At 39.3% G+C, this 71,258-nt stretch overlaps 6 protein-coding genes and 1 long non-coding RNA gene across 9 annotated transcripts; 4 read left to right on the plus strand and 3 right to left on the minus strand.

The window, feature by feature from the left end:
- The first annotated feature begins 2,692 nt into the window (after positions 1-2,692).
- On the plus strand, positions 2,693-11,397 carry LOC147857557 (uncharacterized). The gene is made up of 13 exons (XM_087327225.1): positions 2,693-3,223; positions 3,713-4,104; positions 4,209-4,508; positions 4,988-5,116; positions 5,989-6,042; positions 6,145-6,234; positions 6,307-6,513; positions 6,615-6,764; positions 7,137-7,344; positions 8,233-8,315; positions 9,834-9,905; positions 9,989-10,051; positions 11,000-11,397. The coding sequence occupies exons 1-13, from the start codon at positions 2,773-2,775 to the stop codon at positions 11,144-11,146; spliced, it is 2,346 nt and encodes a 781-aa protein (XP_087183351.1). The 5' UTR covers positions 2,693-2,772; the 3' UTR covers positions 11,147-11,397.
- A 2,162-nt stretch (positions 11,398-13,559) lies between these two features.
- On the minus strand, positions 13,560-19,945 carry LOC147857558 (maltose excess protein 1-like, chloroplastic). The gene is made up of 9 exons (XM_087327305.1): positions 19,538-19,945; positions 18,209-18,391; positions 17,800-18,090; positions 17,563-17,652; positions 17,056-17,157; positions 16,629-16,747; positions 14,151-14,213; positions 13,915-13,976; positions 13,560-13,824 (listed from the first exon to the last, which is right to left on the minus strand). Exons 1-9 carry the CDS (start codon positions 19,829-19,831, stop codon positions 13,715-13,717), a joined length of 1,314 nt encoding a protein of 437 aa, XP_087183431.1. The 5' UTR covers positions 19,832-19,945; the 3' UTR covers positions 13,560-13,714.
- Positions 19,946-25,042: 5,097 nt separating this feature from the next.
- Positions 25,043-25,993, minus strand: LOC147857559 (uncharacterized). The gene has a single exon (XM_087327855.1). It carries the CDS (start codon positions 25,939-25,941, stop codon positions 25,255-25,257), a length of 687 nt encoding a protein of 228 aa, XP_087183981.1. The 5' UTR covers positions 25,942-25,993; the 3' UTR covers positions 25,043-25,254.
- Positions 25,994-29,277: 3,284 nt separating this feature from the next.
- On the plus strand, positions 29,278-31,151 carry LOC147857560 (RNA polymerase II transcriptional coactivator KIWI-like). 2 transcript variants are annotated; one of them, XM_087326990.1, is made up of 4 exons: positions 29,282-29,537; positions 30,068-30,173; positions 30,285-30,307; positions 30,658-31,151. In XM_087326990.1, exons 1-4 carry the CDS (start codon positions 29,409-29,411, stop codon positions 30,715-30,717), a joined length of 318 nt encoding a protein of 105 aa, XP_087183116.1. In that variant the 5' UTR covers positions 29,282-29,408; the 3' UTR covers positions 30,718-31,151. The 2 variants fall into 2 exon arrangements, with proteins under 2 accessions (XP_087183117.1, XP_087183116.1); XM_087326991.1 differs by lacking the exon at positions 30,285-30,307 and having other exon boundaries at positions 29,278-29,537.
- Positions 31,152-32,270: 1,119 nt separating this feature from the next.
- Positions 32,271-36,011, minus strand: LOC147857561 (pentatricopeptide repeat-containing protein At2g39620-like). The gene has a single exon (XM_087327017.1). It carries the CDS (start codon positions 36,009-36,011, stop codon positions 32,271-32,273), a length of 3,741 nt encoding a protein of 1,246 aa, XP_087183143.1.
- A 9,240-nt stretch (positions 36,012-45,251) lies between these two features.
- LOC147857562 (tubulin beta-1 chain-like) lies at positions 45,252-47,639 on the plus strand. Its single transcript, XM_087327539.1, has 3 exons — positions 45,252-45,688; positions 46,403-46,672; positions 46,786-47,639. Exons 1-3 carry the CDS (start codon positions 45,295-45,297, stop codon positions 47,460-47,462), a joined length of 1,341 nt encoding a protein of 446 aa, XP_087183665.1. The 5' UTR covers positions 45,252-45,294; the 3' UTR covers positions 47,463-47,639.
- Positions 47,640-49,828: 2,189 nt separating this feature from the next.
- LOC147857563 (uncharacterized) lies at positions 49,829-55,561 on the plus strand. Of its 2 annotated transcripts, none has more exons than XR_015530507.1 (3): positions 49,829-50,379; positions 52,370-52,604; positions 54,815-55,561. It is a non-coding gene; the product is annotated as an uncharacterized LOC147857563 (long non-coding RNA). The 2 variants fall into 2 exon arrangements; XR_015530506.1 differs by having other exon boundaries at positions 52,379-52,604.
- The last annotated feature ends 15,697 nt before the right edge of the window (positions 55,562-71,258 follow it).

The raw sequence follows: 71,258 nt of genomic DNA on the forward strand, positions 1-71,258 counted from the left end.
CTAGGCTATTTATAGATTTAGCCCAATCGAATGAGTCCGATTTGGCTACTAGCCAATCAACTGTCATTCGACTTGTTCTTTCCACCGACACTCGGTCGGACGAGCCGGCTATGAGTCGGCTCATGATTCATGGAGTCCAGTTCGGTTGACTCCCTTGCCTTAGGTGTATCCAGCTATCTAGTTGGACAAGTGGGCTATTGGCCGACTCTTAGTCGATCGGCACTTAATGATCCGACTCCACCTATAATATACGAATTCCGATTCGAACAAGCCGGCTACGATTCGACTCTTCAGTTGATCGGCTTCGGCCGATCCGGCTGGTTCTCCATCCCATTCGGAGGGATTGGATTCTCAACAATATGTTGTAAAGTTAAAATGACTTCTTTTGTCGCAATTGACAGTGCTAGAGAAGTCACGAAATCTCAACCATGAAGAGAGAGAACTCTACAAGGTCACATATCATCATATTCGCCATTTGAATTGGTGTGTAGGATGGCATTCGAGTTTGGGGTTGTAACATTATTTAGATCCCTACATAGATGGGTTCTATACTTTGTAGTAAGTTAGTCATGGTGGTGTTTTTTTCTTTTGTAATGAAAGTCAATATTTATGGGGAGAGAGAGAGAGGGAGAGAGAGGGAGAGAGAGAGAGAGAGAGAGATTAGATTATTATAACTCAGTTGGTAACGTTGTTATGTGAATATTAGGAGGTCACACACTCAATGCCTACATTCAAAAGTGGCATCCATTAAAGTGGGATAGCTATCAAATTTGAGCCTCCATGCTATATGGGCTGGTAAAAACATGGCTTACCAATTGGATTAAGCTCTAGAAAGTTCCAGAGAGAGAGAGAGAGAGAGAGAGAGAGAGATTGTATTATTGTCCTCGAGGCCATATATGACATATGGAACTAGAACTCAATCATTTTGAAATAGACAAGGAGGGAGGGAGAGAGATATTCTTGAAGAAATTAATGCATGGGGAGAGTGGTCTTACAAAAACGAAGGAAAGAGACTTGGGTTTGTTTACGTAGGTTAATCATCAAAGAGAAAAAATAGCATGTGTTTGAATTATACATAGCCCAATGATCATATAAGGTTGAACGTAAACTTGAACCAGAGAGAGGGAGAGATGATGCAATAATTGGAGTATGATAAATGGGCTCTTGTCTAACAGTCTAGTGGAGTATTCCGATAGGTAAGTAGAATGAAAAGGAAATTTGATTTGTCAACTTTCACAATTAAGCAATGTAAACACCAATCCTCAATGGGGTTGCCTTTTTATGTCACTTAGTGTTACAACAACAATTTAGAGGGTCCTCTTTGGCATAAGAGATCCTTGTTGTTATAGGTAGGGACAACAAGGTGTTCTTTTTTATGTTGTCACGTTGTTTTGATATACACACTTAAACAAAAGAAGAAAAGAGCATCCATGGGTCCAATATAGAGACAAACATAGAGGGGGCGGAGTATTTCACAACAGGTAAGTAAGCCAAAAGGAAATATGATTTTTGTCAGCCTTCACAATTAAGCAATATAAACACCAATTCTCAGAGGGGTTGCCTCTTCATGCCACTCAGTGGTATAAACATGCTTTAGAGGGGTTAACTTTGGCATAAGAGATCCTTGTTGTTATAGGTAGGAACAACAAGGTGTTCTTTTCTATATTGTCACGTTGTTTTGATATACACACTTGCTTATACACACGTTGTTTTTGAAAAGGACATCCATGGGTTGAGCAAAGAGACAATATAGAGGGGAGAATCACAAAAGGTAAGTAGGCTGAAAGGAAATATGATTTGTCAGTTTTCCCAACTAAGCAATGTAAACACCAATCCTCAAAAAGGGGTGACCTTTCAACGTCACTCAGTGTTATGACAACAATATACAACGCCTACTTTTGTAGGTAGGGACAACCAGGGGGGGGGGGGGGGGGGGGGGGGTGTTCTTTTCTATATTGTCACGTTGTTTTGATATACACACTTACTTATACAAAAAAGGAGAAGGGAGCATCCATGGGGCTGATCACAAGGCTCGACAAAACCATACGGGTGTGTGTAGAATCAAAGAGAACAAGAAGGGTGTGTTGGGGGGGGGGGGGGGGGGGGGGGGGTCGGTGTCGACCATTCAAGGCGTGAGAGGTGTGTGTGATCCGAGACAAGAAGGCGGGCATAGGGGGAAACATGGGGGTGGGTAATGGGCATGCAACTCGTGATTCTGGCCAGAGGACCAGACCAGACCAGACCAAGGCAGGGCAGGGCAGAGGTGGTATTGTCCACCCACAATTCCTATCAATCAATCAATCAATCGAGATAGATAGATAGATATTCGCATGGTGGATCGGAGATAGCATCATTTTGGAGCCCAAGAGAGGTTTGGCTCCATGGATGGTAACAGTTAGCCCATATAGCTAACTAACTATAGCTATAGCCATAGCCATAGGTAGAGGTAGAGGTAGAGCCCCCTTCTTCCTACCCCACACATTTACACCCCTTCCTTCAGAAAAATCAGTTATGGAAATTCAGTCTGATGATGATGATGATGATGGCGATGGCGATGGCGAACTAGCTCTCCATATTAATTTCCATGCATTAACAGAGAATTTCAGTAGCAGCAAGCAAGGCTCCCCTGTTTCTCTTCATTCTCAGCCCCCTTCCCCTTCCCCTGCCCAAGATTCTCCTCAATTTTCTTCTGCCCATCGTCAAGCAATCGCCCCCCGCCTCTCCTCAACACCTGCCCTTGTTTGATCACCGCCAAATCCCTGCGCGGAAGCAATGCTGCGCCTTCTGCAGAGACGCAGCAGCAAATTAGGGCTGGGCCTTCATCCCACCAGGAGAACCTATGGCTGCGTTGATGCATCGCCGGGTCAGATCCCACCATCCCAGCACAACTATCATCAGCTCATGTCATTAAGGTCTGCACATTCGAATGGCCTCTATGTACATCACACCACGGGTCTTTCCGGACAGAACTCCATAGCTGCAACCATAGCTCTGTTCTATTATCTGAAAATCTCTCGTGAGCACTCGGGGAAAAGTATCGGCTTCTTTACGCCCATCAATGTGTGCTCTTCTCCTCTCCATGGACCTAGTAGGTTTCAGATCATCAAAGATGTATTTGCTATCAAAGATCCTGTTGAGTCTATGTGCGGTATCCCTCACGCTCGTGCCCTTGAACTCATCGAATATGATCGGGCTGATGATATCATTGAGGAAGTCTTGAAAGGTAATCCAATATGGCATTTCTTTTATGTATGACTTTTCTTTTCCTTGGATTAATTATATCGGCCATGTTAAGTTTATGATTTGTTTGCCCTATTTGTTTGATTGTTGATGAGGACTTGAAAGGTTTCTCAAGTTTACTTTTGTGATTATTTTGCATTATCTTTGTCTTTGGTTTCTACGTATTATATTTGAGTTTTCTCTGGTTTTACTCTCTTGAACTGGTTATATAGATCATGTTTCAGTTTATTTCTATCTCTGCCATTCTCGGTTTTGGGAAGTTATTTCCTGTACCATTGTTTGATTTATTTCCATATTATCCAATGTTTAGGGGGTTATTTGCACACACTTGGTTTTGCAGTGTTTATGAGGTTATTAGTGTCTTGTCATTTGATATTTCCATGTCTTCAAAATCCGAATGTTTGATGACTTGCTTTCTCCTTCCTACACTGTTAAAATCTTAGCATCTGAGATATTTGCTTTATTGCTGCAGCATACGAAGCGTACAAAGCCAATCATGACTTTGTTGTTGTTGAAGGTATAAGTTTGAAGAGGCCTGGAGATGATACTACACTTTTAAATGCAAAAATTGCATCAACGTTTGGTTTGCCAGTTCTAATGGTGACCAATGCAAGAAAAGCAGCTGGTGTGGGGGATAGGAGAATTGTGAGGTGGGATAAGTTAGAATGGGAAAGAGAGATCGCTTTTAATGTCCAAATAAGTGCTTCTATTATGAAGCGCCAATTTGTCGACATTCTTGGATCTCTTATCTATCGTCTTCCATCAACAAAACGGGGTGATAGACAACTATATAAACATTTCAAAGAGCTTAAAATTCCTCTCCTGGGCGCAGTCCCAGAGCATCCGGTTTTGAAGCGAATCAAGGTAATATTCAAACTCAAAATCTTCATACATGGAGTTGCGATGAGAATTTCAATAAATTTTAACAAAGCGCTCCTATTTTTCTCTTTTTTTTGCTATATTCTCAGGTTGAAGATATTATTTCTGCTCTAGGAGCAGATATCTTATTTGGTACTCATGATGCAATTGCAAATTCAAAGGAATCTAGTCACTTTGTTGCTGCAATGCAGCAATTGTCAGATGCCCTAGCCCACATTAAGACTTTGAAGGAGACTGAAGAGAGCATTGTTGTTGTCACAGATCCTGCACGGCCAGATATTTTACTTGGTCTAATTGATGCCCACCAGTCTAGTTTGTATCCCAATGTATCTGCCATTATTCTTGCTGGTGGTGGTCAAATTCAACCTGACATTGAACTTTTGATCAAGGTAGAGTTTGTGTAAAAGAAAATAAGATGATGCCCTGAGTTTTCTTTATTTCCCTAAATGCCCCTAAAATTTCGTTATTTCGTCAAATGCCCATGTTAATACCAGCAAGAGAGATAAAGGCATGCATTGTCCATATAATTGCTCAAATAATACATATATTGAGAAAAAGTGATCAATTTTAACATATAAATGCTGAAATAGAACATATAATTGCTCGAGATAGGGGTTGTCCAAGGACATTTGGGGAATAATGAAAAACTCAGCAGTATTTCAGAGTTTTCCTCCCTTCGTATATAACTCTTGGAAGTGTATATTAGCTGGAATATTGGGGCAATAAGTAGGTACATGATTACAGTTCTTTATTGTAGTTTTTGTAATTTGAGGTATAATTTCAATAAATTCTACTGTACGGATTTCATTATTTGAATTCTTAGTGAGAACTATGTTTATGAGCTAGGTGATCTCTTGTTTATTCACAGGAACAGCGAACTGAAAATCTGCCCCCAATAATTCGCAGTCCAGATTCTTCCTTTGAGACAGCAGCAACGTTGGCAGATTTGGAAGCAAGGATCCTTCCAGAATCTGTAGAAAAGATTGAATGTGCAAAGGTGATTTTTTCTATCGTTGGTAATTCATAATTTCAGAAAGCCAGAATACATTAATATCATCACGAAAGAATTTAGAGGCGATGGATATTTCGCTGTTTATGGCTTTAATTGCATATTAGTATTCAATGATAGTTAGCATTTCTACATAGAATGTGTTATTGGGCTATTATGCCACAGCAAGATCTAATTAGCACGGATCTGGATGGCTGTCTGATGTCCTGAATGTTGGCATGACTATGGTTTATGGCCTCGTTCAATGTAAAATTTGCATAGAAGTCAGACAAATATGCTTCCCATCATTTTCTTTGTCTATCCTTGGCTTATGTGTGGAAAATCATTTCCTTGGTTCCGAGGTTCATGGCTATGCCTTTCTAAATCCTATATACAAAACTTGAATGATGGTTACTGATTTCTGAGCCATTGACATAAGTTAAATCAGTATCTCAAGAGAGGGGTCATGGGCTTCCTTTTCTATCAATGAAGCCTGATATCTTACGATGGATGAAATGACATTACTGGAGTGTCCTCCCAACTTCATAGTCCAAGTGCACCATTTCGTTGAGTCTTTTGATTCCTGGGACTGTTGGATGATATAAAGAATCCTTACTTCATTTCAGTTCCATATGTTTCATGTCTGACCAATTTACCTTTATGAAGAATTTATTATCTAGAACTTAATTTCAATTTGTTTCTGCCATTGGATCGTTCCAAACACCATAAACTTAGTCTTTTTCCACATAAGGAAGTTCAATTTATACACTACTACCTATCCTAGATGTGATTTTTTTACTGTTATTCCATTTCCATTCCACAGAAACCTTCTTATTAGTTCAATTCAACCGCCTTACTAACTAAATTTTATTCTTTCCAAGGTTTTATTTAATCGGCACGTGGATTTGGGGCATATAAATGAATTATTGGAACAAGTAAGTCTGGATTTACATCTCGCAACAATTGTGCTAAATATATATGTCATGTTTTAGATAGAAAAGAATTCTTTTGAGTTTTAATCTGATTATAGAATCCAGGACCGAGAGAAGCGGATTCATCCAAAAGTCTTCCAGCAACAGATATTCTCTCAGGCCATGAAATACATGCAGAATATAGTTCTTCCAGAGGTATTTTAAAGGTCTTCTATGAGTAATCATCTTCAAGGACAGGCTTTCAATATCTGGGTTTTATTGATCCAGGGAGATGAGCCACGGACTGTACAAGCTGCAGGCATACTTTTAAAGCAGGGTATTTGTAAGTTAACAATGTTAGGTGACTCGAAGAAGATTAAAGAGCTTGCAGAAGAGTTCCATGTAGATCTTAGTCTCGCAACACTGATTGATCCATCAAAATCTGAGAATCTGGAGAAGTATGCTCAACTGCTTTATGAATCACGGAAGCACAAGGTGCATATGCTATCTTTATTTTTTCCTTTGTACCACTCTACACAATATATTCTCCATGATAATAAGATGGGATGATATGAGATTAACATGAACATATGCAGGGAATGACTCATGATGAAGCACTCAAGCTCATACAGGATGTTAACTATTTAGGGACTTGTATGGTGGCTTCTGGGGATGCCGATGGCATGGTCTCAGGTGCAATTCATACTACTGCGGATACTGTCCGTCCTGCTTTACAGATAATAAAGGTAATAATAGAATTAAGGCGGATGTGCAAACCTGTCATTATTAGAGAGAGAACTCTGAAATGCCCTCGCGTTTTTCTTTATTTCTCCCAAGTTCCCTTAGTCACCCCAAAATAGCAATTACTTGGTCAATTCATCTGCATTTGATCTCTTTTGGGGGTTGAGGGAGAGTGTTGGAGAGAATATTCGAAAGTCAAGGTCATTTGAGGAAATATTTCAAATTTCATCTCAGTATTAAATGCAGACAAACAGTTTCTTATATGTGCTATCATGCCTTTTCTTTTACTGAAGCGTACTCTCAAAACTTGTAGCCATATATGTTAATTCAGGCTAACAAATGGACTTTGCTTTCTTATTATCTTCAACAAAAAACAGATAGAGCCAGGTTTGAAGATTGCATCTAGTGTTTTCTTCATGTGCTTCCAAGGAAAAGTATTAGTATTTGGTGACTGTGCAATAAACACAGATCCAACCAGTGAAGAACTGGCCTCAATTGCAATTTCTTCTGCTGATACTGCAGCTGCATTTGGTGTTGAACCAAGAGTAGCGCTCTTGTCATATGCAACTGGAGATTCAAACTCAGGTACTTTTAGTTTGGGATTGCATTTCTACCTATCTGGTTATAAAAATGGAACATTGAACCTGAGCTTTATACTGGCTTTTTCATATGCCTTCTGATTCCCCGGCTATGAATGCCACATCCCAGATAGTAGAGACTATATGTGATGCACACTGGCAAGACAAAAAACCTGTGGCAAAATGGGGCTGTTGTACAAAAAAGCAGGAGCCATTTGAAATGCTGTGACCGGAGAGAGCAACAAATGGGAACCCACTCATGAACATACTCCAAGCAGATGCTTTACATTTGCAGCGTTTTTTTATTAAGCCAGCCCACCATTGTTGTTGATTTCTACCAACCTTCATGCCAATTAATATGATGTGATGGGGTCTGGTGAAACACAGGGAAATGAGAGTGTCCATATCTTGGTAGATTGAACGTAAAACCTTGATAGTCGATGCTATAATGCCTTCAAATAATATCCTAGTAATATTTCTGGACAGAAACCCATAACCTGTGTAAGTTCAACATTTGTTGAAATGTGGTTGCCCCTAGGTTACAAATTAATAAGGTGGCATCTCATTGCAATCTTGTCCTTGGTGGAAGCTAACAAGAAGCAAAGCCAACTGAGGCTTTTGTTTGAGACCAACTAGGGCATGTGGATATAATAGCAGTCAAGTAATGAAAACAAACAATTGCCCTGCCAAATTAAACACATGGACAATTGCAAATATGGTGAAAAAAAGCACTTCATTTCAATCTTTTGATATTACATTACAGATTTCAGAACAATTATGATGGCATCCCTTCAGAGCTATTTTCGTTGAAAAACTTTGGTGCAAAGAACTAGAGTTGAGATTTTTACTGCTTTTATTCTGACCTTATACATCATTGTATTGATTCTTATTGCAGGACCAATAATTCAAAAAGTTGCTGATGCAGTTACAATTGCCAAAAAGGCGAAACCAGACTTACTTATTGATGGGCCACTGCAGGTACTCATTTCTGTAAAGTAGTTTACTAGAAGATTTCTTACGTAAGCATTTGTTATGTCGTACTATTTGTAGATCTCTTTAGCCTCGCGCTCAAACATTTCTCTTTTAGATTCTTAGTACTTTTTTTGTCTTTTATGGTTGATTGGAGTTTTATTAACTTTTGGGTAGATATTTAGAGTATTGCTTTTTATGAGCCTGTACATACTCTTGGTTATCAATGACATAATTAGGGATCACAAACATTTGTGTCTAAAATATGAATGTTAAGGCATATAAGTTATGGGATTTGCGAAAGATCCTGGACACTTCAGAAAATTCCAAAAGCTTTGGAGCAGATTTTTATTTTGGCTGGTCTAGTTATGAGAAGAGCAAAACTCTAATCAATTACATGCTAATAGGTGCTACGCAGGAACACTAATAATTGAATTGGTTGAAAAATCAGCTTCAATTGACAGATTGGAGATATTATCCTAAAGCTGTATTGATTGAAATCTCAACAAAAATGGTTTTCCTTTCTTCATGACCCTAATCAAACAGCAGTTGGAAATATAGTTGGAGACATATTCCTGCAGCATGTGTGCCCATAAATGTGTTCTCATTGGCTAAGATTCTCCAATTCTTTTCTTGCCGCCATTTGTATTTCTTCTTTGGGGTTTTGCTCTATGAAGTTGAATACATCTATAAGAAATAGATGTGCTATGTATATACACACTTACCAAGCTAGAAATTTCATGCAGAATAAGATTGTTGAACACTTAAGATTGCAAGACAGATGGTTTAATAATTTTGTATTAGGTACTTACCATTTTTTTTCTATCATGTGTCTTAAGCATCCCTCTATCATTGGCCAACATTTCCTTGTAGAGTTGTGTTTTTAGATTTCACTTGGATTCAGATACCTGATCTTTGAAAGCTGCCACAGTTCCAGCAGCAACCAATATATTTGCACAGCATGCTCTCTTTGTTGTTCTCTATATATTTGCTGCATACTCATGTATATTTATTGATCAGGCTACTAAGGACATTTCTTATATCAAGGTCAATAAAATTATGATCTATTTAGCATATTTCCCATTTAGGGTATCATGTGATATATCATGTCTGATATTTTGTTTTAGTATATGAACTGTACTTTTCCAGATGTCTATGTCCTTACACATTTCCTGTATGGAACCACGATTTCAAAGCTGTTTGATGTCGCTTTTGACTAGATATGTATTGAGGGACTGAGGGCAAGGATAATATTTCAGGCTATTTTGTAGCCAAGCAGCACTGCAGAACAGCACTTTTGCCGTCATCAGAAGGATGCGTACTTTAAATGATTTATGCTTGATAGACATTGTGGAAGAGTATTTTCTATTTACTGATTTTATTTCTAAAATATGATAGATGGTTATGATTAATGATTTTATTTCTGAAATATGATTGATGGTTTTATTTCTAAAATATGATTATCATCCTTGACTTGTTTCTACACATTAAATGCAATATTGGGTAACCTCCTTTGTTTCTGTTCAGTATGATGCAGCTGTAAACCCAGAGACTGCAAAGATAAAGCTAAAAGGAAAGGCTGGCACAGTGGCTGGAAAGGTTTACGATGGTCCTTTTAGTTGATTGCTCATTTCTTCTTTGTAGATCTTCTACCTAATCATTTTATGCATTTTATTTGGCAGGCAACTGTTCTCATATTTCCAGACCTTAATACTGGAAACACAACTTATAAAGCTGTTCAGCAGGTAAAGGATGAGATTTTTCCTTGGAAAACTGTGCATAAAATTTATGATGCATTAAACAAGATATGAATCCATCCAAACAAGAGCATGTTCTGACAGCATACATGAGGGATAAATCCACATTAACGAACAAATGCATCATATTGTGGACATTCAGAAAGTACACCGGTACGATTATGCTAGCATTGCACAGTAGTTGGGTAACCCACTGTGACATTTAATGACTTGCTTGCATAGTTTGTACCAGTGCTCCTCAAAAATCTCGTTTCTTTTGCACTGCATAGGAAAAACTTTGCCTTCTTCATGATTCAAGGAAACAATGGTTATTTGAAAATTAAAAGTTATTTTAGAAGTGCAAACCAATGAAGTCAATTGGATAAAACTGAAGCAAGTAATTTGCTTTAAGCATTCTGATAGGAATTTGAAGGAAACTCCCTCATGTCTTCTTCAATGCATTTCTGGTCTTGGATGTATGGCACATAGCAAGCATCTCCATGACTTGTGAGAGATCCATTGATTCTTTCATGGTGACTTGCTTCACTTGTCATGTATTGGCAAAGGCTTGTTAAGTGGTAAGTGTCACATTTTGCCATTTTACTTGGTTGTGTGGTGGATGGGAGTTTCACTTGTAAAGCTGCAAAGTGTCACATTTTGCCATTTTATTTGGTTGCGTGAATGGATGGCGTTTCACCAGCTACTGTTTAGTCAAACTGGGGAGCAAGACTTCGATGCAAAGTGAGGAGCAGCTTGAAGAGTGGATTATCTGGTTTTGTTTTTCCTTTCATTCATCGCATAAGTTGTATTGCATGTCGAATTTCTGCCTCCCCCTCTCTGTGATCCGTCCTCTAGTTTTATTCATTGCAATTGAACATTCGACACTTGTTTGTTTCTTGTGTTTATAATTGTTGGTTACATCTCCAATGCGTTTTAAATGTGTTTTTCTTTTTGCAGTCAACTGGGGCCATTGCCATGGGTCCAGTCATTCAGGGTCTTCGGAAGCCTGTGAATGATCTGAGTAGAGGATGTACTGTAGATGATATTGTTTCGACTGTTGCCATCACAGCTGTACAGGCTGGTTCTCGTAAACATAAACAATGAAAATCATTCATGTGATCTGTAGTTTAAAGGGTAAACTGAAATTATTACTAAGGTAGCAGGTTCTCGGCTCAGAAAGGACCCTTTGAATGCAGAGCCAATATTATCATTCTTAGTTGCCTTGTCGTGATAGCCTTTTCAAACTGCGACCGGAGATATCATCTGAAAAGAAAAGGCAACAAATTTTTGAGATTGTATTTTCTTCACATAAAACTGATTGAGAAATAATAATAAGAGATTCTTTCATTGTACTACTTATTGTACATTTTACACATTATTTAGGAAGAATGGCCCACCTCACTGTCAAGCAACTTACAAGATATCATGTGCAGGTAGTCTGGTACCTTGAAGCACACCTTACAAATTTTAGTGATTTAATTAATGTGAAACACAATTTGTGACTTAACAAAAGATGGGGTGAGAGTGAAAAGGGCGCACAATCTTCAATTGCCAAACATCAGAAACTACACTTACGTGAATGCCTTTAGTAGTCTCAAATGAGATGTAATTAGTTTCAAAGAACATTAAGGGTACCAATTAAGTATCAACATTCACAGAAAGTATAATAGTTGCTACTTCGCCAAAATGATGAAAAGTGAGAACAGAGAGAACAGAACACTAAAATTACCAATATGATGAGAATAAAATATTCCTAACATTGTAAACACAAGCAGACACCAAATAGCTAATATCATCCTAATCCATAATACTCACTTTCTTTTCCTTCATCCTCCTAAGCCTCTTCTTAATCTCACTTCTTAATTCAATCCAGCTTCTTCTTTTTTCCCTTCTGTTTTAGAATTCCCTCTTATCTATAGGTCTTTGATTGCACTCTTAATAGACTATTCTTGTTTTTTAATTGATATGCTTCTTAATAGACTATTCTTGTTTTTTAATTGATATGCTTGGGTCAATGTGAGTCGTCCAAGATTTTTATAATATATTCTAAATATAGGCCTAGTTATCCTCTTTTCACATCGACCTACTTTTTCCATCACCATTTCTTCGTTGTAGCTCCCTTTTCAAGATTCAAGATATTGTTAGAAAGCTCTTGTTGTCAGCTTTTTAGTGAATCTTTTCTTTCTAAATTTAGATATTGAATGAAAAAGGTAGAATGTGTTTTTTTCTGTATCTGAATCTCCTTATCCACTACTTGCGTTTTTCCTACTTTTTAACTTTTTTGAAAAAACGCCTTCCTTGATTGTTGTGGTACTTGCATCCTTCATATTGAGCTTTATTCTTAAGTACCTGTGTCCAATGTATTTGTAACAATCTTTTATTTGGAACAAAAAGTGATTTCACATTAACAGTATCATAACATTATTTGGTTCTTAATTTATAATTTAATTAGATAAATGTGGATTTTAAAATTGTGCTATGTAAAAATCCCAATAAGCTAAGTAATAAAATCTGAGTTTCCCATTTGAAAAAAAATATCTGGTCAAAATATTTAGTCATTTAGCTACGTAAATATTTGGCCAAAATATTTCATCATTTAGCTATGTAAATATCTGGTCAAAATATTTCATCAACTAGCTATGTAAATATCTGGTCAATTTTAAACATCTCTAACTGTAGCAAGTTATCAGTATCATAAGTAGGTTTTTTAGTTCTTGATTTATAATTTATTTGATAAATGTGGATTAGAAACATACGGTGTGATATGTAAAAATCACAATGAAGCTAAGTAATAAAACTTGAGTTGTTTACCATTTGACAAAAAATTCTTGTGAATCAGCTACGTAAATATTTAGTCAATTTCAAACATCTCTAACCGTAGCAAGTTATCAGTTCAAGTCCAACCATCTTTGCTATACAAATTGGCACATTAGAAATCGAGTAGTTCCTTTGCCTGGTCCCCTGAGTAACATCCATTGAACAAAGCTGCCTGACCCCTAATCAGTTCATTGAATTTAGTTGAAAACCCATTTCATTAAACTTTTTCATCTGGACATTGCCATGAAATATTGAGACAGACGTAGAAGCATAATAGAATATAAGTACAACTATCTAACGAGCGAATGGATTTTGTTTGCTATTTTAATTTCTAACATAATCTAATTATGATTTTGTTTGCTATTTTAATTTCTAATATAATCTTATTATGAGGAAAAATATTAGTAACTGTTCATCTGGTGGGTTTTGTTTCTCTTCATCAAGACACTCAAAAAGTGACATTTCCAGTGGAACTCCTGGAAATTTCACATATACAAATTTTTCATCGATGCCTTTGTTCCATCCATGGCTTTCTCTTTGATCAAGGGTGGCTGAGCAGTTCAGAGTGTAGCACTGGAATTCTGAGTTATGACCCATTCAAATTAGCATGGCGAATATACCAAAAACATGAATACATGTCATTTCAAAAATATCCTTGCAATACATGTATCATTAACATTTTGATATATATGTGCACATCAAACTGAATAGTATCCATGAATTATTCCAGAAACCAACATCTTAGGTATAGACACGACTGGAGTTTATAGTGACCGGTAACTGTCATCAGTGAATCCCAATATGACAACACAAGGGACTTACATATTCACGATAGAGAAAAGAGAGGAACTCAGGTCATGCTGATTTCTTGGTCACAGCATCACTTCCACCGAAGTAGATCTGAATAAGAGGACTGAAAGGTGAAGATAGTGAATATGCCTTTGAATCCTTAGTTAGTATAGTTCCTGAAGACCAGAATAAAGAACATGTCAGTTTCTGTATCATTACAAAATCAGCAAGCAAATTTTATGGCTGCCTTTTTACTTAAACATTACCTAGCCATAATGCAAGTATTGCACTTGTTCCCCAGAATACAATGTCAGTTATGCATTTGTTCCTGCACCATAATATATATACTTACGTCAGTATACCTATACCTAGGTGTACATGTACATAGTAATTAGAATCCCAATCTTTGAAGAAAGGTTCATGTATATGTACATGTACGTGTATGTGTACATGTGTATGTATACAGTATATGTATGCAAGGAAAGAGAGAGAACATGCTTACATGTACATAGTAATTAGAATTCCCCATCCTTGAAGAATGGTCCCCCACGATGCCCCTGTAAACCTGAAATTTTGAACACAAACACATAAGAAATATGATCAAATTATGATGAAAACCCACATTTCCAAGATAATTCTAATTTGTATACTTGCTATCCTCACAGTCTGTAGCCTTTTCTCATTGTGACCACTGACGCTCATTTTCGATTGCGGAGAAGTAATGGAGACCAAATTTGGGGGATCACAGTCGGTATATTGGCATCTAATACTGAGTTCTAACGCTTTGGTAGATAATATTACAAAACACAAATTAGTGCACTTTTTATAGTCTACACCTTGAAGTATGTTCAGGTCTTCAGAGCAGGCCATGGATCAATAAGCTTTACCGAGAACAGAACTATTTCATTAACTACCAGCACTTACTCATTAAACAAGAGTCTCGGCTCTGTTTTCTGGGTCGTAAATATTAGTTTTCTATGGCATGCAATTGTGAACTTGACCTCAAACTAAGGTTTATGTTAGTCTAAGCAGAAACTAGGGATTTCTGAAAATGCATCAGAAATTTCATCCAACATGTCTGAGTATTTATTTGCAGAGATTAATGCATCTGATATTAGGATTTAAACTGGAAACCGTTACCAAAGATGCTTCAGAGATATTTTTGGGCAATCAAAGACTTCTATTTTCAAATTATGGGCCTCATACTCAATACTAACCTAAAACCCTATCTTTGTTGTTGACAGTTAAAACAGATCAAACATTAAATTTTTAACTTGCAAAATTTTCCAAAGAATGATCTTTCATCAATAACAAGGACAATATGATCCCAACCTTGCTGCAACACAAAAGTCTACTTATTCTTCATCTCTGGAGAAGTTATGTGCATCAACCAAAACTCTGGTCTAGAGAGGTCTCCCAGAAATCACTGCAAGCTCAATTAAATGAAACTAGAAGTGCATGTCTCAAATACCCATTTGCCAAAAATCTCTACATCAACAATGACTCGATCTAGAGAGGTCTCCCAGAAATCACTGCAAGCTCAATTAAATGAAACTAGAGGTGCATGTCTCAAAGACCCATTTGCCAAAATTCTCTACATCAACCATGACTCTGGTCTACAGAGGTCTCCCAGAAATCACTGCAAGCTCAATTAAATGAAACTAGAAGTGCGTGTCTCAAAGACCCATTTGCCAAAATTCTCTACATCAGCCATGACTCTGGTCGAGAGAGGTCTCCCAGAAATCACTGCAAGCTCAATTAAATGAAACTAGATGTGCATGTCATTTGCCAAAATTCTCTACATCAATCATGACTCTGGTCTACAGAGGTCTCCCAGAAATCACTGCAAGCTCAATTAAATGAAACTAGAAGTGCGTGTCTCAAAGACCCATTTGCCAAAATTCTCTACATCAACCATGACTCTGGTCGAGAGAGGTCTCCCAGAAATCACTGCAAGCTCAATTAAATGAAACTAGATGTGCGTGTCTCAAAGACCCATTTGCCAAAATTCTCTACATCAACCATGACTCTGGTCTAGAGAGGTCTCCCAGAAATCACTGCAAGCTCAATTAAATGAAACAAGATGTGCATGTCTCAGAGACCCATTTGCCAAAATTCTCTACATCAACCATGACTCTGGTCTAGAGAGGTCTCCCAGAAATCACTGCAAGCTCAATTAAATGAAACTAGAAGTGCATGTCGCAAAGACCCATTTGACCAAATTCTCTACATCAACCATGACTCTGGTCTAGAGAGGTTTCCCAGAAATCACTGCAAGCTCAATTAAATGAAACTAGAAGTGCATATCTCAAAGACCCATTTCCCAAAATTCTCTACATCAACCATGACTCTGGTCTAGAGAGGTCTCCCAGAAATTACTGCAAGCTCAATTAAATGAAACTAGATGTGTATGCTTCAAAGACCCATAAGCCAAAATTCTCTACATCAACCATGACTCTGGTCTACAGAGGTCTCCCAGAAATCACTGCAAGCTCAATTAAATGAAACTAGAAGTACATGCCTCAAAGACCCATTTACCAAAATTCTCTACATCAACCATGATTCTGGTCTAGAGAGGTCTCCCAGAAATCACAGCAAGCTCAATTAAATGAAACTAGAAGTGCATGTCTCAAAGACCCATTTGCCAAAATTCTCAAAGCTGGGGAGAAAACCATGGAACTCCCAATAACAAAATATGATAAGACTAAAGAGTTTTAAATGGTCCTGAAAGGTATTAAATCGCAGGGATAATGACATAACAGCATGTCAATGCTCAGAATCCAACAACTAGTTCCCTTCAATCCATAATATATTGTATGCTAATCTTACGATATATTTGCATAGTGCTTGAGTAATCGATGCAATGTGATAATCCACAATATGTTGCAATTAACATAAAGGTGGCAGCAGAATATGTTAGCAACCTCACCTTGCTTTAGTAATTAAATCATTTGCCAGAATGTACAAAAGAGATTCTCACCACATGCTGTCCCGTGTGAAAAGTGCGCGAGGAAGTAGAAGACCATTGCCAATCATGGCTAGCAATACTGTGAAGACTGATAGACCTCGGATATTCTCAGGATTTAAATAATTTGTCCACTGTTGATAACATGACTCTATTAGCAAAAATATTAATGAAGGAGAACATATGGCAAAGTATATGCAAACCCTCTATATAAGGTGAGTTCAAGATCTATTAAAGCATCCCCTTTTCATGAAAAAATGCACTGTTCGATGATTCAATCAGTGGTTTCCCTCTTTGAATAGTAACCTTCTATGTGCGCAAATAGTGTGTACAAAAAGCAGCCTAGAAACCCCTTCTATTGAAATTGCTTGCTATGATGACATATTTATGAATGACTCCCTGAGGGTGTATCAAGGTGTTTGAAATACAAGAGTAAATTTACCATTTGTGCTACTGCCCCCCACATGAAAAGAAGTGTCGCTGTCCAAGCTGAAACAGCCTTAAGAAACTCACTAGCACTGGAAGGTAGCTTTCGTAGTCTTTGCTGAGCACACCGAATATAAAAATTCAGAGATGGATTATAATCCTCTGAACCTCCTCGAAGAGGTACTTTGCTGCCCACTTGCAATATATATGGTGAGAAAACACTGATTATTTATGTATCAATTATAAAACACTTAAAACTGCACACCATCATGAAACAATCAAAAACCATGGCATCCATTACTTTCATAAAAAAGGAGACTTGTCTCAGAAAAGTAGGAATTTAAATGATTTAGCACCAATTGGATGAGCCTTGTTTTGACAAACCATATGGAGGCCTAAATGTTGTTCACCCATTTCTTAGATATATGAAGTTTAATTGTTTAATACTTAATAACCATCTCCTTTTATTACCAACAGTAGATATACGACCCAATTGAAAAAGACAAATGAGATGAAATCCCACCAGGACTATCATACTGCTCGAAATAACCAGTGCCATAGTTCCTGGTAATATGCTTGGAGGCAATACTGCACTAAAAGTAGACCACATCACCTGCAAGTAGCGTTTTAAATAAGCTTTAACAAGTCTAGAAACTCCACATTTATCCATTCTTCTTCTTCTTTGTGTCTTTTCTTCACTGAATACATGGTATATTTTACTTAAGGGTTCTTCTGCTGCTGCTTAAAGATGCACACCTACTTGTGGCAATACAGATACGCTGCCAATGGTAATCACGTCTTCCCAAATCCCCCATATTTGGGAGCTTAGAAGGTTCTTGTAATTCAAAAGATTTAGCACAAGTCCAAGCCCGACCACAGTAGTGGTTGCTGTAAAAGACGCAGAAGGCATGGCACCAGCCATAGCTAATTGAAGGAGAACCACCCAAGTTGAAATCACTCCCACAGCTTGCACAACCATGGCTCCGGTTTCTCTTTTTTTGGCAAAATAGGAGAGCAAACAAAGGTTTCCAAGTAGGCTAGTTAATTGACCCTGCAAGATTAACATGTGTTTTTAATTCTGGAAAAGGAAAAAGTAAAAGGAAAGAGAGAAAGAAAAAGTAAATACTATCAATTACATATGAAGCGAGCGATAGAGGAAGAAAATTTACCATCCATTGTACAGCAAAGAGAGCAATCTTGTTTCCATTGATGAGATTCTGTGAATTAAGAATAATTTGCGGTAATTGAAGCATCAAGAAAGCCAAAGTAGCTGATCCAGACAACTGAGAAGTGATAGCATCCCATTGATTGAGATCAATATTGGGGGAAATTCCAACAGTTTCATCTTGCACCTAAAAACTCAAAGAAAAATTTGCAAGTTATAGAAGGTTCCTGAAATCTATGCCTAATTAGGCATGACCACATCCATATCTATATACCACAAAACGGAAAACAAAAACATCTCAAAGGGAATAATATGTATTTTATATGAGGTTTCCTGAACAATGGAATGTAATAATTGAATTCACGTCTACCATAAGCAGAAAGCGATTGAACAAAACTAAAAAGGCAAAAACACATTTTACATCAGGTTTTGTTTTGTCCATCTTAAATCTAATTAAATTCGTCTCTAACATAAGAGAAATGGAAAACAAAGTTCCGAGGAGAAATAACGTTCTGTATGAGGCGTTGTTTAATCTATTCGAAACCTACTTGGATTCAAATTTTAACATATGCAGAAAAAAGACAAACATAGCTCATAGGAAAGAGAGAGAAAAACACTTTACGAAAGGTTACTAAACCCTAAGTGTGGCACCCATCTCTGCCATGAGCAGAAAAGGGATTAAAAATGGATTCGAGGAAAGACTCATTTTAAATGAAGTTCCTACCAACTCTAATTGCATTCATTTTAGTAGAAACAGAAACAAAATTCAAAGGTAGAAACATATTTCACATGAGGTTTTGTTTGATCGATCCATAAAGATTGCATTCATCTCTTACAGAAACTGGAAATGGAGATGTATAGATAACATCATTGTATACATGGTTTTGTTTGATACATCCAAAACTCTGAAAGTTGCATTTATAGCTAACACAAGCAGAATCCGGACCGCCAAAGCTGAAAGAAGAAAGGCCCCCTTATGTAAGGTTTTGTTTGATCCATCCAAAACCCCCAATGTTGCAAAAAAAAGCACTGGAAGGAACCCAATTTAAATAAGGATTTGCTTTATTCTTACAAAACCCCTGATGATTGCACTCATCTCTAACATATCCCCAAAATGCAAAGAAAAATCCCATTATATTGATAACCTTCTTTTGATCCATCCAAACTCTAGCAGCGTAAAAGAAGGTACATATACATCATGGGATGGTTCTGAAACCGTAAACATTTCTGCATTCAAGGCTATCAATAATCATATGCAGGAAATGAACAAAAACAAACCATTTCATATTTCATCAATGCAAACATAAGAAACAGAAAGGAATGAAGCCTATACCTCATGAGATGGATCAGGTTCCGATTGAGAGATTCTGTCTTGAGAGTTTGCATGAGGAGGAGGAAGAAGATGAGGATTGGTCTGAGAGGAAATGAACAATGAAATGGAGATGGGTTTTAGCTGATGAGCCCGGACATGGTTACCCCTGCTACTACCAGCTCTTCTTCTGATCAGAGGATAACAGGGGCGATGAAGAGGCAATGTGGTGAGGAAAGAAGATGGGAGGACAGTCAAGGAAGAGGCCATATGGGCATGAAGCTCAGGGTTAGGGTTAGGGTTAGGGTTAATCTTCATATTGGTAGATTATAACCATGCTTGGCACTCCACCATTGATCTACAAGATGCTTTCCATTCAAGCAAACAAAATTGGATCACATAATATTTGAGTTAATACATACCCCTCTGTTTTTCACATGTTTCCTTTGAGATGTGATTTACTCTCCGCGACTTTTCTCCAGTGAGGAAACACGATCCTTCTCTTCTGCGGTTTAAAACCTGACTTTTTTATTTGCCGGCGTTTTTCCGAGAGGTCCGATTCAGGGGTATTCTGCCGAAATTCAACAAAACCTTTAGGGGCATTTTGGGGAGATGCATTTTCATATCTCGGAAATCGGATGTCAAATAATGACCGATGGATCCAAAACTGGGATGTTTTGACATCAATATATTGCACGAGTGATTGTTTGGGTATGTATGTATATGTCCTTGGATTGTTGTTGCGGGAATGGCACTCCACGTTCGAGACTTTTTACAAACAAATTTTGTGGTCTCAAGAGTACACATTCTTACTTCAAAGAATGTATGTAGGGAGCGTGTGCCGAATTAACACCACACATGGAATGCAAAGTTGAATGATTGAATGCAATGCAAACTCATTATATCAAAGTCTGCTTTTGTGGTCCCCGAAATTGTTCCAATATGAAATGTACATAGTCCATTAGCCTCCTAACTTGTGCTCCAATGCCCAAGTAGAGTCTTTTGGTTGAACATGATTGAATGCAATGCAAGTCATTATATCAAATTCTGTTATTGTGGTTCCTAGATTTATTCCAAGGGGAAATATATGCATAGTCGACGAGCCTCCCAACTGTGCCCCAATGCCCAAGTAGAGTCTTTTGGTTAAACATGATTGAATGCAATGCGACTCATTATATCAAAGTCTGGTATTGTGGTCCCCAAAGTTGTTCCAAGGGGAAATATATGCATAGTCGATGAGCCTCCTAACTTGTGCCCCAATGCCCAAGCAAGAGTCTTTTGGTGTTCTTGCCAAAAACTAATGCTTACTCGAGTCTTCTTCTCAAGAAACACCTCGAGGGGGATGTGCAAGAACTTATCACCATAACCCTTTTCTTGGCACAATGGCCGAGAGTGAGTGTCAATCACTTTCAGGCTACTAATGTATGAACTAACATCTAAGTGATCTTTGATCTTACTCCACAACCTAATCACATTCGCACGATTCACCTACTCACCTATCACTTAACCACCAAATGACTTTACCATGTGTCCATCCATCAATAATAGAAGAGTGAAGAGACAAGGAATCGTCAACACAATCATTAGTCTGCTTAAATAATTATAAGCTTGGGCTAAATGTAATCATTAGGCTTAGAGCTTGAGAGTAAGAAAGTGATCAATGACATAGAAAAAAGTTTAAGATTTAGCACTAGCGGGAATAATAAGGAAGAACCCCTACAAAAGGTTTATAGTTTCATCTTCTTTGTTTTTCTTTATTCGTCATTATTACAATTATGCCCCTTTTGCACCTGGAACTGTAGCACAAGATGTCATTTTCTCAATTGTCCAATTAAAATATTAGGTCATCATCTCAATTGTCCTACGTCTCTTAAGGAGGGGAGATGTCTAACGGATACTTGGCACCCCATCTCACATAATAATCTACAATGGTTTGGTTTGAGCTAAACCATACCATAAAACCCCAACTTAATGGGTTAACAATTTAGACGATTCAATTCAATTCAATCCTAGTTTCAAAATTTGCAAATAGTTCATTTTTGTGTGGGGGTTCAAGGGTTTGGTTTGATCCCTTATTGGCTTAATGGTTTACAATTTAAGTGGCTTCAAATCGCAATCTAATGACTTAACAAATTGTAGTTTAAATGATTTCAAACCATAATGTGACAACTTGCAATTTAAATGGATTCAAACCCCAACTTAAACATCTTAATTGTTTGAAGTTTAAACAACTAACAACTTGTCGTTGATATAGCTTAATAATTAAGTAATAGGGGATTTTTAAAATATTTATTAGATGTGAACTAACTTTATAAAGTTAAGAGCTACACCCTATTAACATAATTAAGTTATAACATTCTAGATCCAATATTTTCTTCTTTTCTTAGTTTATAAGTAGGAGACTTTTAGTCGAAAACCTCATTTTTAACAAATTGTGCAAAAGTTTACACAAAAAATTGGTTTGCACTGAACTGTAAAATTGTGGCTTGATGGTTTGTAAATCTCTTGAATGGTATGATTTGAGCTCAGGAAGCCAATTGTTAAGAGGAAGATCTTGCATAGTTTTAGAAATAAATGATAATACCTATTTTACTTGGAAACTTAGTCCAAATTCATGTGGTCTAATATATTAATTAGAGGAAATTAGTAACAAAAATTGCAATTTACAAACAAGTTTGATTGGGTTAGACCAAATTACAAACATTTTGAGATGAGACAAATTACATGATACCTAACTCATTAACTAAAATGTTGCCCTTACTATTGAACGTATAATCCCGAATTATAGTAGTGTTTATTTGTCATGGAAATAAGATCGTTGTATTGAGCGTTATCACAATAACGCACGTGCGTGTGCTACTCGAGTGGGACCATAGGGGTCTTGGACTAGAGAGGTTCCTCCGACTCGAATGGAGTGCAGAGTTAGAGTCGAAGGGAGTCCACACTCAAAGGGAGCCAAACTTGGAAGGGAGCCCAAAGTTGAGGGGAGGTTAGACTCGAAGAGTCTTTAGACACGAACGGAGCGACGACTCAAATGATGATTAACACGTGATTAAGGGAATGTACACCAGATTAAGACAAAAATGTTGTTGGCAAAATATAAAAGTGATCTCTTTACAAATAAGGGTTTGCAACGATTAAAGATAGGTTACCATGATTTTGGTGGTTTTTACAAAATGATCATACGATTTGAGCATAAAACAAAAACGAAACAAACAGAAGGGAGGCTATTGAGTTTTTAGTGAAGGTGAATCAAGTGAGCCATCGGAACCATGACTATTATCGTTGGCTACAATGCCCGGATGTTGATGAAGTGTTCTCGTGTCACTTCATCCTCCCTTCAACTAACAATTTGCAATGGTTCGGTTCGGTTTGAGAGGGTCCAAACCATTTAAAATTTCTGAAATCTGAACCGAACCACAAAACCGTTAAACCATTAAACGATAAAAACCGCAGTTTTGTGGTTCGGTTTCAATTTTCAAAATCGGTCAAATTTTAAATTTTATAATTTATAAAATTTCATTATTTTTAATTTTTATGATGTTCCTAAAATGTGAGAATAAGGTCTAAAAATGAAAAGATTGTTTAAAAACATTTTTAAATTTTTTTTTTTAGAATTTGAAATAAAATAAAATAACCGTTAAACCATTTAGACCACAGTTTCTGACTGTTGAAACCGAACCAAACCATTTTTTTAAACCTAAACCTAAACCGAACCGTTGAAACCGTTAAGCCGCGGTTCGGTTCGGTTCAAACCGAACCATTACCAATTGTTACCTTCAACGATCAGAGTGCGAGGTAGCCTAACCCTCCCTAGTAGGGTTCTCCGTTGCGGAGAAGAAGATTGAACCTCCAAAATAGACGTAAATAGGTAAATAGTTCAAAAGTCAAAGAAACCAGCGAAAAAGAATACCAACAAGAAACCCCAACTGGGGGAAGAACTCATAACACTACTCGTGAAGAAGATGGAAAATAAAACCCTAAGACCTCAAGTACGTTGAGGAGCAGAAGAAGAAGAAGAAGAAACCTCACAAAACCTAAAGTTCAAAAGAGAAGAAGATTAAAACCTTAATGGTACACTGTGAGATACAAAATGGGCGACCCGAACTAAGCCCTCTTCTCCTCTTTTTACCGAGAAAAACATGCGCCTAATTTCAACATTGAATGCGCTTGTTCCCTTTCTTCCTTCAAAAAATATAAGGGAATAATTAGCCCTTTAGGGAATCAAACTCTGCACCCTTTTCAGCCTAGCGAATAGCTCTAACCACCTATATATTTTTATATATATAAGTATTTATGTGATGTGAGTGGACCTTCCCTTTTTCTACCTTTGGCCATGCCACATCATGACATTGCTCACTTGATTTGAGTAAATGCAGTTTTATACCATGTCATGGTCTTCAACACAATAAAGTATAGAGAGAAACAATAAAGAGTGGCACCAACAAACTCTCTTGGATTTTCATCTCCATATAGATAATTGATTCTCAATATGTACATCAATGACAAGGATCGATCCCATGTTTTTATATGTCATTGAATTGTTCATTAACCACATAAAAGATAAACGAAGGTCATAAGCATACAAACCACCTTACGTGCCTTGTCTCCCATACCATCAAAGATGCCCATTTATTTGTCAATACAACTTGCCTTGGTAGGTTCATATATCGAAAGAATCGGTTACCTTGCATTCATTTGGGCTCAATAATCCCTTTAAGCATCATATTGAATGCAAATATATTAATCAAACCTAGTTTTCAATAGAAATCGGGCCTTCAAAAATCAGCCTTACAAAGCGTTTAATAAGACTGCAATGTGGGTTTCACTACAAGAGGTTTGAGCGGCCTCTCCCAACTCCATAGTAGTCTTTAAGGAGGACATCAAAAGGACCCACATGAAGCAAAGATTCCATATCACTTGACACCTTTGACCAAATTTAGGGTTTTTCATCTAGCAACACTTGAAAAAACACACCACAACAAATAAGCCAAGTAAGGCTTAATTATGTATCTGGCAATATATTAGACCAAGGAGAACATCTAATCGATATAAGGACGAGATCAAGGGTATATAAATATATATCCAATACCACAAGGGTATACCGAGGAGGCTGAGGGCCATTTAGCCCTCTTATCCAAATAAATTCAACAACATCAGCTTGGCCACAACCATATCATGTGTTAATAATTACATGGTTAATCTGCGCAAGTTCGTTAACGAATGCATGAATGCATTAGGTCACGTCGCCAACATAGGTATGCACCATGAGATCCAGCTTGAAATGTGGGGGGGGGGTCATATAGGCATCAACACAAGCTAGCTAGATATGGTGCAATGCGGTTTCTTGTGCATATACATGCCAGCTACATATGGCAAGACATGAGGATTCTAAAATCTCATTATCGTGAATTGATGGGAAACACTAGCTAAATGTGGGGATTCATATTGATACTAGTCCCAGTTAATATATGTACAAACTCTATCTTATCACTTGCCTACACATGGTGTCAAGACAAATAAGCTACATGAGGATCAAGCATGGTTCATATACATATATCCCATACAAAAAAACATGAGGTATGGCAGAATAATACATGGTATCAGTCGATGAAGTTGCATAACAATCAAGCCTTCAACATATTGCTATACAGTTATAATCTATCATATACATACAAACACCCATATCAATACAATTTGTGGTGGTTTGATTCATACACACCAATGCCCCACAAATGTCTCTATAAGCCATGATAACACAATACCCTAGAGCAAGAAACCAAGATGACGGTCGTAAAAGCCACAAAGACAACAAGAATCGAACCCGATAGACCTACCACCACACCGAGATTATTGATCCGGAAAAGAATCCTCTTCTGGACGAGACGATTATGGTACGGGCTGCCATCGGACCTAAGCTTGAATTTCTTTCCACTAACCCTCAATTTCTGTATACTACCATGTAGATCTCTCAGAATCGATCTTTCTTCTTGAAGTTGGATCTCGAGATTCTCGGAATCGATGAGTTTTACCAATATGATAATGGCGAGAGGAAAGGCGGATAGCAGCGAGATCGAGATGGGCGCCCAGAGGCTCCGGCACGAGAGACTGTCGGGATGGAGCGAGACGACTGCGGCCAACAGGAATCCTTGGAAGAGGATATGGAGGATGAAGAAGAGGAAAGCCTCTGTCTGGTTTCTGCTGAATTGGGACTCCTTGTGCTGGACTTGCTCGCGCAATCCTTCGGACTGCCTCTGCCAGTCTTTCATGAGAAGCTTGAGATGCCTCCTGCTGTCGATCTCTTCTAATGGTGTCTCTTCCATGGATGCAAATCTGTGGTGATCTTCTTCTTCATCTTCTTCTTCTTCTTCTTCTTCTTCTTCTTCTTCTCCTCCTCCTCCTCCTCCTTCTTCTTCTTCCTTTGCCATAGAAAGAATCTCTCTGTTCCTGCTTGTGTGTGTGTGTGCTCTGTTTCCCCTGTTTCCTCTGTTTCCTCTGTTTCTCTTATCTATTTCAATGATAGAAGAAAAGCAAAAAAAAAGGAGAAGAAGAGAGAATATATATGTACATATTTTTAGAGAAGCAAAGTAATTCAAAGGGCAAATGGAGGCTCTTTCACACTCTTGACTTGGCTTACCTGTCTCTAGAAGAAACACATCTTCTCTTTTTTGTCTCTTGTTGTTGTTGTTGTTGTTGTTTGTTTACTTGGTAACAAGGATATAGACTTGGATTGCGCATTCCCAACTTACGTCTCTGGGTGCTTTTGTTTCCTGTATTATTCTTCTTCGGTAAGCATGTGCCTTGTCTGGAGGGGCTTGAATTTGCACATGCATGAGGCATAGCTGACATGGCATGCCTATGGATGGTCTGTTCGTGGATTAGGATCTAGGTCTTTATGACCTTCTTTTTGCGGTGTGTGCACCCACATGCGTTGTGTTTTTTTGTCCGCGTGCGCGCACCCGTAAGGCCTATCGGGCTGACATGAGTTGGGATGAACCATTTTTGAAGACTTGTGGATTAGGATCTGTTGTTCTTGGCTTCCATAGCTTTTGAATCAAAGCATATTGGTTGGGACTTTCCCATTATTGTGTTTGTGCACCCACATATGCGCGTGTTTGTTTGTCTACGTGCGCACACTCGTAAGGCCTATCAGGCCAACATGAGTTGGGATGAACCGTTTTTGAATACTTGTGGATTAGGATCTAATGTTCTTGACTTGCATAGCTTTTGAATCAAAGCATATTTGCTAGGACTTTCCCATTATTGTGTTTGTTTGTGTGTATGGGTGCATGCGCAAGCAAGCACGAGCGATTACAATTATTATTATTTTTTACATTCACAAATTGTGATATATTGTTTTTGACTTGTGGAGATTATAGGGTTGACAGGTTTTTCGTGTGATTATGTGTGAACAAGTCCAAGTTTGTGCACGAGTGAGATTGAGTTGAGTTTTCGCGGAATGGAATCTATATCTACCCTCTCGTTGGTTAGGATGTAATGTTCTTCACTTCCATAGTGCGTGAAACAAAACATTGTGGTTAGGACTTTTCACACACTAGTAGATTACATTATAAGTGTGTCTTGTGGAGTTAAAGTGGGGATCTTCACATTATCGTGGATGAGGACCGAATTTCTTAGGTCTATCTTGTAACATGGGGAACAATGGCAACATATGAATGTTATTGTGTTTAGGACCTAATTGTGAGCTATTGAGTTCGCATCCCCTCCCAAACTTATCTTTGTGTGAAAATCCTTGATGTAGAAACTCATAATGTTGAATGGGCTATGGAAGGAAACTCGATGAAAAACACTAATCAAACTCCTTTGGTTCGTGTCACAACCTCTAGTTAGGTCAATTAGAGCTTGTTCTATAAATGGGGCCAATATCCCCCTCCATTCAAAAACCCCGATGTATATATGTTGAGCCTCACACGTAATAAACATTACAATTCCAAACGTTGTTTTTTCAATATGTCATTGATAGTTTGACGTAAAACTCCATCCCAATGTCACGACTTTATAGATATGACCATCTCAAGAAAATATAATGGCCATTAACATATGAATGTGTGATTAACCAACTGATAATTGAAAAGTAATGGAGATATCTCACTTATCTACAAAAATGGTGTCACTTTATTTGAAGGTTGGCAATGATATACATTAATTACTAATAGACCAAATGATTAGACATAGTTTCATGTCTTCTAGATTTTCTGCTACCATTTGCTATAGCCAAACACTCCTTGAAAAGCAAAAGGTATTTGCCAAAACAAATAACAATGAGCAATTGCGATTAATTGGTGGCGAGAATAAATAGCAAAAAGGCATCCATAGATCAAAGTAATACATGCACAAGTATATACCTTAACTTTTTCATAGATGTTGGTTCACCCTTCTTAACACGACAAACACTTTACATTTTCTTTTTAGAATTTTCCATGAATTTTCATCAATATTTGAACTTTGATACTTCAAGGAAAAGTGTAAAGAAAAGATGCATATTAATTGATGACTTGCCATGAGAATCTCTAGGTAAAGTTGAGTGTGAAAGAATTGGCTTGACATTAGATGTCTATACAAGCTCCTATAACAAGAATCTAGCACCCAAATCATGGTATGGAAGCATTGACCAGCTTTTGGATGTCTTGCATGTTTTGAGCTGACATATTATTGCTTCCAACTTCATTCAAGACATTGCTTTGTAAACTTGTTGTTGGAATACACTAAATGCACACTAAACCATACACAATACAAATCATCCATGGGCTTCCATTTGGAGCATCTTTTGGTTAATATCCTACACTTACGAAAATGTATTCAAGCTTTAAAAAAAACCACGCTTACGCAAGTAGATGTATAAATATAACATAAGGTCATTTACACATATTCGTGAGCTTTATGTCGCCCACGAAAAGTTTGTGAGGACAATGTTGAGGGTAACATACAATTAGATGAGCATTCCTCTTTCAAGGTATTTTCATCACATGAGATACTAAGACACAACTATTCGGCATTTTTTAACACAATGATGAGCATCCATGCATCAACAATATTCAATGTTGATTTTAATTTAACAATGTTTATTGCCTATGTACAGACTATGACACAAGATTCTCTTATTGGAAACTACTTAAGCAATGACCAAATGCAAGGTTACATTGAAGTGACCTTATTTTCACATAATACATTGAAATTCTTATTGGTATTTATGGTGATGGTGTGTATTGTTGCATACTAAGTGTACTAACAAGTAATCAAGTTTCTAAGGATAACACTCGTGGCCCATATATATTGTGTTGCGTCAACACAAGTTCACTCACGCTCGTTCGTTAAGTAGCGTGAGTTTCATGTGTGTGGCAAAGTCTATTGATGTATGCACAAATTGAGGCTTATAGAAAAGGCACGTCACGAAATCACATGATCACCGAGACTATGGAATGCCTAACCAAATTCGAAGCCGACAATAAGTTAGTGTTAGGAGTTGGCAACATCTCGGTTCAAGCCTACATCGAACCGTTCAACCGTTTTTAAACAGTTTGGAGATTTGGTGGTTCGGTTCTGTTCGGCTTGGTTCAAGCTTGAACTTCGTTAACCGGTTTGAGCTCGGTTTGGCAAGGCTCAAGCCAAACCGTACCGGTTAAGGCTGAAGCTTGAACTTTGCCGACACAAAGTAGCGCCACGTGGTTACGTGCCTACTTAAGTAAAAGCAAAAAGCAAAAGCAAAAGCAAAAGCAAAAGGCAATAAACTCCCGCCCAAAATTTCGGATTTTCCCGCCCAAAATTTCTCACATGCAGTTTCTTTGTTCGCCATCGCTATCGCCATCTCCATCTCCATCTCATCCTTCTCTGTAGACCTTGCTCGTTTCTGTGAGCAGGACGTGCTCTCAGAGACATGTCTGCGTGGGGGAAGAAGCATCGCTCTAACGAAGGAGCCGCCGATGATGGACTTGATGATGAGAAACCTGCCAAGAAAGTGGCGCGAACGGAGAGCGACGATTCTGGTGGCATCACTGTTTGTCAGGTATGCGTTTGATTTCTTCAGAGCAAATGAATTAGACATCCTATTGTTGTAGTTTCTCTCTGCGTACATGGTTTTCTTTTTGTGGTTAGCTTGTTGAAGGTTTTGTGCTTGAAAGGGCTACGGATTTCCATTTTCTCTGTATGTAGATCATTACCGTTTCCATAAGATACGGATATTTTTAATTGCTATGTTTTGTCCACCTGCTTCGTTTATATGGTATTGTCACAAGCAATTTGCAGTCTGGAATATTAGCATAATGCCGACACAAACTGAGGACATAGTAATGCATACTGGAATTCTACTATTATAACGAATGGATGTTTGCGATTCTCAGTGTCATGCATGTTGGTATATATATATTACAATGATGTAAATACAGGAGCAATTGTTTGTATCTACGACTAAATTATATGTGTATAGGACCAAATGATGTTTTCATCATCAAAGCAGCTATTGGGACATTGTAAGGTTAGGAGTTGTATATTTATGACTAATGAAGAATATATACATTTAAATGATGTATTCATCAGCTCTCTGGGCTTCGCAAAGTTTCAGTCAGATCCTTTAAGGGAAAGGTTTATGTGGACATAAGAGAATTCTACACAAAAGATGGAAAGGAAATGCCCGGGAAGAAAGGTTTGTCTTTAATAACCTTTTATTCTTTACGATGATATTGCTATGCGCATCAGTTATTATTACTAACACTAACTTTGGTGTTTGATATATATGTACTCTTCTCACATTAAGGAATTTCCCTCTCAATGGATCAGGTACGTATTAACGACGACGTCTCTTGTTTTGTTTGTGCCCACATAACAACTTCAATTATAGCAATGATTGAATGCTAGAGATAGGATTGTTAAGCATATATCATGGATATGGTCCTAGGAGTCCATGAATGCTCAATAGGAGATTATTGGGCATATAGTGTTCAATGGAATCGGCCAAGTGTTGAGACAGTCATCGGACACTAAAGTCTAGTTTGAGCGGATGTAGTTCTTGTCAACTTCTGTTATAAACATACTTTTGTGTACACAGATCAATCAAGTTTGATCTAGTCATTTAGCATATGTGAAAGTTTTGTGACAAAACAAAATTGTGTATTGAACAATGTATACAGTGGGAGGTTCTACGGGACAATATCGAGGTAATCGATAAAGCCATACAAGAAAGTGGATGAATCGATTCAGTCTGATACTTGTGTAAAGCTTACTGTCTCAAAGGTTCTGTCCGGATAGATACTAAGATTTATTGACATTATGTAATCTGGCTAATTTTGATATTTCTCGAAAGCATATTATCTCAGAAGGATTTTGTGGTTCTTATGAAGCTTTCATGAGATTCAACTCCTGAATTTCTAGGATTGCCTCATGTTGTAATTTGAAACTCAAAATGCATACAAGCATGCTTGTTTTTGGAGAGGCCACAAAATTTGTATGCACTTAAAGCTGGCTTCGTATGGGAGAAGATAAGATCGAGTACTATATACATGCCAGATTGTTTCATGTTGTAATTTGAAGCCCAAAATATATACATGCACACTTGTTTTTGGAGAGCATATGAAAGTGTGCTTCATGATATTGAATATACATTTTTAAACTGTTTATGTTCGTACATTAAATTTAGTCTTTCATAATAGAGCATTTGTTACAGGAGTTGCAGGTGATGTGGTCTTACCCTTCTAGATGAGATTCATTGAACTGAATTTAATAATGTACTATACAGACGCTGCAACTAGAATTAACTTGATAATGTCTCATTATGGAGAAAAAACCTAAAAATGTTTAGGGTTTAGGTCAATAGATGTTAATGTTTCTCCCTCACTGGAAAAAGGAACGCCTCGAAATAGCAGGCCAAGGACTTGTCTCAAGCGCACTAGGTTCTGAAAATAGTCATTAGTCTGCAGTCAGACTCTGGATAGAAGGGTCAGTGTTTGGGCATATTCATAAAATATTTAAGAAGCGCTTCATTGCTATGATGGTAAGGGAACTTCATAAGACTACATCTTGAACTATAACTGAACGTGAGTGTGATGCAAACTAAAAGACAGTTTTCAAATTTTGTATATCTACCAGCATCTCTAGACCATTGTCTGCATCACAGCATTTGGACATATGCCCAGGAATGTATGCAATAAATTTTCATAAACTGTGATAATGGTTGAGGCATATGCCATGTTCAAGCTTGCTTTCGTTGCTACTCCACATGCAAGACAGCATTTTGTGCTGAGGTTGTGACGAACCTTTGCTTACTCATCATTGAACGTTTTGTGCTGAGGTTATGTGGATAAGTTGCCTGAATGTCAATGGTATATACATTTGGAGGCTGCTCTTTTAGAGCTTGGGTAAAAATGATAGAATCATTCACGTGCCTTCAGATGGATGCTCACGTGGCTAGCTGAAAAGGCCAATTATTGGTTTGCGCAGGGGCCAGCATAATCTTCTTGCATTTCAGATTGTATTAGTCTCCATTTAATCCATTTACACATCATGTCCATGCTTTTACTCAGCCTCATGATAGACTAGCCAAATCTACCATTCTCCCACAGTTCTATGTATAAGGTTCAGCTCATGGCAATTCTCCAGCCGTTCAACATTTCTTTGAAATTGATATCCAATGGCACTACTCCCTTCTCTTATGTTTCCTCTCATATTTACATTTAGATCAGCCTTTAGTTGTTAATATTTAATGCGGCCAAGTATGGTATATTCACGAATTTTAGTATACATTATTCTAACCACACACACATGCTTTCTCAAATACATTCATTTCAAGGCTTAAAGTGCCACCCCTGGTTACAGTAGTTCCACCTATACGAGATCTTAAAACAGAAGCTCTAGCACAGTTTTCATCCACATGCATTGCTTGCTTGAAAGCTAGTTCTCCGTGTTCTAGACTTCCCCATCTTCTACTAGCACTAAGTACAGCATGCCATACCACAAGATGAGGGCCATATGGCATCCTTCTAGCCACTTCCATGACTTTGTCCAATTCACCTAAACATCCAAGAAGATTAATCATCCAAACACAGTGATTAAAGGAAGGCTTAATCCCATACTCTTTGCTCATAGCTTCAAAACATGTTAAGCTCTTGTCCAAATACCCTGTGCGGCTGCAAACACTCAGAATAGCAATGAATGTTACTGAATCCGGCTTTATGTGTCTTTCAAGCATCCTATAAAAAATGGAGAACACATTTTTTGTTTCTCCAAGCTTGGAGTACCCCACAATTAGTGTATTCCATGAGACCAAGTCTTGAACTGGAAGCACGTCAAAGACTGCTTGTGCTTTTGCAAGGAAGCCAAGTTTAGCATACACATTAACTAAGCTGTTTCCAATCACACAATTCCTTTGTAAAAACCCTTGTTTCTCAATCTGGGAATGTATTACATAGAGCTTGTCTATTGCCCCAATGTTACCACATACTTTTAAGCTGCAGATAAATGAAGGAGCATTCAGAGGAAAACCCTCGAGTTGCATTTTCTCTAAGCATTTAAGTGCCACATTATGGTTACCATGTCCCGTATATCCTAAAATCAGGGTTGTCCACGAGACCATGTCTCTTGCTAGGAGCTCGTTAAACACTTGTTCTGCCATTGTAAGACATCCTGATTTCGCATACATACCGATCAAAGTGTTGCCAACGGTAATATTCCTGGTCAGTAAACCCTGCCTCTGAATCTCAAAATGCAGTTCTTGACCCTTGCCCATGGTGTGAATGCTATTACAAGCTTTTAAACAGCAAAGAAATGTCACACTGTTCAGTGAAACACCCTCAAGCTTCATCCTTTCAAAGTACTCAAGAGCCTCTTGGTTATAGCCATATCCAATATAGCCTCCAATGACTGCGGTCCATGAGACTACATCATGCATTGGGAGCTTCTCAAAGATATAAATGGCTTCAAGAAGATAGTCACATTTGATAAACATACTCATCACTGCATTGCCAATGATGAGGTCCACATGCAATAGACCGAGTGTTTCAATCAGAGAATATATTTCTTGGCCCTTTTCCACATTTCCAATGCTACCACAGGCTTCTAAACTAGCAACAAATGTGAGAGTATTTGGGATTATTCCCTGAAGAAGCATTCTCATTAAACATTCCAGTACTTCTTTGCTGTAGCCGTAGCTAGAATATCCTGCAATAAGGGAAGTCCAAACAACTACATCTTTGACTGGAAGCTTGTCAAACATTTTTTGTGCTTCAGCAAGCCAGCCATATTTAGCATACATGTCAATGAGTGAACTACAAAGTTGAAAATCCCTTTCAATGAAGCCTTTCTTTTCTATCTCAATGTGTATCTCTTGTCCCTTATCTGCATTGTAAATACTAATACAAGCTTTCAAACAGTGAATATATGTCACTGCATTTGGATACACGCCCAGGAGATGCATGTCTTCAAAACATTTGATAGCTTGTTCACCATCCTCCTGTTCAACATACCCTGCAATCAATGTGTTCCATGTAACTACATTTCTAATAGGAAGTTTGTTAAAGACTTCACATGCCTCTAGAAGGCAGCCACATTTCGCATATGCATAGACCAAAGTGTTGCCAACATTGATTTCTCTTTCCAACAACCCTTCTCTTTCAATGACAATATACAACTCTTTTATGGTATCTAGAGCTCCAATGAGACCACAGGCTTTCAATCCATAGATAAATGTGACTGCATTTGGAGCAACACCTTCAATTTGCATCTTCTTAAAATAAATGAGACCCATATCAGCATATCCATTTTCAACAAATCCAGAGATTAATGTGGCCCAAGAGACCTCATCTCTGACTTGCAACTTGTCAAATACATGTTGTGCTATATTAAAACAGCCTAAATTTGCATACATGCCCACTAAACTATTCCCAATGGCCATGTCTGTCTCTAACAATCCTCGTATTTCAATGTTTATATGTATTTGTTGACCCTTTTGTACAGCTCCTGTTCTACTACATGCTCTCAGGACAAATATATATGTAACTGTATTCGGGGAGATACGCTCAACTTGCATCTTTTGGTAAAGCTTCAATGCTTCCATATCATACCCATATTTCACATATCCAGATATAATTGCTGTCCAAGGAACAACGCCACAAACTGTGAGTTTGTCAAACACCTTTAGTGCTGTCAGAAGTAAGCCACACTTGACATACATATCAACCAATGTGGTTCCAACATCTTGATTGTCATCCAACAACCCCACTTTCTCAATCTCCATGTGCATTTTTTGACCTTCATGGATGGCTCCTATGCTGCTACAAGCTTTCAATGCACTAACCAAGGTGACTACATTAGGTAAATAACCTTCTTGTTCCATCTGTTTAAAGCATCTTAATGCTTCTTCACCATATCCACCTTCAGCACATCCGTAAATTAACGTATTCCACGAGACCACATTCTGTATAGCAATATTCTTTAATGTCTCTGTTGCTTTTGAAAGGGACCCCACTTTAACATACATACAAATCAATGCATTACCAACATTCTTGCTTTCTAATAACCCTCCTCTTGCAAGCTCTGCATGTATAATCTGCCCCTTCTCTAAATCTCCAATGTTACCACAAGCTTTCAGGCAGCAAACTAGTGTAACTGCATCTGGTGTCAAACCCTCAATTTGCATTTTTTGAAAACAATCTAATGCTTCATCATCATATCCATTTTCAACATATCCTGCAATAAGTGATGTCATCGATACTACATCTTGAATAGAAAGTTGTCCACGCACTTCTTGGGCTAGGTTGAGAGCACCCATTTTTGCATACATATTGACCAAAGCATTCCCTAGCATGAGGTTAGTTTTTAAGAACCCAATTCTTTCAACCTCAGCATGAATAAATTTACCTTTACCTAGTGCTTCCAATCCAATATTGGCACATGCTTTCAATGTGCAACCATATGTGATCACATTGGGGAAGATTCCTTCAATCATCATTTTCTCAAAACATGTGAGAGCTTCCTCATTAGAGTTATTTTCAACGTATCCTTCTATCAATGCAGTCCAAGTGACAACATCATGAAAGGAAATCTTGTTAAACACTTGTTGTGCTTTAGAAAGAGAATAACACTTACCATACATATCAACCAAGCTACTTCCTATAAAAGGGTTAGTTTCAAGAAATCCCATACTTGCAACTCTAATGTGTATAGAAAGTCCTCCCTTGAGATCCTTCATCTTTGCACATGCCCTTAATAGATCCACAAAACTGTGTTCATTTAGAAGATTTAATGACTCATCTCTATACAAATCATGGAAAAGGGTAAGAGCATGGTGAGGCAGGCCACATTTGATATACCCGTGGATGAGTGTGTTCCATGAAAGCTCATTTTGATGAGCTAAGGAATCAAAAACCTTAAGTCCATACTGTATTTTTCCAAGTTCAATTAGCAGAGAGGCAAGGTAGCTTCCCAATGCTATATGAGTCTTTAATCCAGTTCTCTTCATGAGGTTTATGACCTGATTTTGTTCTTTGCACATCGCATGTATGTGCCAGATATGTGGCAAAACATGATGGATTTCAGTCCCAGAAGAACAGCGTGTCTACCAAGCTCAGAAATTGCCATCACCCATTATTGATGTCAATATTCAAAGATCAACTCAATGTTCAAAATGGATCAATTAAACTCGCCTACTCTCTCATAATGGGCTTACCCTAGCAGTCAAATATTAGGCTATCAACGCAAGGTCATGGATTTGAATCCTCACTTCCACACATCTTTTGCTGCTCCAGAAATCACTTTTTTCTGAAATACATTCCACATCGGCGTATGGAACGAGTACCTTTATGTGTAGCCGGAGATAATCGGTTGCCCATACTGGAAAGCTTCTTTCTTTTACAGGTCCTTGTTTCTCTGTGTGTGTGTGTGTGTGTGTGAAGATGGCAGTTTCTTCTTCTGTCTCCAAATCCTTCATCATTATCACCATTACCATCGCCATCGCCATCGCCATCGCCATCATCGATCATCATGATTGGCAGCAGAAGTAGCAGCATTCAGACTAAATCAAGGGAGTAATCATCCCTTTACATACAGTCATCCATTCTTTGGTTTGAGTTTGTCTCTAATGGCTATTCATTTCACACACACACACACACCTACAAAATTGGCGGTTCCTGGTGCCAGAAATAGAGTGAAAATTTTCAAAAACCGATAGGAAGAGAGACCGGGCGTTGATTAGATCAGTGAAGATGATGAAGAAGAAGAGGATTGGATGGCGAGATAAGAAAAGGCAAAGTTTCATTGCACGACACATGTTTTCTGACTATATCGAAGGATTTGCAGCTTTTTTTGGCGAGGGGGGGGACTTGTGATGTGGGCAGGTGCAAAAAAGGAACAACGTTGAGATCAAGACTCGAGATTTGCATTGAAGTGAATAGATAATGACACAATGATCCAAATATAGCTTAAACAAAAAGAGTTGCGCATTAGATCCATTGGGTACATAATTTGATCCCTCCTTAAAGGATCGTAGGAAGGTGGCTTTACAATGTGCCAAAGACAAGAATAAGGCATGCAATCAAAACAAAATTATTCAAAAGTCAGGCATCATCCAAGGACAAGTAAGTGGTGACACATATTAAAAAGGGTTGTTTCTATTTTTATTTTGTAAGAGAGCTTTACTCTAAACTGTCCATTTCACAAATCGTCTTGCTATTACTATTTGGTTGTTGGTAAGCACAATGTTATCATTGGGATGATTGGGTTGGTTTCTTTCGTTTTGCAGAGTTCACATACCTAACTTAGTTCATTCTTCTATGAGATATGCTCCTTTTTTCCCATATATAGGAGATCATCCTCATTGGACAATGCTTGAACATCCCAAAGTCTCCAAGAACCTTAGTATCATGATGTGGTGTTTGCAAAGGGAGAAAAGCATTAAAATGTCAAGCTTTACCATATGTTGAAGTTCAAACAAAGTGACCAAGAGAATAAGATGATAAAGACAATATCAATATCAAAATATAGATCAAATCGTAAGAGGTGAGAATTGGAACAATTGGATCAAGGGCTTAATATCCACTAAAGGCGACAAATGATCTACGATGCATAAGTGAGAACAAAGAAGTGTGAGGTAAATACGAACATGCAAAACATATATTTTGTTTGTCAAAACTATGTGAGGTAAGATCAAGTGCATGTTAAAAGGGAGATTGCCTCTCGATATCTTGTCTCTTGTCTCACATTCCTTGTATACTTTCCGCTTTGCTCTAACTATTTGTGACAGATTGTTCACCTTCCCCTTCCTAAGCCTCATCAAGTTTGGTTCCATCGGTAACTTAAACTAGACGATGGCAACATTACATCAACTATAGATAAAAAAAATGATAGCCTTTGGAGATAATTGCAGAAACTTCAAGAAACTTAATCTATGGTGTTTTCAACAACTAATGTTTTGGAGCCTAAGGTTAGTGTATTGGACAAATTCGATGGCATGAGGACGCGCTATCGAGGGTTTATCAATAAGATCCAACTTATCATCCAATTATAGCCCCAACCCTATTTAGATGATTTTTGCCGAGTTAGTCTCATAGGCACTCTCCTCTCGAGTTCAACACAGGCTTGGTTTGTGCCTTTAGTTGAAACATCACCACCTGTTCTACAAGACTTTGAATCAACATTTAGGGATACAGATTGACATAAAATGGTCCTCACCAAGATCTATTCATTATAATCTTTTGTTAAACTTTCCAGAGCCCAAATCCTTGTCACAAAAAAATTGTTGTGACAATAGACTTTTTGAACTTCCCAAGAAGAGTGCACAATCTCTATCTTTCCCACGATATGCAACACCAATGTCAACCTCACATGCCTCATCGAGTCACTCTCTTCCAAGGTAACCAATATTGTTAAGCATCTGGTATTGGAAACATCGGTTGTGGAGACCAAGGCACTAACAAGGAACACCAAGCTCAACAAGCCATAGGAAAAGGGGGTATAGATAGAACACAATGTAACCAATGGGCAATCTCGTGTGAAAGGAACTCACTAACCTTGTAAACAGCTTTTAAATTCATATTTTGGTGACTTTTGTAGCTCTTCTTCAATCTTGGGTTTTCTCCTTTCACTTAGTGAAGAGGTTTCACACTATCCCCTTAATATTCTACTAGAGCTAAGAATGATTAGAGGGTAGAGCTAGTTATGTGAAATGTACTAATCTCTCTACTCTTGCATGGTGCTAATCTCTTTAATATTAAGGAATGGTGTATTTCTTCCTTGTGTATTCTTTGTCTATACATCTATTTCTCCTTTCACTTAGTGATTTAGAGCTTTCACACTATCCCCTTAATATTCTACTAGAGCTAAGAATGATGAGAGGGTAAAGCTAGTTAAGTGAAACACTAATCTCTCTACTCTTGCATGGTGATAAACCTCTTTAATAATAAGAAATGGTGTATTTCTTCCTTAAATTGTATCCGTTGTTGACAACCACCTTTGCCCGGTTCGCGGTCGATAGGGTATATGCTGGTCTGAATCCTCGGCCTAATGATATTGATGGGAGGCATAACTCCATCGATTTATTCACGTGTTTTAGTGTGGTGCACATGGATCCTACACAAATACCCACATCTCAATGAAGATCAATTGAGCTCGATTCAAGCCTCTTACTAATGCACAACGTCGATATCTGACGAAGAGTGTTAGAGAAAAGAGAATAGAAGAGAAGAAGAGAGAAGCAAACACTAAAATTTACTATTATCATGAGAATACAAACTCCTTACATCGTAAACACAACCACACACCAAATATCTATTATTAACCTAGTCCATAATATTCACTCTTTGTTCTCCTCCTACTAAGACTCTTCTTGTCTCACTTCTTCTAAATTCAATCATTCTTCTTCTTCTTTTCTTTCTATTTATATTTAAGAATGATTTCCTCTTTTTTAAGTTTCTAGTGGCGTTCTCGATAGGCTAGTGTAGTTTTTTAATAGATATACTTTAGTCTATGTGAGGTGTTCAAGATATTATAATATATCTTAAATATAGACCTAGTTATCCTATTTGACATCGACTTATGTTGAGAATCAAGCTCAACTTGGTCTAGTGTGTGAATTCACCTTGAGAGTGAATAGACACTCCAACGGTCAAGAGTCACCATTAAGTCACCTCTTTGTATTCTAGCATTTAGTATGAGTCATAAAATCATATTCTATGACACATAACTTATGAGCTTTCACATTCCCCATGCTCCATGAGCCTTGTAGTTAATGAAGAGAGAGGGTGATTATATAGAGCACCCTCCTCCCACCTTGTATTGTGTTGAGTCCTTCTCATTTGTTAATATACTTTTACCTTGCGTATTCTCTGTGTATTATTCCTTGTCTCTCTCACTCACTCACTCACTCTCTCTCATATACACACACACACAGTTCACACCTATTCCGCTACACAAGAATCATACCCGATTCTTTACAACTTACTTTTTCTATCACCATTTCTTCTCTGCAACTCCAATATTAACATACAAGATATTATATGTGTTGGAAAGGAATCATCAATCCACTAGAAAAGTAATATACTGAAATACACAACTTTGATGCACATAAAAAAACAATGTGCACAAATTTAACATGGAAACCCTAAAGTGGGTAAAAAAATCACGGAGAACGGAGCTTCGTTATATAGTGGATATACAACGATGAAATCAGAGTACAACACTCTCTACACATAGTAAACAACCTCGAAAGATTCTTGGTGTATGTTGTTCTGATCACAACCATGGCACCACTCACTCACGCTCCCTCACCCTCTTCTCTCTTCTCTCTCGCTTTACACAACAGAGGCACCCACACACACATATATAACATGTTCTTTTGCCCTATATGTATTTATACTAATACACAGAATGGGCTATTTACAATCATGGCCATTATTATTATCCAATAATAATAATAATAATAGCCTTAATAATCAACTGACTCATTCGTCGACTGTCGAGTCGGTCCGACTAGTCGGCCTGGTCATCGACCATCCGGTTGGCCCGACTAGCCAACTCTCTCTAAGTCGACTCCTCAATTGTCAGCTCTTATCCAATCAGTTGACTCCTCCCATTAGAGGGACATATTCCTAACAAACTCCCCCTTCACTCCTATGGGGAGGAGTCCGTTATTCCTGTCCTCTGTCGATAGACTCTAAGTCGGTCCATCGGTAGGTTCTTTGTCAGCATGTCAAATCCGTTGTCGTCAAATCTTCACGAGGGTAAACTCTCCTTCTTCAACTTTCTCCCGTAGCCAGTTATACCTTCTCTATATATGCTTGGTCCGGGAGTGGTATGCAACATTCTTGGCTAGATGTATGACACTCTGGCTGTCACAATGAAACAATAAATCCTTTTGCTTCATCCCTAACTCGATGAGAAAGTTTCTCATCCAAATCAACTCCTTCTCGGCCTCTACCGCTACCATGTACTCTGCCTTTGTGGTCGACAAGGCCACAGGCTTCTGCAGTCGTGACTACCACGACATTGCTCCCCTTGCATAGGTCATCACATACCCTGACGTGGATCGGTTGGAGTCTACATCCCCCAACATGTCTGAGTCAGTAAACCCTTCGAACATGGGTTTTCTGACACCATACTTAAGACACACACCCGAGGTGCCTTTTAAATACCTGAGTATCCATTTCATTGCTGCCCAATGTTCTCGTCCTGGATTACTCATGTATCGGCTTATTGTTCCCACAACAAATGCTATGTCTCGTCTCGTATAGATCATAACATACATTAAGCTGCCGATTGCGAAGGCATATGGTATTTTCCTCATCTTAACCTTTTCTTTCTCCCCTCTTGGGCATTGCTTTGCATTTAACTTGCAGTTAGTCGGTAACACATAGCCAACTGGCGTTGCTTCCGACATGTTGAATCTTTCTGGGATCTTAGTCACGTATTTCTCTTGTGACAACCTTAACACTTTCTTAGTTCTATCTCGAACTATGTGCATCCCTAATATCTGTTTAGCCGGTCCAAGATCTTTCATTGCAAACAATTTGCCTAGAGCTTTCTTCAAGCTTTCGATCTTACTTGTATCTTGACCGACTATCAACATGTCATCTACATATAACAAGAGAATCAAGAAGTCACCTTCATCGTACCTTTTGACGAACACACAATGATCAACTTGTGTTTTCTGTCTATTCTATACACCCAACTTGTAAATCGAGTTTTATCAAGTTTCTCATTAGGGAGAGAGCTTCCTATTTGCACATTCATGTTGTTGGTGGTGATCGTTTCTCTTTGTCTCGTTTGGATCTTTGAGATCCACGAAAAGTGGTGGAGCTCTACTATCTATACACAATAGTTATACAATCATAATACAATACCAATGACAGACATGTATGAGTCAATTCTCGTTGAATGATGATGTCAACATGCAACACAACACAATCGTGTAGAGTAACAAATGGATGATTAATTAGGCTTCTTTGATACGATGTAAAGAGCTAGAGATTATATGTCTATGTAGGATAGAGTGTAGATATGCCCAAATAGATCAAGATATAAGAGAGAGAGAGAGAGAGAGAGAGAGAGAGAGAGTTATACACAAAAGATAATAGCTTGTATTGGGCAAAATGCTAGAATGCTATAGTAATAATTTATTATAATTCGCATGTAAATCAATTATGTAACCGACACTTCAGATGCAAGTAACATAGAAGTGATGACCAATCTCGTTATGATGGGAGTGAGTGGGAAATCTAAAGTATCCACTTCACTCGATACAAAGCCATATATGGTTCATAAAGTAGATGGTGGATTTAAAACACACACATGCCCATAGGAGTGTGTGTTTTACACACAAGGTGTATGGTTGGGCTTCTCATCTCAACAAAGAAAACCAATCGGACATAAGTAAGCATCAATTTTTACATATCATGCAATTGTTGCATGTTTGGGACCATAAGAAAGAATGATGAAGACAACAAAGAACATGTTCCTTTCATGGAATAATATATCTTTCAGGATGGTTCATGGGTTTTTTTCCCTCTGAAGATAGACAAATCCATACCTTGTACTTCAAGAGTCAAAAGTAAAGCAAAAGAAAGCTACTAGCACGGAAAAGCTTGCGAGATGAACAACGTGGGAGAATGTTTCATGATAATTGACATCATGAATTTGATTGAGAGTAGAGTTAATGAACAATAGTCCATATTCATTACATTCTTCCATTTAGCATGACTGTATGAAGATATTTGACAAGACATTTTGAAAGTCTTGAAGTTTGAATGCTTTGAATATAACATAGAAACATCTATAATAAGCTGCAATAAGTTATTATGATATATGAAACCCATAGGAACCACAATCATCATCACCCTCAACAATGTTACAAGGAATAGGATGGTGGTGGCCATGTTATTCAACATATATGAACGGGAAAATCATCAAAGGTAAAAGAATTTCTACCAAAGCGAGACCAAAGAGTCTTATTTGTGTGGGTGCATTATGTGAATGGAAGTGCCATACACAAATTAGGATAATCATAAAACTAGAAAAAGGGACGAAACAAGTTTGGGACCCAACAAACTTTCTCGAAATATGGCATCTTGACTTACAATCGAAGCAAATGATTGGGGATCATAAAAAAAGCACAACATATTGAATTGGCAGCTTTTTTGCTACAACTCAAGGGTTCTCTTCAAATTAAGCAAAGGTTCAAATGGAAGCATATAATCCAATGTCTGTAGTTGGAAGGCAAATTTCCACATGCTTGGCATCAACTATGCACACTCCCATTAAGTGACATGTCATTTTATTGCTTCAAATCAACTTCTTGCCTCTAACCTTGATTCAATGATCGAAATGCTATAAAGTTATCATCTTGAAACAAAGAAACTTCTATTCATTGTACCATAGCATTAACACAATGTAAATTAATTAGAGAGGACAATCCAACCCACAATAATGATCTGATCAAAGGTCATGCTTTGATGATATCACAATAACATCATTGTCAAAGCTTACGATTTTCTTGAATTTCATTATAACTCAGCGCATTTAGTACTTGTACTATGCATGCCTTCAAGATCAAGCATGTGACTTAGTATTAGGAATTTGTCAAAAGTTGAAGTGACAAACATTTAATGAAATTCTAAAGACCTCCCTTCCATGAACAAAGACACAAAAAAGAAAGCCCATATGTTCTCGAGTACCTATCAACTATTGGGGGGCATGATATTGTTAGATCGATGTGCTTCATAATATAGTTATTTTAGAGAAAGCAGACTACTTAGCCTTCGTATGCCAGGGGGAGACGTAAATAAATAGATTGGAAAGTGGAGTTTGATATTATTAAAGTTAGAGTATGCATAGATTGTCCTCTTTCCAATATCACTTTTCTTCTAACTTTAGGTTGTTGCACGCCACGAATCCTGCCACTTCAATTGTTGTCAGCATTCATGTCCGTGTTTGTGTGAAAGCAATGAATAACATCCTGATTCTTCAGAGCCACGTTTCTCTTTCTGTAGGCATCGTCCAAAATAACAATAAAAAAGAGACGTCGACGTTATTTGCATAAATGTTCACATTTTTCGTTTGAGCGAAAATAAAGCTAGGCTGAGGTTATGGGAGGGATCATATAACTTTCCCTTCAATATATCTGCATGCAGCTTTCCTCGAGGATGGTGAAAGGAATTTGTCGTATGCCCTTCGTTTTAAAGCAAATGGAAGCACATTTCAAGTTTATAAATGGGATGTGCTTTTTGTAAATAACATTAAGAACGATTATTCCTAACGCACATTAAGCTACAGGGGATGGGGCTATATCTCCATTCCCTTCCCTTTTTGTATAACAAGTGCTCCAAAAGGGTGGCTACACTATCCGAGATGAATACATACAGATACGGGGGGGGGGGGGGGTAGTAGGTATGTATGTGTTATTATTTACAAATAAGTGTACGCATGTGCATGTGCACTCACTCGTGTGTTCTATCTACCTACCCCCATTGAACTTGAATCCACTTTGCATCTGGAAAAGCAACAAAAAAAAAACAAACAAACTCGGTTACCGTGCACATTTACGGAAAATTTCCGGAGACGATTATTCACAGACATACTACGGGGCCGAATACATGAATGTCCGGGCCGAATACATACATACATACATACATACATACAGACATACTACGGGGTCCTTCTAACGAATGTATGTCCGGGCCGAATACATACTACGCGGCCCGGGTGTGTTCCAGATGCTTCTCTCGAATGTCCGGGTCCTATGGCTCAAATGGCCGCTCAATATATTGGCCTCTCTATGGACGCCAAATCTCTCTCTCTCTCTAGAGAGAGAGCGGGAAAATCAGCGCCTATTTCAAAAGCCCGAAGAAAAGGCGGGAAAATGTTGGGTGGCCGTTGCGTCGCTGTGGGCCCCACTCGGCCCCTCCACAGCCGTCCGATTCAGGCGAGCCCCCATGGACGGCCCAGATTATGTCTCTCAGATTGGGAAGCCTGCTACTCCCTTTCTTCTTCTTCTTTCTTTTTTGCCCTAGCCGTTTCTGCATTGATTAAGCCTATAAATCCACTTACACAGCCATTTTTTCTCCCCTTCGAGCTCCGCCATAGCCCCCATTCTCCATCCTCGAAACCCTAATTTCTTCACTCCCCGCCTTCCTCTCTTGTGTTTTATCCCTTCCCAAAGGTAAACACCTAATTTCGCCCTTCAATCCATTGCCTGCTTCTGGCTCCCTCTGCGGTAGCTTGATATCTCCTTCGAAAAACTCGACTCGTGCTTCACTCCTCTCTCTCTCTCTCTCTCTCTCTCTCCCAAAATGCGTGAGATTCTTCATGTCCAGGGTGGCCAATGCGGCAACCAAATCGGCGCCAAGTTCTGGGAGGTGGTCTGCACAGAGCACGGGATTGACCCCACAGGAAGCTACCAGGGAGATGCAGACATTCAGCTGGAGCGAGTGAACGTGTACTACAACGAGGCGAGCTGTGGGAGGTATGTCCCACGAGCGGTGCTCATGGATCTCGAGCCTGGGACTATGGACAGTGTCCGAAGCGGTCCTTACGGACAAATCTTTCGCCCTGATAACTTCGTCTTCGGGCAGTCTGGTGCAGGAAACAACTGGGCCAAAGGCCACTATACAGAAGGTGCTGAGCTCATCGATTCCGTTCTAGATGTCGTTCGTAAGGAGGCCGAGAACTGCGACTGTCTTCAAGGTAATTTTTCTTCACCGTCATTTGTCATCCTTCGACACAGATATTCTCGTCGTTCATATCCTTCCCATACAGATGACTGTACATTTCGATTCATGTTTGTCATATTGCAGCTTCCAGATTACCGAGATATTTTTCTTTTTAGCTCCTATTTTTTGCTAAAACCGTCTTTATGGTCTGATTCAGCTTCAGTTTTCTCATTCCGAGGTTTTTTTAGCTGCATTTAGAGTAGTTATGAGAGTTTTAGTTCAGATTTAAATGCATTTCAGCTATCTGGGAGTTGCAGATTTCTATATCCTAGTGACCTTATATTTGTCCAAATCTATATCTCTAGTGCTTCGGGTTTGTGTCTTATACAGATCTAGGTCGTACGTGTTGACGTACATCTGGCTCGCTTCGAGCTTCTGTTGACGTAGATCTGGTTCTGTTCTTGCTTCTGTTGTTGTACATCTGGCTATCTTGGAGCTTCTGTTGACGTAGATCTGGCTCTCTTCTTGCTTCTACTGTCGTACATCTGGCTCTTCTCGAGCTTCTGTTGACATAGAACTGGCTCTCTTCGAGCTTCTGTTGACGTAGATCTGGCTCTCTTGGAGCTTCTATTGACGTAGATCTGGTTCTCTTCGAGCTTCTGTCGACGTAGATCAGGGTGTGGTCCGGCCTCTGTTGACGTAGATCATGGTGATTGATGGAGGCTTCTCTGATGATGTGTTGACGCAGGCTTTCAAGTCTGCCATTCTCTTGGAGGAGGAACCGGATCTGGGATGGGGACGCTGCTCATCTCTAAAATCAGGGAGGAATATCCCGACAGGATGATGATGACATTCTCTGTGTTCCCGTCCCCTAAGGTTTCGGACACCGTCGTGGAGCCGTACAACGCAACTCTGTCTGTGCATCAGCTTGTCGAGAATGCAGACGAATGCATGGTGTTGGACAATGAAGCTCTCTACGACATTTGCTTCCGAACCCTAAAACTCGTTACACCCACCTGTAAGTCGACAATCTGCCTCTTCCTTCCCTTAAATCGTTACATTACTCTCAATTGCGTTCTGCTTGCGTGTTTCTTTTCATGTTTCTGATGGTGCTTGATCGATTTTCTGCAGTTGGAGACCTGAACCATCTCATCTCTGCGACGATGAGTGGGGTTACCTGCTGCCTGAGGTTTCCTGGCCAGTTGAACTCTGATCTCCGAAAGCTTGCAGTGAATCTCATCCCGTTCCCGCGCCTCCATTTCTTCATGGTTGGATTTGCGCCTCTCACGTCTCGGGGATCTCAGCAGTACAGATCCCTCACAGTACCTGAGCTGACACAGCAGATGTGGGATGCCAAGAACATGATGTGTGCTGCAGATCCTCGCCATGGCCGCTACCTTACTGCATCTGCCATGTTCAGAGGCAAGATGTCCACCAAGGAAGTAGATGAGCAGCTCATCAACGTGCAGAACAAGAACTCCTCCTACTTCGTCGAGTGGATCCCTAATAACGTGAAATCCAGCGTCTGCGACATACCTCCTGTTGGCTTGAAGATGGCCTGCACCTTCATCGGCAACTCCACCTCCATCCAGGAGATGTTCAGGCGTGTCAGTGACCAGTTTACTGCCATGTTCCGCAGGAAGGCTTTCTTGCATTGGTACACAGGTGAGGGCATGGACGAGATGGAGTTCACCGAAGCAGAGAGCAACATGAACGATCTGGTTTCTGAGTACCAGCAATACCAGGATGCTACTGCAGAACCTGAAGGGGAGTATGATGATGAAGAAGGATATGATGAAGCAGCTTAGGGTTTGATAGGCCTGTGTTTTTCTGCTCTAAATCTGTCTCTGTGTGTTTTTCTTATTTAGAACTATGTTGCTTCTGCTTCTTCTTCTACTAAGACTGGCATCTGTGCTACAAACATCTATGATCTTCATCTTCACCACATATTATTAGTATACCTTGCTTTGTATCTTCCCATCTTCTGCTAGATCTAGGTTTCTGTCTGCATCGAATCGGTTTGCTTCCATTTGTGCTGCTCCTTGCAGCCATCAGGTGTTTCAAGTTTGTATGGTTCCTGTTTTACAAGCCACTGATAATTCAGAGAAAGCTCAATCGATTATGATAATGTGTTGTCACCGATTTACCTATTGTGGTGTTATGGATAATCTTGCTTTTTTATCAATTATATGTTTAATCTATCTATGGTAGCCAAATTTATAGGTTATTTGATTTTATCGATAGCTCATTATATCAATTTTTATTATTTGATTTGATGGATTAAATTAATCATGTCATGGAGCTAATTGATGAAAGCAAATTACTGCGAGCTTATAAAAGCAGTTCCAAGTTTAGCAATCTAAATTAATTGCAGTCCCCTAAATTACTCTAATCCTAAATTAATCTAAAAGCAATATTAGAACTAGATTGTTTATCTTGCAATATTAATTGAAGTTCCTAAATTAATCTAAAAGCAGTTCGAAGATTAGCAATCTAACTTACTGAGAACTTGGTTAATATTGTGTTTTAATTGCATGTTGTACTCAAACCATCCATATTCCAAACATTTCTACACACAGAATCAATCAATCAATAATCCAAACATTTTTACACACATAATCTACACACGTGCATAATCAATCAATTTAGATTGCTTATCTTGCAATATTAATTGAAGTTATGCTTGGATTAGCAATATTAATTGAAGTTCCTAAATTAATCTAAAAGCAGTTCGAAGATTAGCAATCTAACTTACCGAGAACTTGGTTAATATTGTGTTTTAATTGCATGTTGTACTCAAACCATCCATATTCCAAACATTTCTACACACACAGAATCAATCAATCAATAATCCAAACATTTTTACACACATAATCTATCAATCAATAATCCAAACATTTCTACACACGCGCGCATAATCAATCAATCAATAATCCAAACATTTCTACACTATCGCTGAATCAAATGACATTGCACATGCATTTTATTCACTACATCACATTACCTTGCATATAGGGTGCATTTTTAAGTGCACTAGGTTAAAAACACCACCATGATGAGCATGGCAAGAGGCCATCTTACATATCAAATCTTGCAAACCTTCATTGACAACGCCATTAAACCCATCTTCCTTAGTTCAAGTCTCGTATGGTCCCCCTCACATCTTTCATATAAAAACAATCTATGCAAAAATAATGCGCACACACATGTGCTTCACCCTTCTTGGTGGACATCTGAGTATGATACGTAAATTATCATTCATGTCTAACAAGTCATCATACTTTTTGCAGGTTACATTGTTGAGTATGGGGTAAGTAAAGTGACATTTCATCCTCCACATTGGTTTTGATTCCATATAACCTCGCATATCTTTAAATTTTGGTGATGACGTCATAATGCAACTTAAGAAATGTGAAGGCCCTTTGAGAGCCAAGGATCATGGGGGTAATGAGATGCTATTGGATTCATTCTGGCATTTGTTTTTTACCTTGCGTTGGGGCCAACTTGAGGAGTTAACATTTGTAGTGTAATATTTGAATTTTGACATTGTCTAACATCTTGCCACTTCATCCTTACTACATCTGGTAATCTATCCTTGGATATCAAATACTTCATAGCATCACTTCTTCCGAGCTCCAACAAATAGGTATTTGAAAAATTCCCTACCTCTTAAACCGGTTCATAATGTCAAGCACACAGGCGAACTAGACGATCTAGCTCTTATTAGTTTTTGTGTACCTTAGGTCTTTTATTCTCCAGCTCTTAAACCAGTTCATAATGTCGAGCACACAGACGAACTAGAAGATCTGGCTCTTATTAGTTGTGTGTACCTTGTGCCCCTATTATGTTCCAAGCTTGTTCTTGCAAACTTTTTGCGGATATGCTTGTTAGGTTCGACGATCCTAAAGGACAAGGAGAAGGGTGTGTTCACACGGATGGGCTTCTCGAGCGAGCCGAGCAAGAAACCGAAGCGGAGCCTCTGGGAGCTCATCAGGTCCCAAGGGAGAAAAAGAGATGGCAAAGGAATGAAAGGAAGAAAAAAGCTTTTGAAGAGCAAAGCTAAATTTAGAGAAGAACTGCTATCTATATGTGGCTATGGGGTTCTCTATCAAGCAATCCAGGTGAGTAAATCCTGAATGAAAGAGAAAAGCAAGAAGAAAAAGAAAGAAAGAAGAAAATAGCAAGAGAAAGCACCCACAAGAAGAAGAAGAAGAAGAAGAAGCAGGAGCAGACTAAAAAAGAAGAAGAAAAAGATCGGAGACGTAACGTTGAGACGAAAGAAGACCCAAGATCTCTGTTTTCCCTGAGGAAAGGCTTGACTTTTTTTAAATCTTTGGGCACATATGTTAAGCATATGCAACAAGAAGCCATGGGCATCACCATTGTTTGTTTTCTCATCATTGCATGTTGTTGTGAAAGGAAACTTGTGTCAAGGTTTATGATGAGGGCGCCGATTATGAGGTATCCCTGCACTCCTCTCAGGCTTAGGATGGCAGTGTTGATGTAAGATACCGATGATTGGATCCTTGTGCTACGACCAAAGAAGCTTGTTTTGGTAGAGCTTCTCCTATGGAACATGCTGGATGTTGTGACCGCATACAACAAGGTGGGACCGTTAACTTATATGAGGGAAGTACGGGCGCTGTGATCCCAATGGTGATTCCTATGGTGGCAATTATGTTCAAAGGCAAATCCTAACGCCAAAAATTGATTAAGAGACATCTGGTAAGACATTTGTTTTCAAGAACTAGACCCATGTGTTGCTTATAATGAATTGTTTCTAGAATTGGCGATTGGCCCATCATTTTCTCAATGAAGGTCTCTTAGAGAGATTGTATTATTCGTGAAGATGCAAATTATCCAAATACGTAGGAGACTCTTGGAAGTGACAAAAATAGCTCGAAAGGAAACCCTATTGGATGAAACTTTCATGTATTAAAAAATTGCTTGGGTGATGGTGGAAATAGCTTGAAAGAAATTTTTAACACATGAAACAATGGGCAAGAAAGCAGTCCTAGAGATGTGGATGGTAGTAAGCTTAATCAGGCATGGCCAATGATGGGGATGCATCATTGTGGATATAGCCAATAAATAAAATCAGTGATAGTGGAGGAGGTCAGAAAAAAATCTCTAGTGGTCATCTAAACATAAACAAAAACAAGTGCTTCACATCAGCCATGGAATGTGGACATAGAAACTAAATTGCATCTACTTAACCCTACAGCTGTCCATACTATTCTGAACGAAGGCTGGTTATTTAGGTATAGTTAATACTCGGCTATGAAAATCATCTTACTTGATACTTTAAAGAGTAAGATTTTTGCAATTTAGAGATATTAAGGTTGATCAGGTAGAGGCAATTTCACAATGGAAGGATAAAGGAAACAAAAGCTATGGATGAATGTCTGGTGAAGATGAGTTTAATGGTAACGATGAAGTCAATGCTTTTCTTTGGATCAAGGGAACGCTGAGATGATTACCAACATGAATGCCAACATGAGATGAGATTAAAGCTCCAAGAGAAGAATCTTAAGCATATGAAATGGAAAGAGAGTTTCTTATCAAATTGAGAATATAAAGTAGTTTGTTGAATCATAATTATTCTCCATACAAGTAAATTTAGACAGAATATGGAATTAATACAAGAAAAGGCAAAGAAGACACGATTGATGTGCATAACACAAAGCATTTGGAAGAGATAAGAAAGGTGTCTAAGTTGCAAAACATGACAAAGATGATTGAAAAGAAGTTTTCAGGATCATCAATAGAAGAAGATTTTTTCTGATGTGATGGAGTTTGTTGATTAATAGATCAGAGAGAACCTTGAGGACATGAATGTGGCCTTCGTATGCAAATAATACATTTTTTGGGTGGGCAATCTAAATGATGTATTTAGTATCCTTAGAATTCTATCAAACGGAAATGATGAATACAATGAAGAAAGATGGCGAAGAAGATGAACACAAGTAATGATAGTGATAATAATAAGGATGGGAAGATGAGAACTCATCTTATAGTTCACTTCTTCGTCGCCACTGGTTCAAATCCACTATGGCATTGCCCTTTCCATCTCATTCTTGTCTCTTGTGTTTGCTTTCTTGCATCCCATCTATCTTTATCTTTATATGATCTGTTCATAGCCTGTTGTGTATTCTTCTTCTCCATCCTCTTGCCCATATTTCACAGGGTACATTGATATTGCTCTCAAGCGCTTTCTCATTTCGGTGATCCAGAGTTGGTACCAGCCCTTTCACATGCTTTGATGCTCCAAACTTGGTTTTGGGTCTTTTCACATGCTATAGTGCTATGTACTTGATCCTTGGCTATTTCACGTCACAAGGTGCTTCAAGATTGTTTCCAAGCCTTTTCTCATTTTTAGGTACCTTTGTTTTGTTCATAGCCTTTTGACATGCTCCAATGTTCTACTCGTAATCGGGGGCCCTCACAATGCTCCTTGAGATTGTACATGAGTTTTTGTTCATTTCCATAGACTAAATCTATTGATAAAGATGATGTTAATATTAATGGTTCTTTGATTCCACCATCATTTTGTACCACTTCTTGCCATCTCTATTTTGAGGTTGATGTCAATATGATGTTTGTCACTACTAGCAGCTAGCATCCATGATCATCTTTGGTCCTTGTTTCCATACACTATCTCTAAGTTTCTATTGCTCTTGTTTTCTTATGCCACTGCTAAGCTGCAGTCCTTCAGGGTTTCCAGGTAAGCTCCCTTGGAAGAATCGTCAATGTGTGTTGGCCCGGTTAGAATTGCCATGAATGGTAGTGACTAGGTAATGCTCAACTTCCGGTGGCAACCAAGGCTTCAAGAGCTATCTGCAAGGTGCTCATTTGAGTCTCTCGCTCTCACCCGCAATGACATGGCACAATGGACCTCCTAGGGTGGGATGCTGCCAAAAACACTCACTCTCACTCTCACATAAGTGAAGGTATAAAAACACTAATAATTGCTTCATTAGAGACTTCTTGGATTATAATTGGTTGCTTGTTCACCAACTGAATGTTACATTCTATCTTTAATCACACATTGATATCCCTCTAAATAGATTACTATAATAGGAACAACTTAGCAACCACCATTGTGGCAACAACCTCTTTATCATACGAGGATGGCATGTAAACATGGCCAGCCCAAGGCTACTGCGTGCCTTATTTCCTAAGCTTAAATGGTGAGTCACCATCAGAATAAGTGAGTGTCTGCATTTTCTCTATACATTTATTGCTAGCTCTGAGTGACTGACATTCTTCGACCTATATTGGGCAGGTCTTCACCCTCCTAATGTTAAGCTGGCATCTTGTGGTTGCATACTTTGTGTTGCCATGGGCTATAGAGCTATCACAGATGAGAAAATACTCGGTGATCCAATTGCGTAATCCGTACTCTCAAAGGATGGAAGAAAATATTGGAAACAGCTATTCCTATAGCCCAAGAAAGAAAGAAAGAAAGAACATATATTAATGCCTTTAAAGAGGCCAAAATGCCTATAAGACCAAACAAGAGATTACATGTTAAAATGTTGTCTTGTCTTTGAGAACAACAAACCAAAATAAATGTAACTAAGTAAAAAAGTAAATAGAAATAGAATCTCGTGATAAATACATGTAAGATTCTTGAGTCAGGTATATTATAATTTTTGTCTTCAAACCATCTCTATCATAGGTCGGTCCAGAATGGAGAGGTCTTTGAAGCAATGGAAGCACGTTGAGGGCGGGAGGCCATTATTTGTCAATGACAAGTGTGGTGAGATCATGGTTTGTGAGGCCGAGGCTGAGGCCTACGTGAACAACAAATTGTTATGCCCGATCTATTGTAACCTCTTTGAAATGTCCTAGTTGGGAACCCATTTGTGTAGCCCTTGATTGACGGGTAGCATGAGTAGGAGTGATGGGGCTAAGGAAAGTTGTGATTGTTCTTTGTTGATGAGCTTGTGTGGCTGTATTGTTGTCCTAACAACTTCTCCCATGTCTCTTGACTTCTAGCAAGAAAAGCCTTGGGCACCATTGATCTTCATATTCCATTAGTTGTTGTATTGGGCCGAAGCATGACTAAAAGAGACAATGGTATCTCCATCTTATTTCATATTATGATGACAAACATAGTGTTGTTCAGATTCCACTCCTTGGATGACACAATTGGCAAGTTCTTTCTTCTAGAGGTATATGTGCATATTTGCCATGACAAAGAAAAGTTATCTAGCTTAGAAATTGTGTTGCAATATCAGAACTGATTATGGCTGACCTAGAACACTTGACTTCTAAAAGGAAGTGAAATTTGGGAGCTATATGAACATGCCTATTATTGGGTGTGTGCTAATGTGGAGTTGGAGGAAGAAACATTATGATGAATGGATAAACCATGAAGTCTCTCTAGCCAACCAACCAAGTGTGAAAGCAATGATAAGGATAATGAAAATCAATGTATGCGTACTAATGGTAAAGGAGGTAGAACTAACATCACTCTACCAAAGTATCACAGGAAGAGGAATGTGTGTGACATGGGGTCTCCTCGCCATCACATCATCACGGGAAGAGAAGTTTGTAGAGACACTAAATAGGGGAGCAAGGAAGAGCAATAAAGAGAGTAAACAAGGAGAGGCTAGAAGGCATTTTAGTTTCCAGAGTAAATTCATAGCTCAAGGAAAATTCAAACACATTTACATCAGAATTGATGCTCCTATTCTGCCATGATGTTTTGCAATTACATGGCCTCCAAGGTGCATTCCATTGTTACACGTAGATCTTCTTTGTGATAATTTTGCTCGATGTATCTCTTGAGATAACCATGTTCCATGCTTCTCTGGAGGTATTTCTCAATAGATACTTCTTTCGAGGCAAAATTGAGTGGATGTGTTTAAAACAAGAAGTGTCTCAAAAGACGCATGCACTTGACGTATCTCGACAGAAGCATCGGCAAATAATTGTCTCAAAAGAAGAGTCTTCTTGGAACAATATAAGGTCTTAACTACAATGGAGAAGTGCGCCTTGGAGGTCAATTTAATTGTTGAAACGTCTTGGTGAAACTGGAACACTTGAGTATTATGTATTCTTCTGAATTTCTGTAAAAACTAAGCTATGAGAGGTACTACTACAAGCTAACATGTCTTCAATGTCTTTCATGTCTCCCTTATCCTCTTTACAGGGTCTATGGATGCTTCTCTTCTCATGATGATTGGATGACGAGGACACCCCCTGCCATGCATACAAGTTTACATGCCCTCTTCCATTGATGTTTAAACCATTTGATAGCACATGGTCATCGTCACTTCTTTACTGCTTCATCTTTAGTATGTATGCACTGATTTTCATGCCATCACTATCCTTTCTTTTCATTGCTTTCAAAGTTGTTTGGTTGAGTAAGAAGACCTTGTATTTGTCCATAGCTTCTGGGGTTTGTTTCTCCATCTCCGTGTTTTCCTATACTCAAGACTTGGCATGTTTGGGTGGTTCCCAACCTCCACTAACCTTGGTTTGGAATTGAGATTTTGGGTCAGCCATGATGGGTTTCAAAATTGCACTGTTTCAAAGTTACTTTTCTGTTGAGGTGGTTGGACTAGTTGTCTCGGTCTTGCTCCATTTCTCAAGAGAAAGGAGTATGCAATTGGGTCACTAAATTGTTTTGTTGTTTGGTCAATTGTGTGTGAGAAAACGTGTGTACGGGCTTGGCAACAAACTAACCTTTAGGAGAATGAAGAGCCACAATAAAGGATTGGGAACATGCATGCTTTTGCTATGCTCTCCCATTTCCATGGCCATTATTGGTTAAGGCTACTCATCTCCCATTACAGATACGAATTGCATAGCTAAGGCGTATCAAAGTAGTAGTGATTGGAATTTATATTGAAGGTTGGTTGGTGAGTGACATGATGTTATGACAACGTTTAACAATTGTATCTGGGTGTCCTCATGAGAATAGAACATGGTGAGCGATGATCTCCATGATATGCTAATGGTATGGCCCACGTGTCTTATATCCTGGTTCTCTCAGACTCTGCAACATGTTGTCAGTGCAGGTAAGGAGCTATAGAAGAAATCAATGATATGCTATTGTCATTGCATCTTGCATGCTAGTATAAGGGTTGATTCTCTATGTTCATGGGTCATTGGCCAAATTGGCCAAATTGTCATGGGTCACTTTTCTTCATCATTTATCAAATGATGGTGGAGTTCACATAAAGGTAATATAATTCTCTCCGGTGTGGTTCAAAGCTGGGACCTACACAAAACGTTCCTTGATTTTGATATCTCCTTCATGTAATTTGCAAAATCATCCAGCTCTAGGTATGCGAAGTGCCCTTCCTGCCTTGATCTCTAGTTGGTGACAAGAAACTCTGAGTTGTCCTATTTCTTTGTGAGCACAATGGGTCATCTAGATATTCATGTACCTTGGTCTCTATATCTATTCTTCCTCTTAAAAAGTTCATGAAGTGAACTCTGTAGTAAGCCATCTTTGTGAGAAATGGATCCTGTGGTGTGAGCCAAAGCTCTTTAGATACAGATCCGCCATAAATCTTGCTGCAGTACTTAGTTCCTTTCATCATTTTGATGTGGTGTACATATCCAAAGGGTGTCAAGTTCTTGAACTTGGGCTCATTGTTGTTGAACCATGTCATTAGTTGTCCTATTTCTTTGTGAGCACAATGGGTCATCTAGATATTCATGTACCTTGGTCTCTATATCTATTCTTCCTCTTAAAAAGTTCATGAAGTGAACTTTGTAGTAAGCCATCTTTGTGAGAAATGGATCCTGTGGTGTGAGCCAAACTCTTTGTGAGTACCATGATCTATCTATGTGTTGTATTATCGCCATTTGCTTTGATGCTTCAAACAGCTTGCTTGTAATTTTTTGAGGAATAGAAAAATGAGAAAGCACATTTGTTCAATAATATACATTAGTATTCACTAAGGAGGGAGAAAATACAGAGATCGCTCATATTTACATGAGAAAGCTCCTCTGGCCGTTGGGCTAACTAGCTCTTGGAGCTGACTAGCCATTATAACTTTTAATCATTCTCAACACTCCCCCTCAAGATGGGCGAAAAATGTCTAGTAAGCCCATCTTGTCACACAATCTAGTAAGACTTACTGGCCCAAGTCCCGTTGTAAGACAATCTGCTACTTGATGTTTAGTAGAAACATGACTCAATTTTAATATTCCATTATCAAGCTTCTCCTTGATGTGCTTGGTCCTATCATGCTGTACCGGATTGTTGGTAATGCTGATTGCTGACTTACTGTCACACGGCATCATCTGATTTTCTTGATTCACCTTTAGTTCTACTAGGAGAGTTCTCAGCCATAACATCTTCGCAACTCCTACATCAATAGCTCTATACTCGGCTTCGGCTGTTGACCTTGCTACTATTGTCTGTTTCTTACTCTTCCAAGAGACCATATTGCCCCCAACAAACATGCAGTATCCTGATGTGGATTTCCTATCATCAACACAACTGGTCCAATCAGAATCACAATAGCCTTCAATGTTAAAATGACCATGTTTTCTAAAGATCAATCCCTTCCCCGGGGCATCTTTGAGATATCTCAGAATATGGTACACTGCATCCATATGATCTTTCCTCAGATCATGCATGTAGTGACTTACCACACTTACTACAAATGAAATATTTGAACTGGTGTGAGTCAAATAAATCAGCCGACCTACCAATCTTTGATACCTTTCACGATCAACTTTCTCTCATGCAAGTTCAGTTAACTTGATCTTTTGGTCGATTGGAGAAGCTTCGGGCCTACAACTCAACATTCCAGTTTTTGTGAGAAGATCTAATACATATTTTCGCTGAGATAGAACAACTCCTTCTGCTCCACGAGCTACCTCAATTCCAAGAAAGTATCATAGCAATCCTAGATCCTTCACCTCAAACTCTTTACCCAATTGCACCTTCAATTGAGCAATTTCTCCTTCACCGTTACCCATCATAATTATATCATCCACATACGCAGCAAGTAATGTAGTATGCTCCTTGTGTTGTTGAAAAAACATTGTATGGTCTGCATTCGTCTGTTGGTATCCCATACCCACCATAGCCCTTCTTAACTTGTCGAACCAGGCTTGAGGAGATTGCTTTAGTCTATAAAGCGACTTCCTTAGTCTACAAACCTTACCTACTGTTTGAATTGTACCAAAACCTGGGGGGATATCCATGTACACTTCCTCCATCAACTCTCCATGAAGGAATGCATTTTTTACATCTAATTGATGTAATTTCCAATCTTTATTCACTGCTAAGGAAATAAGCATTCTAGCAATGCTCATCTTCGCTATAGGTGCAAAAGTCTCATCGTAATCAATGCAATATGTCTGACTATATCCCTTAGCCTCTAATCGTGCCCTGTATCGATCTATTTTTCCCCCATTTGCAAACACCCATTTGCACTTGTAAAGGAGACGTAGGTGGTGTTGTGCAATGGAAGCGAGCTATGTGTGAGTGTGTGAGTGCACGTAAGGCAAGACAGAGAGAGAGAGCTTGATCAAGAAGCTATATTAGTAAAAAGATAGATTACATCCAATAGTAACTAAGTTACAAAGAGTTGGTTTAAATACCAACTAGTCTAGGGCAAATGCCCTTTCTACTAATTACAAATCTAGCCTAGTATGATGTTCACTGGCTAGTGTTCAATGGCTAGTGTGAACATTGTCTCTATGGGAAGTTGAGTTCGATTCTCAACAACACCCAACCGCCTTCTTTCCTGGTGGTAGTGACACAATCTCCCAAGTTTTGTTCTTCTCAAGACCTCCGAGTTCGTTTTGCAGGGCTGCTTTCCAGTTTGGATCTTCTTTAGCAACCTGCCAACACTTGGGTAAAGAGACAAAGTCTAATGATGCAATGAATGTTGTATGTGTAGCTGATATGTTAGAATAAGAGATAAACTGAACAATACCATGAGGAAAACCATAACGAATAGGAGGGACTCTTGCATTACTACGAGAGGTTCTCCTAACCTCTATAGGAGAAGGAGAAGAAATCATATCACCTGTGATGTCTCGGTTTGGGAGTTCTACAGGTATTTCAGAAGTCAAGGCAGGTCGGGACATGGAACTTGATGGCACAAGTGGCACTGAAGACGTGTTCATATTTCTTTCTTTCTGCGTCCTCTTCCTGTATACACTTTTAGCTTCCCCTCAGCTTGAAACCCAACACATATAGGTTCCTCGTCTTCTTTTCCTTCTTCTTCCTTATCTCCTATGCTCACTTGTTTCTCAGCTGATGTAGGGATCAGCAAAGGAATTGATCCTATTTTTAGCAACCTCTCACCATTATCTCCTTCCCTCATATTTTCAGTCTCAATTAAGTCATCAAAGGGTGAAGTTACCTCTAGTTTATAATATGGCTCCGACTCTCTGAAATGCACATCCATCCTCACAAATAATCTCTTCTCTACTGGACTCCCAACAAACATAGCCTTTTTGTGTGGGTATCCCACAAATACACATTTCACAGCTCTAGGATCAACTGATGGTTTACTGTCCTTTACAAAACACACACATCCAAACACCTTCAAAGGTAGGATTCTTGAGTTATTCCCTTGCAACAACTCACATGGAGACTTCCACTCCAATACTCTAGAGGGCATTCTATTGATCAATGCAACAACCGTCAAAATTGCTTGTCCCCACAACTGCTTTGGGACATTCATAGAAATCATCATGTTTCTTGTTACCTCTAGAAGATACCCTTCCTCTTTGCTACTCCATTTTGTGTTGGTGTATATGGGCATGTAGTCTGATGTTGTATTCCTTGATCTAAGAAGTATGCCCTAAATGTAATGTTAGCATACTCTGTTCCATTATCAGACCTCAACACTTTTACTACTGCACTATATTGAGTTTGAACTGCTCTATGAAAATCTTTAAAACAAGTAAATGCTTCATTCTTTTTCCTCATCAAATATAACCAAGTCACACGAGAGAAGCAGTCAATGAAAGAGACAAAATATCAATATCCATTAATAGAACTTGTGGAACACAATCCCCAAACATCGGAGTGTATTACATCAAACGCATGGGAACTCCTATGACCTGAACTAACATATGAGTTTTTAGTAAGCTTACCGAATTCACATGCATCACAAACAAGTTTCGTTTTATCAGCCTTTTCAAAAAGGTGTGGATACACCAGACTCAAAACGCCATAAGAGGTATGCCACATACGTTGGTGGTAAAGTATCAACAAGTCTTCATAACTCATTTTAGATCCCCTTACATATGTTCCTCTACCATAGATGCTAATGCTGAATCCAGCCCTTCACGATCCAAATAGCATAATCCACTATGCGGTGTGATAGTCCTAAGTCTCCAACTTGTCCCTTTCTCTTGGAATATCACCTTGGGAATATCAAAAGAAACAACACATTTTAGTTGGTGTATGATAGAACTTATGGGTAATAGGTTTACTGGGAAAGGAGCATACAACACATTAGACAATGTCACAGAATCGGTACATTTCACTGTACCTATACCAACTACAAGTTGTGTTGTACCGTCAATAGTTTGAATATTGTCTAGCATTGCTAAGTGAGTATACGAGGAGAATTCACAAGCATTACGTGTCACATGCCTAAATGCACCAGAATCAATTATCCATTCTGGTGTAGAGGCAAGAGCATTTGTGTTGCTAGTACTTGTGGCCGAATAAGCATAGGTGGCAACGTTACCTCTTGACATGAATGAAGTATCATCTGCGGCTCTTTGCTTCCTCCTAAGTATTTATAAGAGAACTTGATCCTCTTCGGTGAACACCACCTTAGTTCCTTCCTCTTCTTCTGCTACCATTAGGTTTGCTTGGTGACCTCTTCCACCTCTTCGGCCCCCTCGACCACGACCTCTAGTTTATCCACGTCCTCCATATTCTGTCTCCTTAGATGGTTTAGGGCAAGCATTCTTTATGTGACTGGTCCATCGAGTTTGCACTCAACTGGGAGGAGTTCAAGTTGAGGTGGTGGTTGTGTTCCTGTCACACCTCCAGATGCTACAATCTCAGCCTGCTTCATGTATTTCACCAATGTTTTCACCTCATCCTCGTTCAAGTTTGAGAACACCTCATCCATCTTCTCAACTTAGCCTATCTCTGCACTCCTCTTCCGACTTCTTTTCTCAAGTCACCTCTCAATCACATAGCAATGTCATCCCAAAAGGAGAAGCCCCCTTTCCTCTCTTGGATGCTAGGACAGTGCTGTTCCGATTGTTTTCATACCAGCAGAGGGGTGGATCTAGGGTTTTGCAGAGGGGCAGATCTATGCTCTGGTACCAAATAGAAAAATCAGAAAGCACATTTGTTCAATAATATACATTGGTATGTCACAACAGGAGGGAGAAAATACAGAGATCGCTCATATTTACATGAGGAGAAAGTTCCTCTTTATAAAGGTCAAGATCTGGCTGTTGGGCTGACTAGCTGTTGGAGCTGACTAGCTGTTGGGCTAGCCGTTATAACTTTTAATCATTCTCAACATGAGGTGGCATGGTTCAAATCAGGTTGGTGAGTTTCACTATCTAGAATATGCTTCTACCATTGTTTGGGGTTGCTGCCGTTTCAGCATGGATGATCTCATGTGGACTGGATCTTGGGTACATATCATCCTTGACAATGCGTAGGCTAGTGGATGCTCTATATGTGTCCACATGTACATAAGAAGACCTGGAGCTCATATGGCTACACTACATGAAGGCAAGATGACCATGGTGTCAAATGACTGTGCTCTGGTGGCATTGTTGTTCTAGCATGCGTAGAGTGCATACCTCTAATAAGTCGATGTGTGGCATCTTGGGCCATAGAGAACATCCCACTCATGCTTGTAAATGTGACTTCTAGATATAAACGGGCATTCACTGGTTCAACTTGCCTCATTGGGCAAAGAAAGTTTGGTGGCAAATCGGCTCAGCTATGTGGAAGATTATGGCCTTAATATTTCCAAGGTTTAATCATCTGGGGCATTAAGATGATGCTGTAGACCATGAGATTTAGAAACCAAGATTATTTCATGAACATAAAGAAGAATGTGAATGGGTGTACTTAATATGTTGGTTCCCTGCAACCACTTACAATGTAGTTCGCCACCTTGTTAATATACAATTCAAAAGGGGGTAGTGGAGAGTTGGTTTGATATTAAAGGCAAAACATCCATAAAATTGCTTATTTTGCACCTTTTCTTGGTCCAACAAGCAACTGATTTAAGTTCATATCTCTTCGACCCTGGTTTATATATTTGTGGTATGCTTCAAGCACTACTCCTAAAGTTTGATGTTCAACATGATGGTTCGAAAGTTCACGTGTTATTTGGTCTGTATGTGTTGGGAAGGTCCTCTAGCAAGGCCCCATTGAATATCTGTACAACATATATGAGGTCTTTGCTTTGTAGTCTTGTGTGGCCAGATGGTCCTCCACAACCTTGTATGAGGTAAAGAACGTGGAAGTAGGGTGTGTCTTTGCTGGTTGTGGTGAAGGGAGTTGGTGAGGGACATGGTACAAGCTTTTTGCATAAGAATTCAATAATTGCGGATCCTTGAGCAGTGTCGGGTTTTAGGGTTCTCTTATACATTGCTCGGTAGTGGCCTAGTCATTGCTCTGAAGAGATGGTATAAATCCCAAATATTGTGCTTCCACATAGATGCACTTTTTTTATGTGCAAGGTCTCGAGTTTGATGGCGAACTTATTGTTGTGTATTCTCTATGAGGCTTACATTAGTATACATCCCTTTACAATCCTTGATATACCCATAATTTTGGGACATATTCCCAAGCATATGGCATCTAGATGGTGTGTGGGAGTAAATGGTTGGGGTATGATGTTGGCATGGGTTATGGAAAGATAAGTGTGGTCAGTCTCAATTGGGTAGGGTGGGATGGTGAAGGTTTTGATGGTTTAGGTGGCTTCCCTTGTTTCTGTGGATATAATTAACTTTGCTCCCAGAACCTCCTAATGGGAAATATGCAAGGCCACTAAAATTTGTCCATGTGTTCATGCAGTTGTTAACAAGGTGTTGTTGAGAACATCGTTCTAATAGATGTTTTCCATATGTTATGTTATGTTATCTTGTCTTGATTATTGTTATTTACTTCTGCATATTTGAATCCTTTGGGAGGGAAGTAACTTAAAACCCTGAAGTATAAATCATTCTTTGTTCTCACATCTGTCATCTTCACTCTTACACCTTGGGAGACTATGGATATTTCTCCCTAAACAAGTTTAGGAGTCCAAAAATCAGACTATGATACAATGCATTGCACTTGATTTTATATTTGAGTTTGTTTTCCACACATTGTCAATCCAATCTTGCATACATTCCTCTCACAGTCAGTCCACTCCCTATGTACATATCGATTCCACGAAGGCTTTCATGCCTTTGTGGGTTCAAACCATGAAGGGTCTCTTTGTCACCCTAGTTTTATCTCATGTAGCTCGATTTCCTGCTCTAATGTAGAAGATGCTCTGTGCATAAATTTTCATTTCAACCATCTTAGAATGTTTTTGTTAGAGTGCAATGGAATGGTCAGATTCAATGTCGGAATTTCACCCCTTCTGAAAATTGTAATACTTCACGTAGATTTCTACTCAAGTATCGGAATCCTGAACTTGAAAATTTATTGTGGTTTTTGTTCAACAAGAAATCAATAGGTTACATAGATCTTCAGAATACGTATAGTTGTAATTTGTAAATGAGAAATTTATATTAGCTTGTAAGAGTCCCCAAAGGTTGAAGCAAAATACAATTGAGGTCAATATCCTCTTCTCCGTTACAAGGGTGTATGAATTAAAGATGGAAGATCCAATTGGAATTTCTTGAAGATATCCAATTTACGACCACATTGTCTCTTGTCATTGTAGGCTTCTTACACACTCTCTTGATATGTTTCAATGTCTCAATCTGAATTTTGGTTGAGCTCCCACCGTCAATCCACTTTTCTCCCTGAACAATGAGCTCTCTTGCCAAAGAAAAATGGTAGTTTCTTTTGGAGCTCCTTTGTCAAATAAAAATAGTAGGGCCACTTTTTATCATACGTTGTTGTGATGTGGTGTGGCCAAAGATAGAAAGGTGGAATAAGGGAGGCTTCACTCGCATCACAAAAACATATGTAAATATAAATATATATACAAGTAATAAATATAAGTGAATAGGCCAGTGGTTATAGCTATTCACTAGGAAGAAAAGGGTGTAGAGTTTGATTCTTTGATAGCACGCTGCAAATCAAGGAATAATTATTCCCTTTTCTTTTTCAAAGAAAGGGAATAAGCGCATTTAATGCTAAAATTAGATGCCTATTTTTTTCTATAAAAAGAGATGAGAGCTTAGTTTGGGTGCACCATTTTGCGGTTTGGGGTGTACAATTAGGGTTTGTTTTCTTCCTTTTCTTCATTTTTAGAGGGTCACCTATTTTGTTGTTTGAGGTGTACCATTAGGGTTTGGGGGTCGCTCATTTTGCGTTTCAAGAGTGCACCATTAGGGTTTCTTCTTCTTCAAAATTAGGGTTTTCTTTTTCTTCTACTTAACATACTTGAGAGACAATTTCTTCTTCTTCATCTTACTCAAGAGTTTAGGGTTTCTTCTTCTTATTCCTTTTCGATGGCCTCTTCGACTTTGGAACTACCTACCTACTTACGTCTACTTCAGAGTTTTGGTCTTCTTCTCCACAACGGAGAACGCTACGATTTCAAGAGAAGGGTAGGGCTACCTCACTCTCTGGACGAAGTGACACGGGAACATTACAATGTCATTTGGGCGCTATAGTGTACAATGGTAGTCACGATCCAATCACTCACTTGACTCGCCTTCATCGGAAACTCCATAGCCTCCCTTTTGTTCGTTTTGTTTAGTTTTTGTTCATGCTCTAATTGTATGATCGTTTTGTTATTTCCGTGGTAGTCCATCTCTAATCACAAAATTATCTTCCTAAGACAACCTAGTGCAAGCAAAATGTCTATCATCATGTCCATCTCCATTGTATAATTATCACTCGCTAATTATATAGCTCACATCTTACCTTCAAAGGTCCTACCTAACAAGGATAAAACCCTTGACCTTATTATTCCAAATGTTCGCTCTTGCTTGTTAATCCTTAAGGCCGGACAACAGCCTAACACAGGGTGTCCACTTAAGACACTTCACCAAAGTTTAAAACAATGGTTACTTACCAATACATCATTAACACACGTAAGATATACAATAAGCATAGAACGATGAACAATACTCTATGATTAACAAAAGGTTTATATTACTCTTCGTTGATGACTACATTGTAACCGGGCCTTTATATAGGTCACCGGTGCGAAGTACAAAACGGTGCCAACCGGCACCTATTCGGGATCAGTTCGGATTTGGATCGGCACACTGATTTCGGTCCATCCGTCCACATCTTCTCATATATTAATATATTAAGACTAGTAATTACAACAGATTCCGAAATAACAATTCCCCTTTTCACACCCTGGTCTTGGCGTCCTTAGCTCCTTTGCTGGCCGGGTAACAAATGCACGCCCGTGGGACAGTACCTTGTACGTCGAATCCCACACCGGCCCCTTACTCTTTGTCCAAGATATCCAGGATGCTTTGCTCCAGGGTCTCCAGTGGTTCTACCACAATTTGTTGTGGCTGTTGTTGTTGCTGCTACGGTTGCTCCGATTGTGACTGAGGTTGCTTCTCCGTTTGTGGCTTCGACTCTAGTTGCGGCTCCGATTGTTGCTCTGGCACCGACGTTTCCTTCGTTGTTTCCTCCGTCGGAGTTGTCTCTGGTTGACTTACCTCGGCCTGGTCCCCGTCTGGTCCTTGTATCGACGATGGTTCCTCATCACTAAGGTTGACCGTTGTCGCATGCCTTGCTTTTTCTTCCCTAGGTCGGGACCGCTCATAGCTCTCAAACTGGACTTGAGCATCCATCCAATCGTCGTCCAGTTGAGCTATGAGTTGTCGGACCTTCACCAATTGCTCATCCGCAAGAGCTGTGAAATCTTTTGCCAGCTCATCCTTTATGGTGGTGAAGTCCTCCCATGTGAGCATATAACAATCGTCACCCTCCTTCCGTCGGTTTTTCGCGTCCGCCCTGAGCAACTGGAGTTCAGTCATATTCTGCACCCATTTCGTCCACCATCGCACGGAGCTCTCGTCAATCAAGCGTTTGGTCTTGTTTAGCCATGCTCAGAGGATGCACTAGATCCGTTCCATTCCCATCTGTGATTTGTTCTCCACGGCTTGTCGCTCCTCTTTCAATTGCTTGATGATTCTGACCGTGTCCGCCTCCTGCTCCCTATAATGCGACAATTGACTTTGATAGGTTGTTGGCAACTTCTGTAACACCATTGTCGCCCTCTCCTTTTCTTCATGGTGCTGCTTGTGGAGCTCCATCCGGTCCCTCACCGCTTCCTCCAATAGCTTTGTATTCTTAGCTCGTTCGTCGGCAAGTGCCGTCGTGGCCCTATCAACTTCCTGCCGGAGCTCGGCCATCCTTTCCTGCTGTTGCTTAATCTCCGTGTCCAAGCTCTTAAAGTTCCGGTGCAGGTGGTCGAAGACCTCTGTCTTCTGCTTCAGCCTCTAGTTGATTTGTCGGCGAGCGCGGTCTTCCCGGTCCTTTTGTTGACGGAGTTCTTCTTTTAGCCTTTCGATTTCCGTTTCCGCCATCTGTCGCAGCTTGTCCTTCTCCTGCAGCAATTTTTCTTTTTCCTCCTTTAGCCGGTCGTAAGCTTGATGCCCTTTCCGCAAATTTTCTTCTGCCCGGCGGAGGTTTTCAACAGTCTTCTTTAACTCCTCTTCTGTCGCTTTCTTCAAATCTCGTTCGCGGATCCATAGTGCTTCTTATGCGGCAAGTTCGTCCCTTAATTCGGCAAGCTCTTGGGTTTGCACCACATATTTCTCCGGGATGGTTTTTGTCTTTGGGGTCTTATTCGTGTGTACATGCGTGGTTGTTTCTTTATTCTGTACATCCACCGGAGTCACCGGTGCTTGGATCTATGTTGCAGTTAAGGCCATTTTGGCCATGTCTCTAGTTCATCGGTTGTGACTAGCAACCGTTCCATCTACGCTCGTTCTTCCGCCTCTACATACAGTATCACTTCGGCAACCTGCTCTCCTATCCACCGGAGCCATTGGCTGCCGGTGCCTTGTTGCGTCTGCATGGAGGGTTGGCTGATGGGTTCACTTGCCAGTGGCCGGTCCCGCCTAACTGCGTTGAGCTGCAATTCCGGCTCTGCTTGCTGACCCCTTTGTTGTTCAAGTTCCGGTTGTGTTTCGGCTGGCCCCTCTTGTTCTACTTGTTCTTGGCTAGCCGAGGAAGGTGGCACATGCCATACCGGCGCTTGCATTTCGGGGCTTGCCGTTTCCTGACCCGTCGGTATTGCCTGTTGTGCAAGGGCTTTTGAGACCGGTTCCTCCCTTGGCGTGGGATTCTCAGTGTGGGGTAAAGGCGTTCCATCCTTCTGTGGGTCTGAACGCTTCCCGATTGATTCTGCGGTGCTCGTCGTCGGTCGCCACTAGAGGTGCTCCATAGGTTCTTCCTGTAGGTGACCCCTTTTCTTGAAATGGCGTTTCTTTTTGTTTCGATACACTTGACGGGGTTGGTCATCATGTATGTCGTAGGCTTCTCGTTGTTGGTTGTAACCGGGGGATTGGTCCCGATTGTATCTTTCATACCGTCCATTATAATCCCGGTACCGATCATATCTATCATACCGGTTATAGTTGTCCCTGTATCGAACATCTTGTGCCGGTCGGTATCGCTCTTCTCACCTCCAACGTTCTTCTTCCTCCTCCTTGGTACTCCGTGGTTCGATTTGTTGAACCAGTGGTGCTTGGCGATTCAACAAATTGTACTCGCACTGCTCCATTGTGTGGTTCTTGGAATGGCACATTAGACATTGCGACCGCATGGTACATTCTAGTGCTGAGTGTCCGGCATTTAGGCATGTTGTGCATTGAATGGCCTGTCAAAACCGGAGATCCTCATCGGTTGGTAACGCTCGTTGGAGTGCTCCCATTGTTAACCAAGAGCTTGTTTTCTCCATTTCTCTAACCTAGTCGATGACCTGGTCGACGGTACTTGTGCGAAAGTCGATGACCGTGCATACCGTACGTAGAGGTTCCCGGAGCGCCGCTAAGAATATAGCCCGTGTTTCTTCCTCTGGAGGTGTTCGGGTAAGTTGACTGTGCATCCGTTGAAATCGGATGACAAACTGCGGAATGCTCTCCCCAGGGTCCTACCGGATGGTATAAAATAGGCCCACCATTTATCTTTGGTCCACCTCCTTCTGAAAGAAGTGCAAGAATTTAGCTTTCAAGTCGGCAAAGGTGGTGATGGTGCTGGGGTCTTGCGTCTGGTGCCATCTGGCGGCCGGTCCTTCCAATGTCACGCCGAATTCGACTATCTTAGATCGTTCCTCTTCAGCTGCGGTTAACCGTTGTGACACATGGTTTGCCTCCCATGTTTGTTGAAAAGCGTGAACATGAGCCTTCGCATCCGAGTCATCCCTATACTTGGGGTATTGGAACGACATGTCGTCGTCCGGTGTTGGTGCGCGGGCTGGCGGTGTCAGTGGTCTTTCCTGCTCTTATGTTGGCGTCGGAGGTCGTTGTTGGTCCTCTGTCAGAGTCGGAGGTCTTTGCCGGTCCTCTGTCGGTGTCAGAGGTCTGTGTTCCACCTCCTTCGGTGTTGCCGGCTTCTCCTCCTCGACTTCCGGTGTCGGAGGTCTTTCTTTGTCCTCTTCCGTCTCCGGAGGTTGCTCCACGTCTAGTGCTGGAGGTTCCCAGTCTGACAATTCTGGTTCCGGTGTCGGTAATGTATATGACTCCTCGTCCTCCGATCCTCCTGGGGTGTCGTTACTGCTGCGATAGTTCGTGTGCGCGCTGTAACCCCCTTCTGAATCCGATTCCAACGTCGAAAATGCTTTGGATTCGCCGTCTCCTCCGGCCAAGGCCTGGAGAAGGGATTCCGCTTCCCGGAGATTGCTTAAGCTGCTTCCTTCGTCCAGGTAGGCGTTTTGTTGCAGACGGAGCGACTCCTCCGCCACTTTCTAGATAACTTTTGAGAATGATCGATCCGATCAGATTTCTTTTGCCGCTTGCTGGAAAGCCTCTCGCTGCCTTCGTCGTTCAGCAAGTCTTCTTGCTCTCTCTGTAACCGGGTTGTTCGTTAGCCTAGTCATCCATTCCCGTCATTGTTCACTGCGATTGTGCAGGAATCGTGGTCGCCAAAAACTGTGTTAATCCTTAGGGCCGGACAACAGCCTAACACAGGGTGTCCACTTAAGACACTTCACCAAAGGGTGTTATGGCGAGATAACTTACGACACAACGCTTAATTGGACCTTAATTGGTTACTTAGCAATACGTCATTAACACGCGTAAGATATACAATAAGCACAGAACGGTGAACAATACTCAATGATTAACAAAAGGTTTATATTACTCTTCGTTGATGACTACATTGTAACCGGGCCTTTATATAGGTCACCGGTGTGCAAAGTACAAAACGGTGCCAACCGGTACCTATTCGGGATCGGTTCAGATCCGGATCGGCACACCAATTCTGGTCCATCCGTCCACATCCTCTCATATATTAATATATTAAGACTAGTAATTACAACAGATTCCGAAATAACAATTCCCCTTTTCACACCCTGGTCTTGGCGTCCTTAGCTCCTTTGTCGGTTGGGTAACATTGCTAGTTGAGTTATATCTTTTTGTTGGTATAGCTCACATTAAGATTCAACTCATCCTTTCTACTTCTTTGGCAATAAACCTAATCTATCATAAATGCAAATCTAGACACTTTCATTCATTTTACATGCCACATCATGATAATATACCTCTTTGTAAATATGTATGTCCACTATTTAGTATTATATTCCCTAATTAAATGAATTCCTTCCAAGGGCACATGAGTCGGTATGTATACGGAAAGCATTCATTTAATGTGGTCTTGGGATTATGTATATAAAGGATCCTTATAAAATATATGAGACATAATTTATTCCATTAATATGCAATAAGAAGCATTCTTTAGCATGTAATTAGCGAGTAAATTAAATTTGTGTTGCCCCTTTTCTAGAGGAACACACTCTCAGTTACTACTTCCGAGTAATCGGATCAAGGTAATTGTGGTAGGAAGGAGGAAGGGACTTTGGGTCGTACTGTTTGTGTACTTAGTCTAATGCGGTAACTCTACCCCAAGGGTTCCCGGATAACTCTCTTTGTGGATAACTGAGCTTGCCTAATCCGCACAACACTCTAGGATACAGACAAATCTTAGAACTTCATAAGGAACGTAGTAACAGGTATCTCGTCAAATTGGCTACAATCGATTAGAGGCTCACAATTACACACAGACAATATACTTTGGGGCACACGTTAGACACATAGGATTACCCCACTAGAAAGATTAATATGTTAAGAATAAGCGTCGTTTGCCTTTCAAATAATACCCTTGCAACCCCCCCTACTCTCTCAATCACTCGGTATTTAAATAGGCCTCCATGACTTATTGTTTGGGATCGTGCTCGCTCATGAGATTAGGATACCAAGACAATTATATTGCACAAACATGTAGACCAACATAGTGCCATAATATATATCAAGCATCCCAACAATGTATCTACTAGCACACAAACCACTTATCAACCACTGAGCTTAACAATTATATGCAATTCCTTTAAAACACTATAAGTTGCGTATTAAATTGGATTAGAAACTTTGTTTGTATTACAACTATATGCCTACATCTTATATTCCTTTATTATATTGTGTAAATTGTATGCACATTTGGTGGGTCGCCATCTCACTATTCAACTCTTAACTATCTAAACATTGGTCAATTAATCAACAATTACTTGAAATAGTGCTCTCCCTACACTTTGTTGCCTCTTGTCCTTTACGCACTTGTTAGGTGACTAACAATTGTTGAGTGAATATAGGCATTGATTAACGACATTTTATTTGTTGAGTGAATCTCTCTCCCTTACAGTCTCATGTCTTTAATACCAAAGGCTCCCTAACACTTGATATCCACCTTATCCATATGTACTCATGCATCGTGCATGCTCTCTCTCTATACATGATGTACACATTGGCCTTCTCTATTCACTTGGTTCCTTCCATTCCAAGTTTGTTAATTGCTACACCCTCTTGTAGACACTAAATTTGTTAATCTCATCTCTTGACTATCACCAAGTGGTTTCCACTATTCAAGACTAACCCAAACTGTTAAGACGAGGAAAAAATAAATGCCAAAATGGTTGCAAAATTCATCTCTTGGGTAGAAGACCTAACAGAATTTGCTTCGAGCATATTGAGTCACAAGCTGATGAGAAATGGGTGTTATATTTGCATATTCATGTATGTTTTTAATTGTGATGACTATTGGGCCCTATTCATAGCATTAAGTGTTGTGCCTCAATTGTAACACAAATAGGGAAATCATTATCAATAATGGAAATAACTCATTAAGCACACATTTAATTACTTCAATAAGGAGAGGAACTAGTACTTAATTAAGATGTTGATAATGTAGTTTCAAATTTCCTCTTCTTGGGCTCTTTCAAAGACATGCATGTTCTACATAGTTGATGGTCAATGAAATCAATGGGGAA

Source organism: Azolla caroliniana, unplaced genomic scaffold (genome assembly GCF_043228905.1).
Source record: "Azolla caroliniana isolate FFs.n. ecotype wild unplaced genomic scaffold, voAzoCaro1.0.p SCAF_11, whole genome shotgun sequence".
Taxonomy (NCBI): domain Eukaryota; kingdom Viridiplantae; phylum Streptophyta; class Polypodiopsida; order Salviniales; family Salviniaceae; genus Azolla; species Azolla caroliniana.

What these genes read in the sequence shown, in the direction of transcription:
- LOC147857557 (XM_087327225.1), top strand. Translation starts at nt 2,773, where the DNA reads ATGCTGCGCCTTCTGCAGAGACGCAGCAGCAAATTAGGGCTGGGCCTT. An exon ending in CTGGCACAGTGGCTGGAAAG is followed by an intron (nt 9,906 to 9,988) that starts GTTTACGATGGT and finishes TTTATTTGGCAG; the next exon opens with GCAACTGTTCTCATATTTCC. An exon ending in CTTATAAAGCTGTTCAGCAG is followed by an intron (nt 10,052 to 10,999) that starts GTAAAGGATGAG and finishes TTCTTTTTGCAG; the next exon opens with TCAACTGGGGCCATTGCCAT.
- LOC147857562 (XM_087327539.1), top strand. Translation starts at nt 45,295, where the DNA reads ATGCGTGAGATTCTTCATGTCCAGGGTGGCCAATGCGGCAACCAAATC. An exon ending in GAACTGCGACTGTCTTCAAG is followed by an intron (nt 45,689 to 46,402) that starts GTAATTTTTCTT and finishes GTGTTGACGCAG; the next exon opens with GCTTTCAAGTCTGCCATTCT. An exon ending in AAAACTCGTTACACCCACCT is followed by an intron (nt 46,673 to 46,785) that starts GTAAGTCGACAA and finishes GATTTTCTGCAG; the next exon opens with TTGGAGACCTGAACCATCTC.
- LOC147857561 (XM_087327017.1), bottom strand. Translation starts at nt 36,011, where the DNA reads ATGTGCAAAGAACAAAATCAGGTCATAAACCTCATGAAGAGAACTGGA.
- LOC147857560 (XM_087326990.1), top strand. Translation starts at nt 29,409, where the DNA reads ATGTCTGCGTGGGGGAAGAAGCATCGCTCTAACGAAGGAGCCGCCGAT. An exon ending in GGAAATGCCCGGGAAGAAAG is followed by an intron (nt 30,174 to 30,284) that starts GTTTGTCTTTAA and finishes TCTCACATTAAG; the next exon opens with GAATTTCCCTCTCAATGGAT. An exon ending in TTTCCCTCTCAATGGATCAG is followed by an intron (nt 30,308 to 30,657) that starts GTACGTATTAAC and finishes CAATGTATACAG; the next exon opens with TGGGAGGTTCTACGGGACAA.
- LOC147857559 (XM_087327855.1), bottom strand. Translation starts at nt 25,941, where the DNA reads ATGGCAAAGGAAGAAGAAGAAGGAGGAGGAGGAGGAGGAGAAGAAGAA.
- LOC147857558 (XM_087327305.1), bottom strand. Translation starts at nt 19,831, where the DNA reads ATGAAGATTAACCCTAACCCTAACCCTAACCCTGAGCTTCATGCCCAT. An exon ending in GGGGGGCAGTAGCACAAATG is followed by an intron (nt 16,748 to 17,055) that starts GTAAATTTACTC and finishes TGTTATCAACAG; the next exon opens with TGGACAAATTATTTAAATCC. An exon ending in AATACTTGCATTATGGCTAG is followed by an intron (nt 13,825 to 13,914) that starts GTAATGTTTAAG and finishes TCTGGTCTTCAG; the next exon opens with GAACTATACTAACTAAGGAT.